Below are 72,089 nucleotides of genomic sequence, written 5' to 3' on the forward strand. Positions count from 1 at the left end.
TTTCGTCGTGGTCAGATCTAACGACAACAAAACGGAGAGGAGACCGGAGAAAATTATTCCATGACGGCGACATCATCTCCGCCTTGATGTCGCCGTCCGGAAAACTGAGTCTCCATGTCATCATGAGAAGGATGATGCTGGCGCCGTAGCTATCTCCCTCATCTTCAACAGAGCCGTCATGGATAAGACGAATCCACCCTGCCCCCTCGCCGTCGCCGGGAAGGAGGAGGAAATAATGTAACACCCTCGGTGTTACACTGTATAGTCTTTTGCTAAAACACTGCATGGGCATCATATTTATGTGTGAGTGTATGAATTATAGTGTGTAAATCAATTTCTGTGACTCAAAACGTTTCTCGGAAATACAAAACGAATGTTATATTTCATGTCGCGTTATATCGCTTAGAGTTCTAAATGAATTTTTATTGAACGAAAATACTATAGAATACATATCTGGTACTTTAATAAAGTTTGTACTATAAGTTTCATAGGTGGCGGTGAAATACTTGCGGTCGAGAACGGGATTCGCTAGCTAGCTTCCTTAATAGCTTGGAAATCGCATTCGACGCGAAACCGTTTGAGACTTAGCCAAAATTCCTAAGTCGGACAACGCTTTGACGAAGCTAAATTCGGCAATTTTCGTAGAAGAATCGGGCTAAGTAGTGGTATGGTCTTAGGGTGTGTTCTAGTAGCTTGACATACCATCTCGAGTGTTAAATAGTTGGTTTAGCAATTGAAGCATTGAGATGGGTTTTTGGGACACTTTAAAAAGCGTGCAAGACACGTTTCCGAGCGGTTCCAGCATCTGGCCGCGGTCACTGTGACTTGGTCGGCGTCGCCGCAAGCAAACACGCATGCGCCCACGTGCACCGCCGCCTAGGCCACACCGCCATTGCCGCGCCTTGGCAAGCGAATCGCGCGCACACGCGCACGTTGGGGCCAAGCGAGACTGGCCGCTCTGCCCACCGTCGCGTCCACCTGAGCCACTCTACTCGCCGTTGCGTCGAGCTACGTCCCCGGTCGCGCTGCGCTCCGACCACCGCTCGCACGGCCACTGCTGTTGCTGGCCCTTCACGGCTACACGCACGTGGGCTTGCCCCATTTGCCTTGGCCATCACATCGTGCTCGATACGATGCTGCGTTGACCGGTGCCATCCACTACGGCGCGCAGGACCAAGCCGCTGTCGTCGGCTTGTGATTTGTGGCCATGCGGCCAATGTTTGGAGCACGTTTCACTGTCCCCCTATTGCCCTGTAGCCCGTGCGCATTTGTGCTTCAAGTTGACAGCCGCGTCCCACCATGGCAACGTCGAGCCAAGCCATGCCGGCCGTCCCCCTGTTCCGCTGTCGCCATGGTTGCCGGACCCGTGCCTCTCAATTCGGCTTGGTGGAGCCACCTCAATCCAATTAACCCCATCCATGGCTCCGCTGCGTAGTCAGCCAACCACCCAACCCCAGCTTGCAGTGAGCCTTTGTCGTGCCATGCTCCAATTTGGAGCTTCCTTCCCGTCGGGTCAATAAGACCGTGTCAGTATGCGTCGACGACAAGCCCCCTCCCCAGTGCTGCTCGCGTTCAATTCGTTGCACCGCCAATTTCTCCTCCACCTACTCATCACCCTACACACCCTTGCCTAGTCGCTACCACCCTCTAGCCTCACCTGACGCAGCCTTGTCACCGCGACGCACCACCGCACCGTCCATGCGCACGTGGCCAGCTCATCTTGGGCCGTCTCTGGTCTAACCACCACCTCTTCTGGGTCCATGGTGAGTGCCTGGAGCACACTCGCTGACCTATTTACCTTGGCATTGTTGTAACTCACCGGAACACCACCGTCGTGATTGTAGGAGCATCGTCACCGTGGTCCGGCCTTACTTGTGGCGTCCCACCTCACGCTTTCTTTGCCTAGCACCTCGTGCTCGTGCTTAGGCAGGTATTGACTCGCTAGTGGGGGCGGGGAGGGACTGGTCTGGCCGGCGTAACCGCCTAGTGCCAGCACCGCCGCACCGGTGCACGCGCGGGGGCCCCGAGGGTATGGCCGTGGTAAAGATGGAATGGGGAAGGGGCGTATTTGTAAGATAGCAGGCTGGCGGAATAGTGCTCTTAGTGTTCGTGTGTTTACCGGGTAGGCCGGGGGAGTTTTCGCAAGATGACTGGCGCGCGTGGGTCCTCCCCGTCGTGGGCCGTCGTTGCGCGGACTGGGCCGCGCCCGCGTGGGCCGCACCGTGCGTCGTGTGCGCGCGCGTTGCGCCAGAGTGGGCCGAGCCACTCGCGCTTTGGCCACGTGGTAGATTTAGGTTTTTCATTTTCTAGTGAATTAGTAAAGGTTTATTCAATTTAGTTTTGAGCTAAACTTTGAAAAATAATAGTAAATTCTATAGATGTCCAAAAATAGTGAAACAAAAATTGTTAGGTTCACAAAAATGCTATCTATCTGTTGGTGTAGTTAGTTTATAGTTAGCTGTGGTAATGATAGACTCATAAATTCACTTTAGAAAGCTTAGTATTATTTAGCATAATGTTTGTAGGAATTTTTGTGGCAAATTGATGATAGCTTTAGCCATGAAATTTTTACAGTAGGTTCATTAGATTATTATGTACTCACTGTAAATTTTGTAACCCTAGAGTAGGTTGTAAAATAGAGTAGCTAGTACCCCTTGCTATATCATATATAGAGTAAATCAGTATTAAGAGTAAGAATACCTTAGTCGTAGCAGTAGGTAACTTAGCACCTTAGTCGGTAGGACTAGCTTAGTAGCTTGATGGATGTATTTTGATTTTAAGAGTTTTTGTTGCTATATTACTAAGTGTTGCATCATCATTTCATGCATGTAGATCACGAGTTGGTAGAGTTCATGCCTGCGGATGAACATGACTATAGGAAGGTCATTGAGGAGTACGAGGAGGAGATTATCATATAGGAGGGAGCCCCAGAGCCATTCGTTGCTAACTTTGTTGACCCACCGCCTGCCCAAGGCAAGCCCCGGTGTATAACCCCTATTTTTAAATGATTACTGAATATATATATATAATGTGCATTTACGTTACAGGCATTTTATGAAAACTACATGCATAGATATACTTACCTATGAGTCCTACTAGTATAGGTCAAGTGGCTGTTATGCTCAGGGTATCGGTTGCGTGAGTAACCTACCGTTACTCAAAATTGGCGATAATTATGATCACTCATGATAAAATGGTGGAAAGGAAAAAATAGTGACTGGACAGGGATATGGTTTGGGTATTGGTGGGTGTAAGAGGTTGTGTCCTACGGCCAACAGGGCATAACTTGGTTATATTTTTTCCCTGTCTGTGTTGGTTAAGGATCGGCCATTGCATAAGTCTCTAGGCAAGTCACAGATTTATTATCCCGAGCACATACTTGGGTATGGGCGTAGGGAAGACTTGTTGCTCTCTTGTCGTAGGTTTTGGCTCTTTCTGGACCGACTGATTGGAGGCGGGGATGGTGGAGGTCCTTGCACTGCACTAAGTCCGGGACTTAGGAGCGGGGGCTTGGAGTCCAAGTTTGGACGAGGATCTGGACCCCATGATAGGAGGGTAATGGATTGGTCCTGCTTGTGCCTAGGGTACAAGCGGGGCGTGTGGTTTTGGAGTACCCAACTAGGGGCATTGATTCACAAATCACCGAACAATCCGGTATGGCTTGTCTACGGTCTAGCACCATAGTAAGAACTGAAAGATGGAAGATGATGAAATGGAACTGATTGCTCAACTCTTGCTTGAAAGTAGAATATGTACTTACATAGAATGGCTAGAGAATAAATTAATCATGGCTGCTAATAATAACATAAATAAGGACTCACTCTTAGTGTTGCTTTCTGTAAAAAGGAAGCCAGCAAATCATAAAGCTTTGCATATTCCTTGGAGTCAGGAAACTATTCTGACTAGTCAGATAAGTCTTGCGAGTACATTGTGTACTCAGGGTTTATTTACCCCTGTTGCAAGTAATGCTTGAGGAGTAGCCGTTGTGTGAAGGATTCTTCTGGTGGGTGTAGACGGATCCTTGTTCATTACCGCTAGATGTGTATTTTCATTCCGCTGTTTAGTATTCCGCACTTTGAATTTGGAATTGTAATAATATATTTCTAAGAACTCTAGATGTATGAAATGGATTAAGTATTGTAACTTGTTCTCATTATTGGATCCTTGGGAGAAAATATGGACCTTTCGGGCTCTTCCTTGGGGTGTGTCCGACAGAACCTGCCCGCTGTAGCTTGCTTTCGGGGTGCTTAGTGTCTAATGGAAGACGAGCACCCCCATAAGTGCGTTATTTCAGGCGGTTCTGCCACAGTTGGTACCAGAGCCAATAATGAGTTTACGAGTTCATCACTCTTTTCTAAAATTTAAAAATTGACCAACAAAAGTTTTGCGAAAAGTAGGATACGACAAAATTATCTAAATAAGTATAAGCCCCAGCAATATGGTCAATCTAGGATAGCAGCACTGGTTTTATCTAATCGGTTTTGTGTAGGTACACTGACTTATGTTGCGTAAGAAATCGCTTAGCATACAGAAAGTGAGTGTGCGATGTGCCAAAATTTTTGTAAATGCCGTTATATTCCGGCTTGAGTGAGCGTACAGGCTGATACATGTATCATGATAATAGAATCTTGCTTGAACTAAAGTCCCCCTACTCGTATAATTTTAATTAGTAAATTGATATGATAACAAAAAGAATGCTTTAATAAATGTCTGGTTATTTCTCTAATCCCTTGCTTCTGATCTGGAAGGTTGTCCTAAGTGGTTGGTTCCTATCTCTTATAGATGAACCTGAGGTCCGGTCGTGGGAGCACCAGTGTTGGGGTGGGCCACGGTCTTGGAGAAGGCCAAGGTGAAAGTGGCCGAGCCAATGAGCACAGCAACGGGGAGAGCCATGACGCTCCACTCCTGGCTCCTTCTCCACCACCGCCACCTCCAATGACTCACGCGGAGATGATGGTGGAAATGTTGGCTACTCGTCATGAGACAGCCCATGCCATGGAGTTGCTGGCACGGGCTGTCGGTGGCTTCGCCCGTGGAGGCCATGAGGGCAATGGTGGGAACGGGGGTGGTGCCCGTGGTCCTGAGGGACCCTATTCTTATCAGGATTCTTAAAGACACACCCACCCACTTTCACACCATCGGCTAAGCTCCTGGATGCGGAGCATTGGCTTCACATTCTAGAGCAAAAGTTCCAGTTGCTCACCATGACTGATGAGCAGAAGGTGCGCTTTGCGGCGCAATAGTTGTTGGGGTCCGTGAGTGCATGGTGGGATACCTTTAATGCCATGCAGCAACCAGATCATTAGGTGACCTGGTAGGAGTTCACTGAGGCCTTCAGAGAGTTTTATATTCCTGCTGGTGTTCTCAACAGGAAGCTGACAGAGTTTCTAGAGCTTTGGCAAGAAAGTATGACCATGATGGACTACGTCCATAAGTTTAATCACTTGTCGTAGTATGCTAGAACTCATGTGGATACAGATGAGAAGAAGAGGGACTGCTTCTATCACGGCCTCTCTTGCAGCTTACAGAAGGAGCTATATACTAGGAACTATCAGACCTTTGGGGCGATGATGAATGCTGCCATCGCCATGGAGGGCTTGCAGCGGGATTCCCAGGTAGAATGGAAGCGCAAGCGGGTGGCTACGGGGTCTTCTAGTCACCCCCGTGCTAAAAAAGTATAGGTTGTCAGGTGGGTGCCCTATCAATCTTTAGGCGGGCATTCATTTTGATAGCCTCAGCATACTTTTTAGGCTCCTTCCACGCAGTATTGTGCACCTACCCAGCAGGTGCAACATCAGCAGCCTCAGGGATAGTAGGTCCCACCTCATCTAGGATAGGGAAACAAGCCAGGTGCTTGTTTCAAATGTGGTAAGGAGGGCCACTATGCCCGGGAGTGTCCGCAAAACCAGTCAGCCCAGCCATCGGCTAACTCTAGGCTAGTCAAGCGGATAGTGATCAAGAAGAAAGTGTTAGTTAGCCGATCTAGATAGGTCAATTTCATGGAGACTGAGCAGATATTGCAAAATAAACCGGTGATGGCTGGTATATTCACCATTGATTTCCATCCAGCTTATGTGTTATTTGATTCTAGTACATCACATTCATTCATGAGCATGGGATTTGCACACTGGCATAATATACCTCTTATGGCTATACCATTTGCCTATAGAATCAGTACTCCGGGTGCGCAGATATGCATTAATACTCGGACAGACACAATAAGCTTGGTATTAGCCACTCATACTTACCGTCTCCAGTTCATGATACTGCCTAGGCAAGGCATTGATGCAATTCTAGGAATGAACTGGTTACATGTATATGCGGTAGTCTTGGATTTAAAGCAGAGAATTGTCGAGTTACGGCTTCCTTCTTTTGAGGATAGGATGTCTCTTCTTGTACCCTCAGATCTTGTCTAACCTATTGCTGCTCATGTTGAAGCTTCTCCTAATCTTACCTCTATTCCTGTGGTATGTGAGTTTCTAGATGTTTTTCCTAAAGATCTTCTTGGGTTGCCACTAGACAGAGAGGTGGAATTCTCCATTGAGCTAGAGCCTGGTACTGCTCCTATCTCCCAACGCCTGTACTGCATGGCTCCATAGGAATTAGCTAAAATGAAGAAGCAATTGGAAGAGTTGCTGAAAAAGGGCTTCATCCTAGCTCTTCACCATGAGGTTGCCCAGCCATTTTTGTGAAGAAGAAGGATGACAATCTTCGGATGTGTGTGGATTACCGCCCTCTTAATGCGGTAACCATTAAGAACAAGTATCCTTTGCCCTGCATAGATACTTTGTTCGATCAACTAGCTGGTGCCAAGGTGTTCTTCAAGATTGACCTTCGTTCAGGCTATCATCAGATCAAGATTAGACCACAAGATATATCAAAGATAGCTTTTTCTACTAGGTATGGGCTGTATAAATACCTGGTCATGTCCTTTAGTCTTACCAATGCTCCTGCATTCTTCATGTACCTGATGAGTCTTCATGCCGAAGTTGGACAAGTTTGTTGTGGTATTCATTGATGATATCCTGATTATTCCAAGAACGATGAAGAGCATGCCCAACACCTTCGAATAGTACTGGCTCGATTGTGGGAACACAAGCTGTATTCTAAATTCAGCAAGTGTGAATTATGATTAGATCGAGTGCAGTTTTGGGGCATGTTTTGACACCTGACGGTATCTCTGTTGACCCCAGCAAGATGCAAGATGTGCTAAACTAGAAGTCTCTCAAGTCTGTGCATCAGATTCGTTAGTTCCTTGGTCTAGCTGGATACTATCGGCGTTTTATCAAGGATTTCTCCAAGATAGCTCAGCCAATGACCAAGCTACTCTAAAAAGAAGCCAAGTTTGAGTAGAGCCTAGCCTGTGAAGAAGCCTTCCAAGCTTTGAAGAACTTTCTGACCACTGCTCCTGTCTTGGCCTAACCTGATATTGACAGACCTTTTGATGTATATTGTGATGCCTCGAAGATAGGGTTAGGATGTGTGCTAATGCAGGATGGGCGTGTGATAGCTTATGCTTCATGCCAACTGAAAAAGCACAAAGTAAATTACCCCACCCATGATTTAGAGCTAGCTGTTGTGGTCCATGCTCTAAAAATTTGGAGGCATTATTTATTGGGCAACAAAGTACATATTTTACAGATCATAAGAGCCTCAAGTATATTTTTACTTAGTCTGAGTTAAATATGAGGCAAAGGAGATGGTTGGAATTGATCAAAGATTATAACTTGGAGGTACATTACCACCTAGGAAAGGCCAATGTGGTAGCGGATGCTTTGCGCCGAAAGTCACATCAAGTTGAAGAAACACCTTTGTCTCTCAACCATGCTGAGGTGCTGGCTCACGTTGCCTTGGTCTGAGAATTGCTTGAGCAGATTATTCTAGAGCAAAGGCAAGACACTTTAGAAATTCCTCCCATCAAGAAATTAATTGCCGAAGGGCATGGTCCTTAGTTCAGTATTGATGAGCAAGGTGTAGTGAGATATAAAGACAGATTGGTGGTTCCATCAAATGAGGAGCTAAGAAGGAAGATTTTGAATGAAGCTCATCATTCAAAATTGTCTATCCATCCTGGCAGCAACAAGATGTACCATGATTTGCGCCACTTGTACTAGTGGTCCAACATGAAGCAGGATATCACCCAGTACGTCGAGGAATGCGACACTTGTGGAGAGTTAAAGCAGATCATATGTGTACTCTAGGATATTTGTAGCCCTTGCCCATTCCTGTTTGGAAATAGGAAGATATCTCCGTGGACTTTGTGGTGGGTTTGCCCCATACATCCAAGGGCTATGATTCTATTTGGGTCATCATGGACCGTCTCACTAAGTCTGCTCATTTTCTTCTGGTGGACACTAGATATACAACCAAGAAGTATGTTGAGATATATTTTTATCAGATTGTGACCCTACATGGAGTTTCCCTTACTATCATCTCTGATAGAGGGTCAGTTTTTGTCTTCTATTTTTGGGAGCAACTACAGCAATGTCTTGGTACTTGTCTCCTCAGAAGCTCAGCATATCATCCACAAACTAATGACCAAACTGAAAGGGTGAACCAGGGGCTTGAGGATATGTTGAGAGCTTATGCCATTTCTTTTCCTGAGAAGTGGGATAGATGCCTAAAGTTAGCTAAATTTTCTTACAATAATAGCTACCAAGAGAGCATTCGTATGGCACCATTTGAAGCTCTATATGGAAAGAAATGTAGGACACCACTTAACTGGGTTGAGGTGGGAGACCGTTGATACTTTGGGCTAAATTTCATCAAAGAGGCTCGAGAGCAAGTAAGCATTATTTAGAGTCACTTGAAGGCAGCTCAGAGCCGACAAAAGGCTTATATAGACAAGCGAAGAGGGCCCTTACAGTTTGTAGTCGAGGATTATGTGTACCTCAAGGTGTCGCCTATGAGAGGGGTGCAATCGATTTGGTATCTATGGCAAGCTATCCCCTCGATATGTGGGTCCTTACAAGGTTTTGGCACAGTGTGGCCCAGTTTCTTATCGTCTCTAGCTTCTCAATATTTTATCAGCGATACACGATGTGTTTCATGTCTCATAGTTGAAGAAATGTTTGTGGATCCCTAATGAAGCTATAGAAATTGAAGGACTTCCACTCCAGCCTGATTTGAGTTATATTGAGCACCCTGTCAAAATCCTGGACGAAAAGGAAAGAGTGACAAGGAACAATGTGGTGAAGTTCTACAAGGTGCAGTGGCAAAACCACTCTAAGAACAAGGCCACGTGGGAACAAGAGAGCTATATATTGAAGCATTACCCCCACCTTCTCTCTGGTTCTAATAGGTAGTTGTTATGTTTGAAAGCATCTAGGCCCCTAGTTGGGTTTCAATGATTAATGACAATACAAGATTACTGTGACCAACATGTGTTTTGCAGATGCAATTAAGTTAGGTCATGGTAATGGAAATTGATTGGGCAATCATGGTTGTCATGCCCCTACGATAGAAATCGTTTTGGTTTTTAAAGGATGGACGACAAGGTTAAGGATGGACTAGTTCTAAGTGTCGTTTGGTGTTGAAGAGACACTTAGAGTAGTTTAGGACTTTGTTTTTCCTTTGGCCATACTATTAAGGGGGTATGGATGTGTAGCTTGACCTAGGTGAGTCTAGTGGGTTAGGTGTGGTGCACACTTGTCAAATCTAGCACTAGGTAGCTCCTAAATAGCCCTTAGATCAATTAGAGCGAACTTCATTCACATATTGCGAGCTGGAAGTGAATGGAGGGTCAAATATTGATCGGACACTGGTTCTAGTGTGACCGGATGCTGGCGTAGAGTCTGGTCAGTTCATTTGATCAAGGTGAAGTTGTCTGGATGCGACTGGACACTACGTGAAATGTGACCGGACGCTGGGTGCCAAAGTCCGATCAACTCCAGTAAGGTCCTAGAGAGGGAGAATCATGATTGGACACGTCCGGTCAGTGCTGACCGGACGTTGGCCAAGTTCCAGCTACTGACCGAACGCTGAGCAGAAAGTGACTGGACACTGGGTGCCAGAGTCCAGTCAACATCAGTAAGGTTCTAGAGGGCAGTTTTCATGACCGGACATGTCCGATCAGTGCTGACCGGACACTGGTCAGTGTCTGGTTACAACTTAACTGCTTGATGGTGGGGAGAACTAACTGGAGCGTCCGGTCACCTTGACCAGAGCGTCCGGTCACCCCGCAGTGGCACATAATGGTTCATTTTGAATGAGGGTGTATAAATACTTCCTCTGTTCACTTGAGGGATTACTTTTGCTCATTCCAACAGCTGAGAAACACCCTTGAGAGTGCCAAAAAGAGCAAGGTCCTAGTAAGGTGATTGAGATTTGAGAATCCAAGAGAGAGGCCTCATTAGTGAAAGCAAGAGTAGCAAAGTATGCATCCACCTTTCTCATTAGGCTTATCGTGTTCAAGTGAGAGTTCTTACTTGTTACTCTTGGTGATCGCCATCACCTAGATGGCTTGGTGGTGATTGGGAGCTTGGTGATCATCTGGTAGAGCTTGTAGATGACCCAACTCAAGTTGTGAGCGGTTGTGAGTGATTCACCGCGATAGAGTGTCGAAGAATCAACCCGTAGAGAGCACGATCAAGGGGGAGCTACACCCTTGCGTGGATGCTCCAATGAGGACTAGTGGGGAGTGGCGACTCTCTGATACCTCGGCAAAACATCACCACGTTCCTCCTTCTATATTTACTTTAAGCATTTATTTTGAGCAATTCAATTCTTGTCTTTACATTCATAGAATTGCCATGTTAGAGTAGGATTGGAACATAGATTGCTAAACTTTTGTGTGGTAGAACAATAGGAACACTTTCTAGGCACAAGGGGTGAAGTGGGCTAACCGTAGGGTTTAATTATTGTAAAGAATTATAGAAGTAGCCCAATTCACCCCCCTCTTGGGTATCTTAATCCTTTCAGTTGGTATCGGAGCCTCATGCTCATGTATTTAGGCTTTACCGCCTAGAGAAAGATATCTCACGGGGATGGTCCTCCTCCAATCTTTGAGGGAGATGATTTTCCTTGTTGGAAAATCCACATGGAGGCGTATTTAGAAGCTCTAGATGTTGGAATACTTAAAGCCGCCTCACAAGGATTCCCAAGACATCGGAATCCCATGCACCTTCAAGGTGATGAAGTGAACTATGAAAAATGGAATGCAAAGGCTAGAAACACTATCTTTAGAGGCCTTTGCAAAGATATGTTTAACCGGGTGAGGAACCACAAGGATGCCCATGCACTATGGTCGAATATTTATGCGCTCCATGAGGGAACTAAAAGCGAGCGTGAGGAACGCTATCATCTCATAATGAAAAAGCTCAATTCTTTTGAGATGCTTCCTAAAGAGAGTGCTAATGAAATGTACTCATGCTTGAATGTTCTTGTAGAGTAAGTCAATGGGCTTGGACTCACTCAAATGCAACCATCCGGTGTTGTAAGAAAAATCTTGAGTGTCCTCCCCATTAATAAATATGGGCATATTATGACCGTGCTTCATCAAGGTGATCTTTCCACCGCTACACCGACTCAAATCTTGGGAAAGATCAATGCTCATGAGATGTACATGCACATCACACCACAAGATGGCTCATCCTCTACCAAGAAGAAAGACAAAGACTTAGCATTCAAGGCTAGTCAAGAGAAGGGCAAAGCAAGAATTGAGTATGAGAGATCAAGTTATGATGAAGTCGATGATGCAAGTCTTGCTCTCATGGTGAGAAAAACCACCAAGATGCTAAAGAAGCTCAACAAGAATGGCGTCAAGTTTGATGGCAAGAAAAAGAAGTTCTTCACTAGCACTAGAAGGAAGCCAATCTCCAAGATGGATTGCTACAATTGTGGAGAACTTGGTCATCTAGCTCATCAATGCACCAAGCCCAAGAAAGACAAGTACAAGGGCAAGAAAGATGACTCAAGTGATAAAGATGAAGATAAGAAGAACAAAAACAAGCCATATAAGAAGAAGGATGGCAAGAAGGACTTCCACAAGAAGAAGAAAAATGGCAAGGTATACATCGTCGGTGATTGGCTCACAGACATTGATTCATCTAGTTGCTCATCCGATGATGATAGTGACAACAAGAAGGTGGCCGCCATTGTGATTGACTCTTCATCATCTTCACCGACACCACCACCATCATCCTCTACACACCTATGCCTTATGGCCAAGGGTGAATGAAAGGTATCAAATGATGATGATAGTAGTGGTGATGATCATGCTAATAGTGATGATAGTGATAGTGATAGTGATGATGATGAATTTGAATCACCTTCATATAATGATCTTGTTAAATTGCTAAATCAATATACTAAGATCATTAGAAAGTCAAGAGCTAAGAATGAAATGCTAGAAATTAAGAATGACTCTCTTTTAGATAAATGTGACATAGTGGAAAAGGCTAGTGTTGAGCTTAGAGAAGCAAATGATGCTATGTCATCCAAACTCAAGGAGCTCAAATCTTCTAAGAAAGAGCTTAAAGAAAAACATGATAAACTTGAGAGGATACATAATGAGCTCATCACTAGCCACAATATGCTAAAAGAAGAATATACATCTCTCAAGATCAATCATGATAATCTTGTTATTGCTCAAGAATTTTTATCCAATGAGCCACATGATGCTACTAACGATGTTGTTAAGACTGATATAGCTACATCATGTGATGATTTAATTGTTGAGAGCATTGAGCAAGGATCTAGTAGCAAAGGCAAGCAAGTGGTTGAAACCGACAACTATGATGAGTATGTCAAGCTCAAGCATGATAATAAAAAGCTCAAGAAAGATCTTAAAGAGCTCAAAACCACCAACACTATAGTGTTAGAAACTCTTGATCATGATGGTGATTTGATTCTTGAGAATGAGAAGCTCAAAGAAGAGAAGAAGAGACTCAAGGAGGAGAAAAATGATGATGCACTCAAAGAAGAGAACAAGAAGCTCAAATTGGAAAAAGAACATCTCAAGATTGGATTGAGCAAGTTCACAAGAGGCAAGCATCTTTAAAGTGAGTTGCTAATAAACATCATCATGAAGATGGATATAAGTGGCATTGGGTACTTGGCAAACCAAGAGAAGAAGGCTCAAGCAAAAAAAAACAACAACACAAGTCAAAGCCAAAGCCAAAGAGGTGTTTTGAGTGTGGACAAGAAGGTCACTTTGCCCATGAGTGTCAAACTCCACCACCACAACTATTGCCCAAGCATACTAGACCCTTTGTTTTCAATGCTCATTACATGCTTAGAAAGGACTCAAGTGGAAAGATGAAAGTTATGTTCTTAGGACCTCCCAACAAGAATAGGCCTAAGAAAATTTGGGTTGCAAAGTCACTTGTTGAGAAAGTCAAGGGCCCTCAACAAGTTTGGGTTCCTAAAGCTTGATCTCTTGTGTGTAGGTGAACTACAAGACCAGTGGAAGTCATTGGGTAATTAATAGTGGTTGCACACAATATATGACCGGTGATCCTCGTATGTTCACCTCACTAGATAAAGAAGTAGATGGACAAGAAAGAATCACATTTGGAGATAATTTAAAGGGCAAAGTTAAAGGATTGGGCAAAGTGGCAATATCAAATGACCATTCAATCTCAAATGTGCTATATGTTGCTTCATTGAGCTTCAACTTGCTATCAATTGGTCAATTGTATGATCTTGGCTTTCAATGCCTATTTACCGAGAAGGAAGTGGTTGTATCCAAGAAAGATGATGATCAAGTGATATTCAAGGGATTTAGATACAATAACCTATATCTAGTAGATTTCACCTCTGAAGATGCTAACTTAAAGACTTGCCTATTCACCAAAACATCACTTGGGTGGCTATTGCATAGAAGACTTGCTCATGTTGGGATGAGCTCACTCAAGAAGCTAATGAAGAATGAATTGGTGAGAGGGTTGATGGATGTGAAATTTGAAAAGAACAAGCTTTGTAGTGCATGTCAAGCTGGCAAGCAAGTTGCAAATACTCATCCTACAAAAGATTTCATGTCAACAACAAGAGTGTTAGAGCTCCTTCACATGGACTTATATGGATCAACAACATACAAGAGTTTGGGAGGAAATCTTTATTGTCTTGTGATTGGTGATGACTACTCAAGATATACATGGGTGTTCTTCCTTCATGACAAATCTGAAGTTGCATCATGCTTCAAGAAGTTTACCAAGAGAGCACAAAATGAGTTTGAGGTGAAGCTCAAGAAGATTAGAAGTGATAATGGGAAAGAATTTGACAACACAAACATTGAAGCCTATTGTGATGAAGTTGGGATCAAGCATGAGGTCTCCGCAACATATACTCCTCAATAAAATCATGTAGTTGAGAGAAAGAACCGGACATTAATCACACTAGCAAGAACAATGCTTGATGAGTACAACACCCCCAAAGCTCTATGGGCGGAAGCTATCAACACCACATGTTATGCATCAAACCGCTTATTCCTTCAAAAGTTTTTTGGCAAGACACCTTATGAGTTGCTCAATGGGAAGAAGCCAGACGTCTCCTTCTTTAGGGTGTTTGGTTGCAAATGCTACATCTACAAGAAGCGACAACACCTAGGAAAGTTTCAAAGACATTGTGATATTGGTTTTCTTGTTGGTTACTCATCAAAGTCCAAAGCATATAGAGTATTTAATCATGCCACCAGCTTGGTTGAAGAAATATATGATGTGGAATTTGATGAATCTAATGGCTCCCAAGGAGCACATGAGAATCTTGATGATATAGGTGATGAACCATTGAGGGAGGCCATGAAGAATATTCCTATTGGAGACATCAAGCCTCAAGATGATGAAGATGATGTACAAGTAATCAATCCACCTTCTTCATCAAATGTGCCACAAGATGGTGATAAAGATGTGAGAGTAGAAAATGAAGATACTCATGTCTCCCATAAGCAAATGGTAACACAAGCACAAAATGTTGATGCTTGGTGGTGATTAGGAGCCTGGTGATCATCCGGCGGAGCTTGTGGATGACCCAACTCAAGTTGTGAGCGGTTGTGGGTGATTCACCACGACAGAGTGTCAAAGAATCAACCCGTAGAGAGCACTTGATCCTTACGTGGATCAAGGGAGAGCTACACCCTTGTGCGGGTGCTCCAACGAGGACTAGTGGGGAGTGGCGACTCTCTGATACCTTGGCAAAACATCGCCATGTTCCTCCTTCTCTATTTACTTTAAGCATTTATTTTGAGCAATTCAATTCTTGTCTTTACATTCATAGAATTGCCATACTAGAGTAGAATTGGAACATAGGTTGCTAAACTTTTGTATGGTAGAACAATAAGAACACTTTCTAGGCACAAGGGATGAAGTGGGCTAACTGTAGAATTTAATTATTGCAAAGAATTTTAGAATTAGCCTAATTCACCCTTCCCCTCTTGGGCATCTTGATCCTTTCAATTGGTATCAGAGCCTCATGCTCACGTATTTAGGCTTTACCACCTAGAGAAAGATGTCTCATGAGGATGGTCCTCCTCCTATCTTTGAGGGAGATGATTTTCCTTATTGGGAAATCCGCATGGAGGCGTATTTAGAAGCTCTAGATGTTGGAATACTAAGTCGGACAACGCTTTGATGAAGCTAAGTTCGACAATTTTCATAGAAGAATCAGGCTAAGTAGTGGTATGGTCCTAGGGTGTGTTCTAGTAGCTTGACATACCATCTCGAGTGTTAAATAGTTGGTTTAGCAATTAAAGCATTGAGATGGGTTTTTGGGATGCTTTAAAAAGCGTGCAAGACACGTTTCCAAGCGGTTGCAGCGTTTGGCCGCGGTCACCGTGACTTGGCCAGTGTCGCTGCAAGCAAACACGCATGCACCCACATGCACCATGCACATTGGGGCCCAGTGAGCCTTGCCGCTCTACCCACCGTCGTGTTCGCCTGAGCCACTCTGCTCGCCGTCATGTCAAGCTGTGTCCCCGGTCGCATTGCGCTCTGACCATCGCTTGCACGGCCACTACTGTTGCTGACCCTTCATGGTTGCATGTGCATGGGCTTGCCTTGTATGCCTTGGCCATCACATCATGCTCGATACGGCGTTGTGCTGACCGGCGCCATCCACTGCGGTGCGTAGGACCAAGCTGCTGTCATTGGCTTGTGATTTATGGCCATGCGGCCAATGTTTAGAGCACGTTTCACTATCCCCCCATCACCCTATAGCCCGTGTGCATTTGTGCTTTGAGTTGACAGCCACGCCACGCCACGACAACGTTGAGCATAGCCATGCCAGCCGTCCCCTTGTTCCGCTGTCACCATGGTCGTCGGACCCATGCCTCTCAATTCGGCCTGGTGGAGCCACCTCAATCCAATTAACCCCATCTATGGCTCCACTACGTAGTCAGCCAACCACCTGACCCTAGCTTGTAGTGAGCCTTACCGTGCCATGCTCCAATCTAGAGCTTCCTTCCTGCCGGGTCAATAAGACCGTGTCGTTATGCGTCGATGGCAAGCCCCTCTCTAGTGCTGCTCGTGTTCAATTCGTTGCATGGCCAACTTCTCCTCCACCTACTCATCACCCTACGCACCCTTGCCTAGTCACTACCACCCTCTAGTCTCACCTAACACAGCCTTGCCACCACGGCGCACCACCGCACCGTCTGGTCTAACCACCACCTCTTCTGGGTCCGTGGTGAGTGCCTAGAGCTCACTCACTGTCCTATTTACCTCAGCATTGTTGTAACTCACCGAAACGCCACCACCATGATTGTAGGAGCTCCACCACCGTGGTCTGGCCTTACTACAATGTCCCAGCTCATGCTTTCTTCACCCAACGTCTCGCGCTCATGCCTAGGTAGGTATCGACTCGCTAGTGGGGGCGAGGAGGGACTGGTCTAGCCGACGTAACCGCCCGGTGCCAGCGCCGCCGCGCTAGTGCACGCGTGGGGGGCGAGGGTATGGCTGTGGTAAAGATGGAAAGGGGAAGGGGCATAGTTGTAAGAGAGCAGACTGATGAAATAGTGCTCTTAGTGTTCGCGTGATTACCGGGTAGGCTGAGGGCGTTTTTGCAAGATGATCGGCGCGCGCGGGTCCTCCCCGTCGTGGGCTGTCGTCGCGCGAATTGGGCCACGTCGTGCGTCCCATGTGCGCGCGTTGCGCCAGAGTGGGCCAAGCCACTCGCGCTTTGGGCCACGTGGTAGATTTACATTTTTTATTTTCTAGTGAATTAGTAAAGGTTTATTTAATTTAGTTTTGAGCTGAACTTTGAAAAATAATAGTAAATTCTATAGATATCCAAAAATAGTGAAACAAAAATTGTTAGGTTCACAAAAAATGTTATCTATCTGTTGGTGTAGTTAGTTTACAGTTAGCTGTGGTAATGATAGACTCATAAATTCACTTTAGAAAGCTTAGTATTATTTAGCTTAATATTTGTAGGAATTTTTGTGGCAAATTGATGATAGCTTTAGCCATAAAATTTGTACAGTAGGTTCATTAGATTATTATGTACTCACTATAAATTTTATAACCCTAGAGTAGGTTGTTAAATAGAGTAGCTTGTACCCCTTGTTTTATCATATATAGAGTAAATCAGTATTAAGAGTAAGAATACCTTTGATTGCTAAGATAATATATGTCATGCTTCATACTTATTAGTGGTAGCAGTAGGTAACTTAGCACCTTAGTCGGTAGGACTAGCTTAGTAGCTTGATGGATGTATTTTGATTTTAAGAGTTTCTGTTGCCATATTACTAAGTGTTGCATCATCATTTCATGCATGTAGATCACGAGTTAGTAGAGTTCGTGCCTACGGACGAACAGGACTATGAGGAGGTCATTGAGGAGTATGAGAAGAAGATTATCGTATAGGAGGGAGCCCCGGAGCCATTCGTTGCTGACTTTGTTGACCCACCGCCTGCCCAAGGCAAGCCTCGATGCATAACCCCTATTTTTTAATGATTACTAAATATATATATATATGATGTGCATTTACGTTACAGATATTTTATGAAAACTACATGCATAGATATACTTACCTATGAGTCCTACTAGTATAGGTCGAGTAGCTGTTATGTTCAGGGTATCGGTTGCGTGAGTAACCTGCCGTTACTCACAATAGGCGATAATTATGATCACTCATGATAAAATGGTGGAAAGGAAAAAATGGGACCGGGCAGGGATATGATTTGGGTATTGGTGGGTGTAAGAGGTTGTGTCCTGTGGCCAACAAGGCATGACTTGGTTACACTTTTTCCCTGTCTGTGTCGGTTAAGGACCGGCCATTACATAAGTCTCCAGGCAAGTCACGGATTTATTCTCCCGAGCACATACTTGGGTATAGGCATAGGGAAGACTTGTTGCTCTCTTGTCGTGGGTTCTAGCTCTTTTTGGACCAACTAATTAGAGGCGAGGATGGTGGAGGTCCTTGCACCGCATTAAGTCCGGGACTTAGGAGCGGGAGCTTGGAGTCTAAGTTTGGACGGGGACCTAGACCCCATGACAAGAGGGTGATGGGTTAGTTCTGCTTGTGCCTAGGGTACAAGCAGGGCGTGTGTTTTCAGGGTACCTAGCTAGGGGCATTGATTTACGAATTGCTGGGCAATCTGGTATGGCTTGTCTATGGTCAGCACCGTAGTAAGAACTGAAAGATGGAAGATGATGAAATAGAACTGATTGCTTAACTCTTGCTTGAAAGTAGAACAGGTGCTTATATAGAATGGCTAGAGAATAAATTAATCATGGCTACTAATAATAACATAAATAAGGACTCACTCTTAGTGTTGCTTTCTGCAAAAAGGAAACCAGCAAACCATAAATCTTTGCATATTCCTTAGAGTCGGGAAACTATTCCGACTAGTCAGATAAGTCTTGCAAGTACATTGTGTACTCAAGGTTTATTTACCCCTATTGCAGGTAATGCTTGAGGAGTAGCCATTGTATGAAGGATTCTTCTGGTGGGCACAGACGGATCCTTGTTCGTTACCGCTAGATGTGTATTTTCATTCCGCTATTTAATATTCCGCGCTCTGAATTTAGAATTGTAATAATATATTTCTAAGAACTCTAGATGTATGAAATGGATTAAGTATTGTAACTCATTCTCATTATTAGATCCTTGGGGGAAAATGTGGACCTTTTGGGCTCTCCCTTGGGGCGTGTCCGACAGAACCTGCCTGTTGTAGCTTGCTTTCGGGGTGCTTAGTGTCTAATGAAAGACGAGCGCCCCCGTAAGTGCATTATTTTGGACGGTTCTGTCACAAATAAATCCCCAATGCCAAGAAACTTGGTATGGAGAGACCCTAACCCTAAAGGACTCGATCTACTAGGAAACTTAATAAAAATGATGGATCCCCACTCACTCCCGCCCTAGCATGATGCTTGAGGGGGGAAGGTAGGGGGGACCAGTGGTGGTGGAGACAGGGGCAGCGGCGGCAGCTGTCGTTAGGGTGAAATCGGGAAGAGAATGGGAACTTCAGACTACAAATAATGTTTATTTTACATATATTGTCCTCATTTTTTGTGGGTGACTTTGTCCTATTCTAAATGCACCCACCTAACCCTTACTTAGCCATCTGATATTTTCTCTGCTAGTCCACATTTGTGCCTTCATCTTTGGCTGCACGTGAGTGGGGGTGTTGAAGTGTGTATAAATGCATGACCACCTCTTCCTGATAGCTTAATGTCGGTGTTTCGAACCATTGGCTAGTAAAATTGTACCTACGCGTCTAGCCCCGATGGTGTGCTCGAAGGACATAAGGATTTATACTGGTTGGGGTAGAATGCCCCTACATCTAGTCTGCTGCTGCTCATGTTACCGGCACTAGTTTGTAGTAGGGGTTACAAATGGACGAAAGAGGGAGAAGGTCCCAAGTCTCTAGTGAAAAGATTGAACATAGTTGAGTCTTGTTGAGCTTGTTCAGTCGTGTGCTTGTGCCTCTTTCCCATGGGGCGTCCTGCTTTCCCTTTTATCGATGAAGGGGAAGGCGCAGGTTATAGAGAGAGAAAAGGAGAAAAGCGAGGGAGAAGAAGGCATCTAGGGTCACGTCGTCCTTCATCTCCTTTATATGGGTCCCACCGGTCCTATAGATGATGATGGGGATGGCTCCACATCGTGGCCCTGTTCATCACTAGCGCTATAAGCAGGCGTCATCAGCCGGTCGTGACGCTCCACTCCATTTCGGTGGGATGAGGTCAACAGGTACTCCTGTCAGAAGCCGTACGAGGATTAGGCAGCACAGCGCGCGGCATGCCCAACACTATTGGCAATGTGAGCCCCTAGGTATGGTCCATCGTGGCCACAGGTCACATCGAGACATGCCTGCTTCCCTCCCGGTGTCAGAAGTTTGACCCTAGGGTCATACTCTTAGACCCGTAGTGGTTGGAGGTGGTATGGATCCCCCTCGGGCGAGACGGAACCCATGCCCGAGGGTTCTGGCAAGACGGAGCCCGCGCCCTCGGGGTCAGGCGAGACAGGGCCCGCGCCCTCGGGGTTGGGTGAGACAGAGCCCGCGCCCTCGGGGTTAGGCGAGACCTTAAATACGTCTTGGACTGTCTGGATGAATTAACGTTCATGGACATTAACTTCCTTCCTCCGGGTATCCCTAATATCGATACCCAACACTTAAGCTTTCATAAAGAGGTGGGCAATGCACTTATACACTTCAACAGCAACTACTGAGTCTTCTAGCTGCTATATGGCATATCTCATTCTTTCTCTTTTGGCAATGTGATCAATTGGCTTACCTATAATCACTAAGCACAACTATATTCCTGATTATCAACTTATATTGTATTTCAACCTTTTTTTCTTGATGAAAAGAACTTGTATTTGCTTGAACTTATCAGCGTGCCTTATCAGCCATGGTACAATGTTTTTCTCTCACGACAAATCAACGAATAGTACCTTTCAGTCTGGCTTTTCAGCAAAACGAATAGGGCCTACATGTGTTGTTGTATTTATGATAGCACTCAGTTTAATTGTAATGTTTTTCTCTCGCGACAAATTCGCTTGAAGCATTCTTTTTTTTGATAAAATATTTGAAGCATTCTTGCTGTAATTACTGCAGGGGGTTCACCAGAGGAGCAAGAGGAACAGAAGATGAAGGTAAACATGAGTTCTCAAGCCATGTGACATGTTTAATTTAACCATGACATGAAGAATAGAACATAATGCTTTTTATGATAGCACTGAGTTTAATTGTAATGCTTGAATGGAACACATTATTTAATGAGGAATGTTTGTTTTGTAGCTTTAACAACTTGTGATTACATCAAGGTTACTTAGCGGCAGGGAACCGTACGGAAACATCTCAATCTCCAGAGGAGCAAAGATGTGACCTGGTGTTGTTGGAAACAGTTTTGCTGCTGTGGTTCTTGGTGCACATCACGTGTTTATATTACACAATGTTTACTTTTAACACATAATCTCTGGTGAAGATATGGGGCAGTAGCTTTGTGTTACGTCACACAAATTCTGAGTTGTTATTTTGGAGGTTTGGTAGGTGTATCTATGTGTGGGCCTTGGATAGAAATATTAACATCTTGCAGGGGAAGATTTGACCTAAGGTCATGAGTGAGAAAATTAGGGGGAAATTAGGTCCCTGGCAAGCTTGTAGCCCATTGTTAGCACCAGGACTATTGTGCCGGCAATAGGAGATGGTAAGCAGACACTAACTGATGAAGTTGAACAAGAGGAGGCCCAGTCCGGACCAGCAAGGCCCAAGAGATCGCTGAAGCCCAGTACATGAGTGTGTGGCCCAGAATGGATAAACATATGTATGAGTGATGGCGTGAGAGAGAGAGAGAGGGTATGAACAATTGTAAGCCAAAACTCTGCTCTGAATGAACTCGTCCTCACTACTGCTCGTCTTCTTCCCCTTCTCCAAGCCTCTCTAGCTCTTTCCCCAAATTCCCCTTCGTTGTTGCTAACATTCAGTATCAGATCCCTAATCCTAGAACCTAACCTCCCTCCCCACCCTCACTATACCCGCTTCTAGAATGTCAGCACTAGGACTGTTGTGCCGGTGAGCAGACGCTAACTGATGAAGTTGAACAAGAGGAGCCCTAGTACGGACAAGCAAAGGCCCAAGAGATCACTGAAGCCCAGTAGTACATGAATATGTGGTCCGGAATGGGTGAACTAGGGGCCTATTTGGTTCCATTAGTCCATGGACTAAAGTTTAGTCCCTACCCTGTTTGGATCCAGGGACTAAATGCCATTAAAGCTAATGAATAAACACTAAAACGCCCCTATTTTATGCATGTGCAGGGTGGGGAATAGGGCAATAATGAGGGACATGAGTTGTCCTTTTGGGCCTTTAGTCCCCTTTAGTCACCCCAAGTGACTAAAGGACTAAAAGACTTTAGTCACCTTTTAGTCACCCTATTTGGCACTTTAGGGACTAAAAGGGTCCAAAATGGAGTGACTAAACTTTAGTCACCTAGAACCAAACAGGGCCTATATGTATGAGTGATGGCGTGAGAGAGAAGGTATGAACAATTGTAACCCAAAACTCTAAACTCTGAATAAACTTGTCTCTACTACTGCTCGTCTTCTTCCCCTTCTCCAAGCCTCTCTAGCTCTTTCCCCAAATTCCCTTCCACTGTTGCTAACATTTAGTATCAGATCCCTAATCCTGGAACCTAACCTCCCTCCCCACCCTCACTATACCCACTTCTAGAATGTCAGCACCAGGACTGTTGTGCCGGTGAGCAGACGCTAACTGATGAAGTTGAACAAGAGGAGCCCCAGTACGGACAAGCAAAGGCCCAAGAGATCGTTGAAGCCCAGTAGTACGCGAATATGTGGTCCGGAATGGGTGAACTAGGGGCCTATTTGGTTCTATTAGTCCATGGACTAAAGTTTAGTCCCTACCCTGTTTGGATCCAGAGACTGAATGCCATTAAAGCTGATGAATAAAGACTAAAACACCCCTATTTAATGCATGTGCAGGGTGGGGAACAGGGCAATAATGAGGGACATGAGTTGTCCTTTTGGGCCTTTAGTCCCCTATAGTCACCCCAAGTGACTAAAGGACTAAAAGACTTTAGTCACCTTTTAGTCACCCTGTTTGGCACTTTAGGGACTAAAAGGGTCCAAAATGGAGTGACTAAACTTTAGTCACCTGGAACCAAACAGGGCCTATATGTATGAGTGATGGCATGAGAGAGAAGGTATGAACAATTGTAACCCAAAACTCTAAACTCTGAATAAAATTGTCCCCGCTACTTCTCGTCTTCTTCCCCTTCTCCATGCCTCTCTGGCTCCTTCCCCCAAATTCCCCTCCATTGTTGCTAACACCCATACACTGATTATGATGAGTGTTAAATTTCTGGTGGCTAGGCACCAATGGCCCTACCACATCTACCAATGACCCAACAGTCTAGTTATCAGCTCCACACATGCATCTAACATCTCTATGATGTGATCGGTCAGGTCCTTCAAAGGGATAAGAACGACGAGGAGAATCTTCCTTGAACATATAGCTTCATATTGACTTGCATTGTGCTTGAATGATATTTACTTCACGTCTTATCCCCAACAATTGGTAATGCACGGTGTTAGTGAACTGAAGATTATAATCACAACTAAAGAGAAGTAAACTAAAATTGTAATCATCACTCAATAGACTCACTTACAATGTTTTGTATGTTGTGTGCAGAAACCATGCCATCATTAGGGATGGTCATGGCATTGTTACTTAAGTTTCTGATTTCTTCAAGGTGTGTGGTTATTGGCAAGACATAGAGCTGTGTAGTACCAAGAACATTTTCCAAGTCTTGAGCTAGTGTATCATGCTGAAATAGAAGATCAAAGTGATTTAGTTTGTTAATGATAGAAATTGTAAAAATAGAAAAGGAGAGTGATTTAAGCTTGGAGAGACTTATCTAGTGTTGCGTTGTCATAGCATTAAACAATCCCATTATCGATGGTGGTGTAGGCATAGTGGATGGCATTGGTGCTGCCAAGAGGTTAGGTTTGGAGCTACCACTGTGGTACGGTTGAGGGCACAAATGATGCGACATCATACCGCTGTGAACTCACTGCAACAATATAGAATACCATAGCCGCATGAGACCTCAAGTCACAAGGACTAAACTACAGGCAAACATATAATGGAAAGGGGTCTACAAGTAGGTAGGAAGATTCCTAGTCGATCATAAATGTTTTGTGTCACCTTCGGGCATCTACCAGTTCGTTGAGGTGCTAAAAAGTGGCGCACCATTGCTGATATGCCATCTTGGGGAGCCCATATGGAATATGGGGCCAACTACCCCATGAAGAGGCCCAATAGGAGTTAGTGTAGTAACTTGTGAAATCCTCCCCCACCAAGGGGTCACTTGTAAATTGTATTTGTCTATATCTAATGCCAGGAGCATGAGAGCAAGGGGCTCCTCTCTCCACTCTCATATGCAAACCCTAACTACCCCACACCTCTCCTCTCTACTCTCCCCTCCTAAACCCATTCGGGATCGCTTGTCCCAACATACACTTGATGATCCACCGTCCTAGCAGCAAGCCAAGCATTCATATGCCATCCTTCTAGGGCAGGAATAGATTGTATTGCCATTTTCATCTCTAAGAATCCTAACAAAGTTCCAAGTCTTTTTCCTCAATCCATTATCATGCCTAGAAAAAGAGAGGTGCAATAAATAAGTAAAGAAGAGCAAGTTACAAAGTCAAAGCCGACTAAGTTAGAACACTGAGTTACCCAAGAGATTTATGACATCCTTCCAGGCGAGAATAGATTGTATTGCCAAAGTTCCAAGTCTTTTTCCTCAATCCATTATCATGCCTATAAAAAGAGAGGTGCAGAAATAAGTCAAGAAGAGCAAGTCACAAAGTCAAAGCCGACCAAGTTAGAACACTGAGTTACCTAAGAGATTCTGCAAAATAGAGTAAAAATATAATCAAGAATCTTTTCTAGAATGTCATTGCCCTCAGGTGGGTGCCCACGCCTGCGAAAGAAAACATCATCAATCATTCTACTGGACAACAATGAGTTACCTTAAACATTTTTGGATTCAATGGATGGGCAATGAGAAGTGCAAACAAGAATTACCTTGTTTCAGTAATATTTTTTTTATACTTCTGACCTCTTGTGGGCTGTGGCACAAAATTTTGTGGAGTTAAGTCAATGTTACTTTGAAGAAGATGATGCATGCAGGAGTCAAATAATGAGGAAAAGCACCGGGTGTTCCACCATGATTAATAGAGCCTGCTCTGTAGTTGGTGACCCACGACCAAGAAGAAATTTGCAGTGGCAGAGCTACATGGTGGTCCGGGTGTTCTGAGGACCACCATGTGCTCGGCCCATCCAGTGGGCATAGATATAGGAAAATTCAGATGCTGAGCAGCCAATACATCTGGAGTGTCCGTGGGCTATGGCCTTTTGCGTTTCGCGAATACATGTGAGAGTGTGATGCTTCGTATTTCTCCCTACGACCGGCCTACGCCCTTCCTATCGCTGCTGTGTTGTGCTTCGTAGATACGCATAGCGGCGGCGGCGGTGGGCCGGCGGCATCAGCATCGTGGCATGAGCTGGACGACGAGCAGCACTGCAGCAGCACACGTGACTACGTGAGTCAACGAGTCCTCTGCAGTACGTCTCAAAATCTTCATTCAATTAGCCTGTTTGTTTAGTCATTTTCCCCAATCTCTCCTAGGGATAGAAACTAACGCCATCAGGCACTAGACATGATCAGCGAAAACGATCCACCATCAGATGTCCACTGGCCACGAGCCATATAAGGTACACAAAACCTTATTTTATTCTGTGTCATTAATTAGAATATATTCTCCCGTTCCAAATTGTAAGTCAATATGGCTTTTCTAGATACATAGGTATTGCTATGCACATAAACATATACTTTTATATCTAGGTGCATAGCAATAGCTATATATCTAGCAAAGCAGATAGACCAAATCAAGATAGAGTGATCAACTATTATGGGTATATAATATTTCAATTTATGTTAAGAAAACTATACTTGTCTATTTTATGAACTTTGTATGTTTTTTCCTTAATTGCACTTTGTATTTCATATTCATATACTTGTGTACCGACATGTTAAATTTATAGTGGTTAAAAAAATTTAGACAATGGACCACTATAGCTACAAATCCTGGCTACGCCACTGGTTAGTTTTTCAATGCTACCCAAGCCCTAGATTGACAAACTCGTGGCAAAAGCCATAATTAAAACCACTTTCCCTACAGTAATCAACATCCAAAATAAATGTCAGAAATTGAATGAAAAGTCCACCTAGAAGATAAAAAATATATAAAATTGATATCATATGGGAAGATGGAATGGGACAATCTGACCCAAGTCCACTAGAATTGTTAACACATAAAAACCACCCATCCCAATTCAGACATAAGAGGCAACTGGCATTGATAAAGTCACAAACCGTCGCTGATGCTATCCCCAACTCCATTCATCTACCATTTCCTCCCGCTGTCGGAGAGCTACTCCACCGATGAGATACCGCCCCAGACCGCCGCCGTCTCATTGATGCGTCAGCAGCCATAGCGCAAACTCCACGGCCACCGCCGTCGTCAACGGGCATGGCCGCCACCGCCATCGTAGGCTAACTCTTTTTTCTTAGCAAAGTGTCACCCTTCTTTATTCATCAGGATAACTAGTACAAACTCCATCAGGAGAAGCAACAAACCAAACATGTCTTCCTACCAAAAAGTTTATAGAACTCCTAGTTAGACAATGAGCATAAACATTAGAGGGTCTGCCTTCATGAACAAACTCATCCACCCTTGTGAAGCTTCCCGTCCGGGTCTTGGTTTCTAGGACGATTCGCCCGTACCTCCCGAAACCCTCACCATGGATGCTTGCAATTGCATTGACACAATCACTCGCCACCCGGAGAGTTTGGAGGCCCAAGTCACTAGCCAAAGCCAGGACCACACGGCACGCCACCACCTCAGCTGTTTTCGGATTGGCGCAGCAGGACCAACACCGAGGCACCTAGAAAATCCTCATCCCTAGCCACGACCGCTGTCGAGGCCTTGCTTGAATTCTTGGAGATCGCCACGTCCACATTAACCTTCGCAAGACCACTTGGTGGCTTGAGCCATCGCGGTGCTGGATCGCCCACCGCCTGTTGCTGCTGGGTGCTCGGCTTGATCATCTCCAATTCGCTAATGAACCGCTCCACAAAACTGTTCGTCGAGAACGGACTCTGAAAATTGTTCTCGAACAGCGCCTGACTTCGCCTATGCGCTAACTAGTCTAGACCTCTATTTGGATGGACATGCGCTTTGTCTCATGGTTGACGATGCTTGATAGACATGAGACCTTCATGCCTGTGGAACGGGAAGTGCAGAATGACACAAATCCATGCGGCTAAAGTGATAAAGTTTGGACATTTTACATTAATAAAGTCTCATGCTTGATACAAAATGGAAGGACAAACAATAGCACCTTTATGTTTAAGCCCTAAATATCCTGTAAATTCATTGCCGGACAATACAAAAGATATTACAGACTAACAGATCATCATCCTTAGACTAAAAAACAAACTATAATGTATCATATTTACCTATGTAAATATTCATTCTAAACGCACTGGTCCTTAGACTTGCATTATGTGTATGCTACTGCAAAAAGTTTTTAATTTACCTCGTGTAAATTTGTTTTTCAAATCCTATATTTTCTAGAAAACTTTTTACTATTCAAAGTGTTGTCCCAAGACAATCCCAATAACATGTACAATTAGCATTACATTGTTCAAAGTGGTTGTCTAAATTGGCAAACCGAACAAACATATATTATCATAATTGTATGATACTTTCATTGCAATTACTTTGTTATTGGTAATTTTCATTTTATGTTAAGCTCATTTATGCTTCCATGAAAGCTCTAAGTGCTTATATTTTTAATGCAAAATATATTACATGTATTACCCTATTGTTTGTATAGCACAAATGTTCCAAATTTTGAATGTTGGCCATACACAAGGTAGTCCCATAGTTACTACAGCAGGATCTACACTATGTCTAATATATAGTGAAATATCCTCAATGTGCATACCCAACGTCACATTTGGAATAAATGGTCTACATCTTTTTTTTTCCAAAGATGATTACCTTAATTCATATTCCTATTAGCCATACACAAGGTAGTAACATAGTTACTACTGCATGATCTACATTATATTCATGACATAATAATATCCTCAACAAGCGTATGCAAATCAAATATGAATTAAGAAAGGTCTACACTGCTTTTGTTGACTACCTTGAAAATGTGTTAATACAAATTGCAAGCACAAGCGCCATCAGACTATGCCCCAATTATTAGAGGGCAACATGCCTATGGTGACTATCTCCAAAGTGTTATCATGAATACGGGGTATCCACTAGCGATACAAGAATAATCATATTTTCTATTTATTTTGCATTTTATTACAACACTACCATAGATATTTTAATTTATCTGCCTGAAGCTAGTTGGAACAAAGTGAGTAAAGAGTTTGATCTCTCGCTTTTCATGGTCATAATTATCCAACATGGTCAATGGATGTAAAGTTAAACTTATCATTCTATGGATTTCACAACAATAACCGATGCTCCTCATAAGAGAACATCAAACCTTACTAATTGGAACTATTTATTCTCGCCCTTCGTTGTTTCTTTATATTTTTTAGAAAAACTATTAGTAATTAGGAGTGCTTCAGCATTTGTCTTTGCATCTCAGGTATAGAAATGTTCGTTATCAATTTACAACAAAGCGCCTGTAGCTCAGTGGATAGAGCGTCTGTTTCCTAAGCAGAAGGCCGTAGGTTCGACCCCTACCTGGCGCGTTTTTATTTTGAAATTTTTATGTTTTTTTGAATTTTATTACTGCCATTTTAATACTGTTTCAGTGACTTCAATGAAGCTTTTTATTTGCACATTCCTTGCCGTTTTTTTTTTGAATTTTTATGTTTTTTTGAATTTTTATTACTGCCATTTTAATACTGTTTCAGTGACTTCAATTAAGCTTTTTTATTTGCACATTCCTTGCCATTTAATACTGTTTCAGTGACTTCAATGAAGCTTTTTTATTTGCACATTCCTTGCCATTTAATACTGTTTCAGTGACTTCAATGAAGCTTTTTTATTTGCACATTCCTACCACACTACCACATCAGGACTTCGACTCGTTACTCGTGTCAGACTTTTTGTTCCCACTACTAGTACATTGGACTATGAATTTTCTGATAGCACTCTTGCTTCTGCAGAGATGATGAGCTTTTTGCCGTCCTTCTAAACAAGCGCCCAAGCTAGCAGGGCCTAGCTTTATTAAATGAATTCAACTGAATATCCATTGTTTTTATCAAAAAAAATATACCTATAGACCATGTTCCTTTCTCTTATAATTCGTACTTTTCAGCTTCTTTTTTTAGCCGAAACAGTATTTTTCTCTTACAACAAATCAGCCGGAACAGTGTTTTAGCTTGTTTTTTCAACGAAGCGAATGGGCCATAGAGTATACATGCATATGTATTAGGAAATATCTTCCTCCGTATTCTTGGTCTATCATATTCCTCACTTCTATTTTTCTTCTTCCATTACTCACTTCGACTTTGAAAGAAAATTTCTTCCTCTATCCTTCAGTCTATCATTCCTTACTTCTACCCCTTCTTCTGTCACTAACTTTAACCCTTCTCAGTTTTGTGGTCCATCACTCACTCCCACCCCTCTCCTTCCATCTTTTGGCTCGTCATCGCTCAGTTAGTTTGAAGTCACAAAACATTTAAAGTCATGCTAGTCATGTGGTGGCATGGCCGGCCAAACCCGAGCCCATACATGTCGTGACTTTAATTTGGCACACACGTGTGGCTAGTCTTCACCTTTTAAAACTTACAACACATGTAGACAATAATTATATTCTAAGCTATATCAATTTCCCATACATGATTAGTTCTTTATTATAGCTAACATTTATTATGGATCTCAGGATTAAAAGTGGTAAATTTCTTTCGTGGTCTTATTTTTACCTCTATTAGTTCCGTCTATCCCTTTCTCCGTATCCCACACCTCACCAACCTTCGCTCATTCGCATTATTCTCGCTTTCTTTCACCTTCTTCTTGCTTTCTTTCACGGGTGGCAAATGTAAACCCATAGCAAGAGTACGAGGCCCCATATATTTTATCCGCCTCCAACACGAGTCGGTTACAGTTTAGGGCTTGAAACCTTCACTTCTTGCTTTCTTTCATGAGTAGCAAATGTAGACCCATGGCAAGAGTATTGAGGCTCCATAATTTTTTTCCTTCTCCAACATGAGTTGATTACAGTTTAGAGCTACAAAACCTTTACTTCTCGCTTTCTTTCATGGTGGCAAATATTGACCCATGGCAGGAGTATGAGGACCCATGATAAAGGTATCCACAATGGATGAGAGAAGACAGAATATGAACTCACTAGCGACCGTTTTTTTTTCTCAAATACGCAAAAGGTTTGCGTATCTTTGTATTAAGATGAGAAATAGAGTAATATAACAGCAACGCAGGCATACAACATCATTTTCGTCGACCAACTCAACCCCTCCCACGCAGAGGCCATGCAACAGCTATTCCCGGACCCGGCTAAGGCTGATCGAGCAAGGTGCCGTGCGAGCAGACATGCGTGAGCCCCCAATGTAGTCTAGGTTGTCTGATTAGCGAGTAATACCTCAAGTATTCTTGAAATGAACAGCAGGAGCTCTGCCTCTCAATTAAGGTAGAATAAAAGGGAGTTTATGTACATATTTTAGTCCGATCAAAAGCGAAAGCAAAGGAAAAAAGAAGTGGCAAACACACAGAACCACAGCCCAGGTGCAGCTCCAGCACCGGCTTGCTAGTCCCCCCTTTCTAAAGCCCTTTTTCTTTGCTCAATGTCCTCCTTAATTCTCACAGCGACCTGTGAAGCCGATTCCTAGACATTATTGAAGATTCTTCGGTTTCTTTCCTTCCATAGATTCCAGCACGTGTAGATCACCAAGCCATTGAAATGCCTCCTTTCTTCTTTTGCGACCTTAGGCACAGTCTTCTCCCACCAAGCACTCAAGTGGATCGGGTCTTGGTCAGACTGCATCGGATGCGTGTCAAAGCGCTCCCAGGTTAGGACTTGGTTCCAATCCTTTTGCGGGTGGGCAGAGCATCTCTGTAATATCTTAAACTCACTAGCGACCGTTAAAGCAGTAGGCTCACACAAACTCTAAAGAACTTTAGACTCTTCGACACTCTCCTCTCTTTTATAATGTGTACAGCTGGTACGTTTTTTTCTTTTTATACTCCCTTGCATCTCCACGTTGCGCGATTTCCTTGTTGCCGTTGATGACGCCCTTAGACTGTCGCCGATGACGGTTTCTCTTTCTCAGCCGCTACTTTGAGAAACGCAAGCGCATTTGGCAGTTTTGTTTTGGCATTAGAGCGTGTTTGGTTGGTTACCCAACAGTGCCAAAGCCTGCCACATCTCCGACGCCGCACTTTCGGTCAGTGTTTGATTGGTTTCTGAGTGGTTTCTAGAGTTACAGCGCCGCCGCAGTTTGCCGACACCAAGCAAGTCATTTTTTACACCAGAACTCGCCAAATCTCCGGCGGACAATTTGAGCACCAAACTTTCGGCCGGTCGCAGCCTCGGCGCGGCGTCCCTAGGCGTCGTCCAAACAAGCCCAGCTCCCATTCACAGGTCGGGGACACCGGCTTGTCAGCAACAGAACCAAGGGTGGATTCACCTGGTTTTATTCAGAAAATATCGAGCTGAAGGCGGTACCATAAGCAGGGCCTGCATCCACTGGGATGCATAGCACATAAAACATTATGTCCAGTATATACTATTGTAATAATAAAAACTCAGTATCTTACATCATCTAGACATATTATTACCAATGCCGCTATGTTTAGAATGAAGAACTTCTCACATTTGATTCGATTCCAACATGGGTTTTTTTGTGCCCCTTCCATAGTTCAGTTTCACCGCTTTCCAAACAAGTACGAAATGGTTCTTTTTGCCCCTTTTTGTTTGTTCGGCGGCATAGATATCCATCCTCTTGTATACATTCCCTAGCTTACTGCCCACAACATCATCAGTAGGATGATCAAAGTCAAAACCTGATGTACCCTATTGTGTAATTACTATACTAGTATATAAAAAACAAAAAAAACATATTTATTTTCCTGACAGCTATTATCTAATCTAGATCAGAAGCTGATCGCTGCTGCGGAAGTTGCATGCTGGAGATGTCCTCTCGGGGCAAATGGCCCAGAGAGCATTCTGCTCCAGCACCTGCACTGCTACCGGACACTGCAAGCTCAGCATCGCTCTCCAGCAATGGCTGGGTGGACTTCCTGTTCCTCCGGAAGACGAGGTATAGGATCGCGACTATGTAGATCAGCATGCCCAGGAACCCAAAAATCCCAGAAAATACTTGTGATACGGTGGACAGCCCGCTGTGGAGGAGCAGTTTCACAAAGCTTGTTATCAGGAAGTAGGTGTTGATGACAACGATAAACGAGCCAATCACCCATGTCAGAACAGAAGTCTGCATTTGACAGTCAAGTTAGACGAATTAGTATGCAAATTCAGGGTTACTATTGCCAATTCTGTGACAAATCGACTTACGAATATTGAATTTGTATGCTGCCCCATCTTTGTTTTGCTACTGGTGAATTTAAGGAGTGGAACCAAAGCAAAAGGGAGTTCAAATGACAGTATCATCTGCACGTAACCGGGCAAGGCATTAGTAAACACATATGAAACTGAAAAACTTCATTGACATGAGTAATGAGGTTAAACATAATAGAACTGTTAAGTTTTTGAGGTATAATAGAGTATATAACAGTAAAGTTCACTGATTACCGATGCAATGATAATCAACTGGCCAGCTGCTGAAGAACCACCAATGATCGACACGATCAAACTTGGCAGAATAGCCAAGGACCTCGTGACAAAATTACGTATCCATGGTTTCATCCGAAGATCTAAAAACCCCTAGATTAGGTGAGTAAATGTTAGTCTAGCAAATGAAGTTTCATAAGTCTGAAATGCTTGGTTATTTACTTAGTTTTCCTTTAGGTTTAGGCAAAAAATAAAATAATTAAGATGATTCAAGGCATTTTTTGAGACAAGGGAAGACAATGAGCAGCGTATTGTGTTAAATAATGGTGGTGACCTATGCTTACCCCAGAACTGCCCATTTTTCTCTGCAATAAAACTGACCAAGAGAACCTTGGAGGTTGGACTGAAGCTCAGAAGCCCAAGCTTCTTCATGATGCAAATCTAAGAATTATGCACTAATTTGTTTTCTGTACTTCTCATATCTAACAGCTAGACAAACTAATGTTGCAAGCAAGCAAATGCTTGGTTACCTCTGATCAACATCAAAGGCCTCTCAAGTATTATGCATCATGAAATAGCTTGCCATTCAACTTGCAAGCTAGGACCGAAATAAGGTATAAGTTCCACAAACCTGCATGACATATTGTCCAGCATACGTCCCTGTAATTGTAGAACTCTGACCAGAGGCCAACAAGGCAACTGCAAACAACTTTGAGCTCCAGTTTCCAAGGACATTCTAAAAGAACAGTACAGAAAATGCAATGCCAAATCAGAATATTACAAAAAAGTATATATAGACTTCATAAAGAACATTTGAAAACTGAAGCATAAACTCTATGTAAAGCTATCTGCCTAGTTGGTGTCAGAATTGCTATTTGCCTATGGGTTGTTTTTATAGTTTCTGTCTTTCTTCCTTAATACTCTCCTGTACAGGTCCAGAAAAGAGAAATAACCCTAACTGAGTGAAAAATATAGAAGTTCTAGCACAAAAACAATCTATTTATGAATTTGACAATTATATGAAGACTGAAACTTCTTGACCAACCTTTAACAAAAATGAAGCCTTGTTTAGGTCCAGATTACTGCAGTTCGCCTGATCTTCTGGGTTCAAATGACCTGAACCACAGACAGCACCACTGACAGATATGATGGATATGTTGATGAGAAAAGCTACTGTAAGGGCGAATGCACTTTCAATAGTATAGAATCTGCATGCCTCCTGCAAGAGAGTGAATTGTTGGAAGTAAATAGATGTTTAATCATCTGAAAATAGGAATAACACATTAAGTCAGTATAAGGAGAATTAGAGGTTACCTTGATCCCATGAACCGACCGTGGCACTTTTCTTGATAATACTAATGCCGAGTGCAGAAAAAGATTATGCCTGCAATTTATGTAACAGATAAATGAAAAAAGGCCTTGTGTTAAAAAATTGAATGCTTCGGAACAGACAGATAGAGAAGAAGCTTACGGCATCACCATAGCACCAAGTAACGAGATAGCAAGACCAGTAGCTCCATTTCCTTTAAGTTCTGGAACAAAAAGGCCCCTCACAACTTCAGAAGCATTTGGTTTAGAATACCCGAGTTCAACTAAGAAACAAGTTGCTATTAGGAACACCAGAAATGCAATCAGAAATTCTAGCTTACGGACCTGCACCAAAAAAATCACAGTATGCAATATGAGGCACTCAAACAAGACATATATGAATGCTATCTGTTAACTAAAGTCATTGTATTGATGATCTTGTTATCTATACTTTATATGTTATTAAAGCTGCTTTAAATAGAATTTTGGTTTGATGTTTTTTATGGTATTGAAACTCTTAGCAAAGAGTAACTAATCGGAAATATTTAGAAATGTAATATGAAATTGTCTTACCCCATATTGCTGTAGTAATAAGAGCATTAGAGTGCTGAGTCCAGTTATTAGAACACCACACCAAACTGGGATTCTGAACAGCATGTTCAGAGCAAAAGCAGTTCCAATTACTACAAAGAGTAAAACGCTGCCTTAGCTGATAAGAAATTACAAGAGAATTCAACATAAAGCTAAAAGAATCAGTTGTGTGATCTGCCAGTTTGACAGACAATTTTCCAATTTATATCTAGTAAAGAATTAGTATCATGGCATCTGCAGTATTACTAAATGGCTGAATTGTAAAATCCACATAGCTCTGTGCTTAAATGAACAATAAAAAACACGCCAAAGCAACTGAAATGTATTTTCGATACCTTCAGGAATGTCACATGCAACAACAGCAAGTTCTGCAAGAATCCATAAGACGAAATTTGTGACCTTGGGATATTCAGCCCTGCAGTGCTCCGCAAGATGTTTCCCTGTCATCAGAGGAATTTCACAAACTATCAGCAATGCTCACAAGGAAGGATTGAAGGAAGCAACAAATTAACAAAGATAGGTACCACAAGGGTAAAAATACCAACCTGTCACAACCCCTAGCCTGGCTGCAAGTGATTGAATAATAAGAGCGGCGCAGGATGCAACAAGTATGATCCAAAGAAGCTGCAATTGAAGAATGCAATCATAATTCTTAGTTAGAGATAAGCATGACATAACTGAATGGAAGAAACTCGACCTAAAGGAGAGTTAGGATAGGCATACGGAACCAAAAAAGAAAAAAAAAACGCACACACACAAGTGGAAACAAGAGAGAGAAGCAGCAGGCACCTCATATTTGTACTGTGCTCCAGCCTGTAGATCCGTCTCAACTGCAAAGACACGCCAAAAAAATTTGTCAAGAGTATATAAGAGATGGAAAGGAAATACTCAATGAAAATTGAAGAAAAGCAAATCCGTTTAATCCTACAGTTTCCAGGATCAATATATGCGATTGAGACGAGAAATCCAGGCCCTATGTATGAGAACAGGTTCTTCCAACTGTTTTCCTGTCGAAGTCGCAAATCAGGCAATAGTTAGATTCTCGTCATTCTGAAGCCATCAGATCCAGAGATACGAAAGTTAGTAAGAAATCTAAGTATATCATTGTTTCCTATTCACTTGTTGACTATTTCCTCTATTTCTCAACAAAAAAGCTAATGTTCAGTTCTTCGTCCTTTCTGAGCTGTGGTACACCAGGTTTGAAACTTCAGATGGCACAAATCACGACAGCTTATTCAGATAGGATAGGAGGATTATCTCGAGAAAGGAAGAGTGGGATTAACAATTAAGCTTAAATGTTAGCTGTGATGGTGACATCTTGTTCTTTTCCAAAATCAAGCAAGGACTATCAAAAGTGTAGCATACCTCTGGAATAACAATTTGATCAACATCTATGCTTTCGATAAGAGGAGTGCCGGGGCCATTCGAGCGGTTACTCCCCCCAACGCTGGTCATAAATTGTGGCTGGGATTGACTCGGGCCACTCATATCGCTCTCGCCCAAGAAGTCTGAACCCAGCTGTTCTGCAAGCACAAGGCAGCAAGGGGGGGTTATTTATAGGTACTCTTCCTAATGACGCTAGCTTTTAGTGCCGTGAGTTTGAAAAATATGCCCAGCGGAGGCGTGACCAAGTCTGCGGTAGGATAGCACGAATCAGTGCCACCACAGGGCACAGGCAGGTGAAGATAAGATAAACGAACCAAGGAGACGAGAGCACAGTGGATCGAAGAAAAGGGGGAGAGCACTGTATGTGTCTGGAAACCCGAAAAGTAGTAATTTCAAATTTTTGAACCTAATTTGATCTGGCAAATGGGACGACGCTGCGCACCAACTTTACACATCGATGAAATATTCCCCAGAGCAGATTGAGCGGTCCAGAGGTAAAGGCAGTTGAGCGTGTGATCAGCAGCGGAGCATCAGGAATATAGAAATAGAAATGACAGCGCGTAGTACGTATTGAAATGCAAGCCTCGACCTTTTTCCCCATAATACTTCAGCTAATCGACGCAACAGAATCCTAAGGGCACAGGCGCATGCGAAGGGAGAAATTAAAACAGTGGGAAAAAAAGGTCGCAAGTGGCATGAGGTCACCTATCAATCTCGGACACCACAAATGCAAGAAGAGCTAACAACCATTAGCTGGAAAAGTTAACTACCAAATCGGAATTAGATGGAACCTGGATGCCCGAAAGAGGAGGATCCAGGATCACAGGGCCGAGCAGCCAAGCTTTCTCCGGAGTGGGGAAGGCCCGGGACTACAGAGGCAACCCAAATGAACGTTTGCGTGCGTGCGTGCGTGCATACAGCTGCCATGGAAGTACCAAGAGTTCAATCTTTCTCCACTGGCCGCACCGCCGCACCAAGGCGGTGGCGCAACGGGGAAGCCGTGCCCGGATCTGAGGCGGCGCGGACCCGTGACCCCGGGGAGACGGAGGAGTCCCAATGGGAACTGGGAAGGCGTACCTGCGGGTCTCGGCGAGGCGGCGTGAGGCGTGGGGAGCGGGGAGCCGAAGCAGAGCAGAGGGAGAAGAAGGCAGCACGGCAGAGGCGCCGCGCCTCCACATAACTTGTCTACGGTTGCTGAACATATGGCCGTTCATTCGTATCTAACGGTGATCAGGAGAATATGCGCTGCCCCTCACCTCGCTGGGCTTCGGCCCAATACCAGCACAGCCCTTCACGTACGACAGAGCAGCGGTATTTTGATTCTAGCGCGACTACTCGACGCTTTGGCGCCGGGACTACGTTTTTAGCGCGAGAGTGGAAAGGGCGGGCGCCGGGATCGGAGGTGGCCTTATGCACTCACGTCAGCTCTTGCTCTGTACTTAAACTGTTGTTCTAATTTGATTCTTTTGTCCTCCGTCATTGGATTTTTCTGAAACTGGTCGATTGAAGGAGATCTGATGCGGAAGCTTGAAGGGAAGATCAACTTGCTTGAATGAAAATAAATTTTGCATATTTAAGATGGAAGAAAATAGGTGTGTAATGCCATGACTGTTTTTTGTGGTCCAACTAATTTGAGAATAGATTGTAGTTGTTCAGTTCGTCGCCTAATATCATGTCACCTTTATCTATTTTTGAAAGGACCTAGAATGCCGCTTAGAGGGGGGGTGAATAGGCGTTTCTTAAAATTAACACATTTAAATGCGGAAATGTTTAGTAAAGGGAGTTTTTCAAAATGGAAACTCCAAATAACGAGTAATACCACCCCTCACAAATTAGACACAAAATATACAAGGTATAAAGAATATATATATATATATATATATATATATATATATATATATATATATATATATATATAAGCTATAACCCTGCAACACAAAGTTAGAACAGAGAACAAATATATTCAGCACTGGTAGAAAATACCGGACGTGTCCGGTATGCACGGTTTCTGCAGAGCGGCCCCAAACTTGCTCCTTTCGATTTCTATCTTCAAACCAAACTGCAGGTATCTACTGGAGATGACAATGGCCTCGTTCGCTGGTCTGAATCTTGGCTGAAAAACATTGTTCTTGCTGAATTGTTGTGAAAGAAAAACACTGTTCCGGCTAAAAAAACAAGCCGAACATGGGGTAAGCCGAACAATGCCAATATACACAGAGAACCTGCACAAGAGCTAGAGCAACACAAATATCAAATAAAATACGAATTGAGACACGATATTTATTTTACCGAAGTTCGGACTCGTTTGAGTCCTACTCTCCATTGAGGGGGTTGTGGACGACCCAGCGAAGGTCAGCCCTAGAGGGTACCATGAAGGTCACTCTAGCCGGAGTCTTTTCCAACTCCTTTTTCTCCTTCCACTAGTTGATTCCGAGGCGGCGGAATCGATCGTTACAAATTTTCTGAGGCACACCACAATCTCTCGGGTGCTCTCTGGCGACGCCTAACCGTCTAGGACCAAAAAGTCTAAGAGTAACAAATGCAAATCACGAAATAGACAATATGCACAAGTGCTCAAGGGGTGGCGTCCTCTCTTTTTTAAATTCTCTCTTACCCCACAAATGGATTTTGCAATTTGGATCACACACTCACTAAGAGAGGGTTTGGGAGAATTGGCAAAGCTTAAAACGTGCTAGAGGATCAGCAGAATCAGCAGCCTCCAAATGTGGAGGCTTGGGGGTATTTATAGCCCCCTTGAAAAACTAGTCGTTTTATAGCCGTTGTCATATCGGACACGTTCGTCCGGTATGACTTACACTGCGCTAACGGTAACAGAGTTACAGTGGTGTTGTGAGGCGTCGAAACTCCCTATGAATGCCGAAACTCTCGACCGTCGGAACTCCCGACTCACGTCGAAACTCCCGACCCTCAGCTCATTTAAAAACCATAGTAACCGAGTTTATGTGAGGTGTCGAAACTCCCGACGCATACCAGAACTCCTGACCCTCAAAGCATTTGAAAACTAGTCGTTGGCCTCTGGCCGTCCATCCGGTATGAATACCGGACACGTCCGGTATGACCACCATAGTGAACTCTCCAAGTCAGTTAAGCGCAAGACGTCGGAACTCCCGACGAACCAACTCGAGAACAATAATTTTACCATTGCTGGGCAAATATCGGACACATCCGGTATTGCCAGATCAACAAAAAAAAACATATTAGCTCTTTTGTCTCTCAAACACTCAAAACTCACATAGGTTGGCATGAGCACTTATGAATGATTATCTATCAACATGATGCATCCCTCTTAATAGTACGGCATACCTATTAAACTCAAGATCAAAGGAAAAACAAATTTATACCACTTAAGTTGATCTCTTTTGAATTGATGTCGTGTTTTTAAATATTCATCAAGTGAGGGTGCCAACATGTCGATGTTTGATCTTCTTACTTAAGCATAGCCATCTTGAGCACGTGACTTGATTCCATTCATCAAATAGAAATAAATCCAAATGCATCAAATCACTTCCAACACTTTGTCCAATATAGATTTGATCCTCCACATCAATATGACCAGCATAGCTTGATTAACTAAATGCAAGTACTTTCTTCTTCACCCTAGCTAGGTTCTTCGGCCGCCAAATCATCGCTTGCCCTTCACTCTTGCTTAGTACCTCGAAGCCTTTCCTTGCTATCTTCACCATCTCAAGCCATCAAGTCATATCTCGTGTTGAATCATCCATTCATTTGTATTGTTATATTTTTCATTTTAATTTAGCAAGCTTCAAATATGAGACCCATCCATATACAATCCCTCATGTCTCATCAACTAATTTTTACCGGGCTTGCTTTCACATAGTACATGGAAATACCATAATAAATAAGCCTTTGCTTGAATTCCATATGCATTGTTGTCTTGTGCTTGAACTAGATTGTTTATACAACAACACATCATTTTGGCTTTCATTAACTACTTGTGAGATAACCTATTACCTGTCCACACTTAGCAAATGGGTTAGACCTTTAATCACGTTGTCATTCAATAATCCAAAACTCACTAAAGGGCTAGATGCACTTTCAATTTTCTTATAGCGAGGGTTTGTTTCCTAGTCTTTTACCAGTTGGAATGGAGTTCAACACTATAGATGAGGCTTGGATGTTTTGGATTAGCTATGGGGTCAGAAAGGCTTTAAGGTAAGGAAAATGTACACAAACAAAAAAAAGTTAGATAAAAAGGTTAGTTCATGTAGATATGTTTGTGCAAATGAGGGTCATAGAAAGCCAGATAAAAGAGATCATCTAACAAAGTGTCCAAAAACTGAAACTAAAACCAACTGTCAAGTTCGCATAGGACTTACAGTGGACAAGAAAAAAGGAAATTATAAAGTGACTCATCTGTTTTTGGAACACAAGCTTTGTCGGCGCGCAATAGCTTCGTCGGCGATGAGGCTCATGCGTGGTGGCGGGGAGACGAGCGCCGACACCAACGGCGCGCGCTCCGCCCCTGGCGAGGGCGGCACCGCCGGTCCAGTGCCGCGCCTATCTGGTGACGAGAGGTTGGGGGCGCCGCGCCGCTCCGGTGATGCACCTGGAGAGGATGGAGCCGATGCGTCGATCTGGTGCCTGCAACGGAGTCAGAGGAACGACGGGCAGCAACAGCGGCGTGCGCGCCGCGCCTGGCGAGGATGGCAGCGCCCGATCCGATGTGGCGCCAGAAGAGGACGGGAGCACCAAGGCGCTTCGGTGAGGTGCCCAACGACGACGGAGGCGGAGGTTGGAGTCGCGAGGGGATAAGAATGGTGCGGGATGGGCTCACATGGGCCGGTTTGAAGCCTACTAGTTTAGTTTTCTGGAGCTCATCTTTGGATCAGGTATCAACAGCTTGGATGAGAACCGCAGAGACATCGTATTTGTCAACTGCAGACTACCTCCTCCCCCACCCACCCACCCCCTCCCCCCACCCACCCACACCCCCCACACACGGATTATTTACATATTTACTATCATTATGATGTGAGTGGTATAAAAAGTACCATGTCGGTGACTCATGTGTCAGTGACACAGTGTAAGATGTCATCCGCAATAATGGTAAATATGTAAATGACCCAAGCGAGATGCTCCAAAAACTAGAATTTTGTACATCCTCGATTCCATCTATTCTTCTATTCGCGCGTCCGTCACTCTCATGCCGCCGCCGCCACACTAGCGGCCCAGCCGCCAAATCCCTCCGGCCGAGTGCGACCCATGAGGCCATGACCGCCGGAATGGGTTGGCCCGGTCATCCTCCACCCCTTTCCTCGTCGATACGGCGGTCGGGAAGGTGAACTGGACGGCGTGGATACGGCGGCGGGACGATGACGGCGGGCCGCCCGGCGTCCTCCTCCCGCCTCCTCGTAGCCACGGCCTCATCCCCCCCCCCCCCCCCCCCCCCCCCCCCCCCCCCCCCCCCCCCCACCACACACACACACACACACACACACACCCACCGCAGCGGCAGGGAGCTCGTCTGTGCAACCGTCAAAGGGTGCAGGTGGGCTTTTTTCCTGCCTGCCTGAATATCCATGAAGAATTGAACTGTCATCTCTTGCTGTCTGATTTGGTTTGTATGAACAAAGGATTGATCTGTCATCACTTGCCTGCCTGCTCGAATCTCCATGAACTTCACTAGTACTAGTTCGAAGTTGTTTTCCTCTATGCTGAATTACACATTCTTCAGGTTCCTAATGCAGAACGTTTTGAAGTTCTTCAGGTTCCTAATGCACAACGTTTTGAAGCATGTATCTAGTTGCACTCCTTGTAATTATCAGAAACAGCCCTTTGTTTGCTATACGAGGATCACTTCTTCTAGTTTTGATGTCAACATAAACTATGCATTGAAAAAATGACTGGATTCTTTTCACCGCACATTGTAGCCTTCAATTTCCAACAAAATTCAATACTTTCACACATTAAACACTGATACACAGACTATTGCCTTCAAGGAACAAAACAAGTTAAAGTACAAGCTATATAAGTGTTCACTTAGAAAAGATAATAACACCAAAAGTATTGATCCTCACAACAAACATGTAAATATGTAGAATTTGTAAAGTACAATCAAAGTTCAAATTTCAAATGGAAACACAAACTCATAGCTATCTCCTTATTGCCATTGTTTATATTCATTTTATCCGGGTCACTTTGCAGATATAATTTTCACATATTGTATGTATACACCGTCCTGTAGCTTGTCGAACATCCGGAAGTATGCACTCCTCCAGGTCTTCATAAACAAGAAAATAACATACACCATCCACAGCCCCATGGCATACCCTACAGCCAACCCAAGATAGAAGTCTCTCTTCTTTGGCGTGTAATCTTCAGTTGCATCTGGTCCGGAACAGATTGTAGAAAGAGGGGGTCCACAGAGATAATTGTTTCCGATATACATGGATGCTGGATCATCAAGTGTTTGAAGCTGATTTCCCAAGGGTATTCTTCCAGAAAGATTGTTATAGGACAGGTTTAAGTGGATCAATGCTGTTATCTCTGATATGCTCCAAGGAATTTCACCAGAAAGCTCATTGAATGACAGATCAAGAGATTCCAAGTCATGTAGCAGACCAATCTTCTCTGGAATCTCTCCAGTTAACTGATTATGGGATATATTCAAATTTATCAGTCCAGTTAGAAGTGTTAATTCATCTGGAATATCTCCAACTAAATTGTTGCAGGATAAATCAAGGCCAACCATATATCTCACCATACTGGTGTAACCAAGCTCTTGTCCTTTCATTACTATTGGTATGTTATCGTCATAACTGACTGAAGATTTAATCTCAAATGACACTGTGATAGGCCTTACGTGCAACCTCAATAAAGGGTTATAAAATCTTCTGCTATTCTGAGCCATTGCTTTTAAGTTGGCCAAACCATGAGGTATAGTTCCTGATATTCTATTATTTGCAAGGTCCAAGAATTGGAGATTCCCAAGTTCTGTGAGCTGAACTGGAATAGAACCAGAGAACATATTATACCCCAACAAGAGATATGACAAATCTTGCAGCTTGTCTGAAATCCATGCTGGCAACTCTCCAGCAAAGGTGTTGTGGGCAAGATCAAGAACAGTCAACTGTGGGCTGTGTTGCAAGAGTTCAAGAAAATTGCCAGACAGGTTGTTTCTGTACAATATCACAACTGACAGTTGAGTGAGTGCGGACTCGGTAATGGGTTTCAAATTTCGCTTAACATCTTCTCTTTTCGAACACAGGGGAAGTTGTCCCACCAGAAGGTTTTCTGAAAGATCCAACACTTGCAGATATTGTAGTTGACAAAAGTACGTTGGAATGGTTCCGTTGATACGATTTGCAGACAGTACCATTTCTGTAAGCATTGGAGCCCCAAATTTTCTTGGAAAAGGCCCTGACAAAGAGTTCTTGGAGATTTTAAAGAACCGCAAACTTTGTGGTAACTTTGGCAGCCGACCTGTTAAGTTATTTGAGCTGAGGTCAAGCATTTGCAATGAAGACAGAAGCTCCAATGTCATTGGCAGACTGCCTTTTATTTGATTACTGGAGATGTTCAAATATTTAGTGTGTGCAAATACTCTGCAAAACCAATTAGGGAGATGATCAGCTATGCCTACATCCGAAATATCGAGATAGGTGACACTGCTTTGCCCTTTGAGCCACCTGGGAAATTGAGGTCCTATCTTGCTACGGGCAAAAGAAGCATACTGCAGGCTAAATGTTGGGGACCAATTTGAAGTGATGTGTACTGGGTTGTAAGATAAGTCCAGATACTCCAGGTTTTCCAAATTTGCAAGGTGGTCTCTTGATATAGAACCATTTAAGTGGTTGTTGTCTAGATACAATCTTTTCAGATTAGCCAGCATACCAGTTTCCAGAGGTATTGATCCGAGAAGCCTATTATCAGAGAGTAAAAGATCACTCAAATTCCTCCACTCATCGATCCAGTTTGGAATCCGCCCACTGAGGTTGGTAGCAGACAGATCTAAGGACTGTAACGTACTCTTTGTACATGCAGGTAGTCGGTTCATAAATTCTGCCATATCCTGGTTGATCTCATTTGAATGTAGGTCTAGAATTCTCAGGTTGCATAAGCCATCAAACAGTTCAGAGTTTATACCGCCTGAGAGGTGATTTCCTCCTAGATAAAGCACCTCAAGAGAGGTCATGTTCCCAATTGCAACTGGGAATGGGCCAGTAATTTCAGTGAATGCAAGGTCAAGTTCTTTAATTGTGCGAGCATCCCAAAACCAGTATGTTGGATTCAATGTCTCAATACTGTTGAACGTTAGATCAAGTGTTTCAAGTGAACTTTGATTTGAAGTAACCTTGGGTTCACGTGGTAAACTAAGCCCACAATAGCTGAGTCTAAGGACCTTGAGATTTGGAAGGAGGGTCATCACACTGACCCAGTTACCGGTTGTACTGAGGTTCACTCCACTCATGTCAAGAAATCTTAGTAAACGGAGATCTGCTATCCATGATATATCATCAGAGTGCACTGCATTCTCGTAGGAATGGGAAAGCGATGATTCAAGGTTAAGATATATCAATCCAGAGAGATTACCAATTTGAGGAGGCACTCTACCATCGAAATTCATGCAGGCGAGATTGAGATGTGTCAAACTCTTCAGTGAGCCGATGAATCTTGGTATGGGCACGCCTGCTCCCCCAAGATGGTTTCCGCTGAGGTCCAGATGCGTCAGGTGCTGTAAAGCAATCAAAGAAGAACCTATTTTCCCCTGCAGACTATAAGGATTTCCACCAACCAAAATCATGCACCAACCGGTAAGTCCATCACCTCGGACGGTGGTGTTGCTGAGATCAAGCATGATGACATGGCCTGTGTTGTTGCTGCACTTGACACCATTCCACATGCAGCAGTCTTGTCCCTCCCATGAACCAAGGCGATTCACTGGGTCCCTAGTGATACCTGCTCTGAAGGAGAGCAGCGCAGCCCTCTCGGCTGCGATGCACCCACTGTCGGATTGTTTCTGTGCGTAGGCATAGGAAGAGCAACTGACAATGGCGGTGGTGATAGATAGGATGAATGAGAGGCCAAAGAATGCAGGTGCAGCCATGGAGAATATTTGGAGTTTGTGTCTTTTTTTCTTGTTCTGCTGACTGCTGTTGTTTATCTCTCGGCCGAGAAATATGAAATATCACACCTACCAGCGATAATGGTCTGTAGACAAGTCAACATAGAAATCATTTATACATAGCTTATGTGTGGTTCAGAATAAATGACAGCAACCAGTTTGTGCAAATATATTCTACACAAAAAAAAACGATGTCTCTTTTTTCCAACCTATAAAATTGACCTGGAAAAGTCCTCGCAACTTTTTCCGCTTATCCGGCACTTTTTCCAAGGTCGCACACATCTTGTTGGAGAAGTCCTCGCAACTTTACTAATGTTGAGAAATAACTAGTACCGAATCAACTATCAACAATTGATGCAAACACTACACTACCAACAGGATCACTCCAAATTCCCCCAATTACTACTGATCATATTGTCTAATTAGACCTGTACATCAAAAGCACCCTTTATATTATATACACAGTTTAACAGTGTGCGCTTTAGACTAATTTGATGGAAAGTAAAGACAACCCCTCTGCTATAATAATCTTTGGAAACATTCTTTTATATTTGGCTAAAATTAGTCTACATTTTGAGAGTTTGCACATTTTGAATGGGCTTGACATACATAATTGATTCTGTGAATCGTTTGGGTTGAATTTTAGCAATGAAACAATTATTTCTGTGCCACATTAGTTGTAACACTAGGAAGGTAATAACAAGATAAACTACTGCACACACATGGATGTTTATAAATTATAGATCGGAATATAAATAAAACTCAATAAATCTCATCAATGATTAAAAGAAACAAGGCATCACAACCTAAGCGCATTTTCAAAAGCTCCTTAAAAAAACTCTCCAATTTATTTTTTTGGCAAAAAGATAAAAAGGGCCTCCAATGGTTTTGTGAAACAACTATCTCTGGTTGAAAAGCTCAAATAGGCCAGGAGGGAGAGAGGGGATGTCAGGATGGAGAAATTTCAATATTTGACCCTCAGTTCACATGTTGCTCAAGATTTGACACCCGATTCACATGTCTTTCAAAATATAACCCTGGACATGCGAACTCTTTCAATCTGAGGGATTTCTCTCTTTTTCTCTCCTTTTTTTTTTGAATCAAGGATTTCATTACTCATTGCACTCGGGACTCAGCCAAATCAATATATCCCTCCCACTGTTTGTAAAAGAAGGAGCCCGGTTTTTTCTGTTCTGTTTCGCGAACGCCATAGTCGCGCGGTCCATCGTCGCCGCCCGCGATTCGGCTTCTCCGGCGCCGGCGAACCGCCCGCCTCTGGCCCGCCCGCCGTCGCCCCACCCCCAACCTCCCCCGCGCCACACGCCCAGGCTGAGACCTCCGCGCGAGCTCAGGACGAGCCCGCCAAGTCCGGGGCGTGGAGGCCGCGACAGCCGCCACCGCCATCGCGCGCCCAGGCCTTTCCGGCGTCGCCGGCCCCCATCGGCGCGCGCCCAATGTTAGGAATAATCATGACTTGGTTATTTGAGTTATTGCATATAGGCCATGTACATGTGTGTCATGTACGTAGTCTGTGTCATCCAAAACGAGATGTGTTCTCGTGGAGGATTCAAGAGTCATCTGCATGTAGATTAGGCTAGTTAGCAAGTTAAAGTGTGCGCGTGTTGCACAACAGGTTGTTAGCTAGTCTCTAGGACTTGCATGTGTTGAGTATACGGTAGAGTAGTATTAGCCACTGCATGTTAGCCAGGCATGTTTGGAGGCGTGGCTTGGTCAGAGGACCGTTTCATGCGGCGTACGTGCAGCATATGAGTGTGTGGCTCGGAAGCTGTGGAACGTGCGAGCACGCATGAGACCCGGGCAGTAGTGGCTCCCGTGTGCATGTGGGCAAGGCTATTTAGCCGTGTATCCTGTTTAGTTCAGGTGCGTCGAGTTGTGTATCTTCCAGTTAATAAAGCCAACATAAAGGCCGTCCGGTGGCCGGGGCATTCGTCGCCAGCAAAACTCGCGTCCACTGTTCATCTTCTACCTCCGTCTCCTCTCGTGTGTGAGCGTGTGAGTGCAGTTCGTGCTGCCCAGGGCCAACACAGGCCGCTCGGGCCTCGGGATGCCGCCCTACAGAGCAGGGAGCCCAGGACAGGGGAGCCTGTGCGCAACCGTCGAAGCACGCATGCAGAGCTTGTGTGGTGTGTATAATTGTTCCCGACGAAAAAGATTGTGAATCGTATATAGTTTCTGTATAAACAATGCAAGCCAAATTTCGGCCGCCGCCACTAGGCGCGACGCCGGCGTCCTCCGCCAACGAGGGAGCGCGAGCGGCCGGGAGAACCGCGACCGAGCCCGAGCGTCCGTCCAGGTCTCCAACTTAGAGGAAGGGGCAGTATGGTCTTTTCCCGTGGCATCAACAGGGAACAGGGTATATTGGAAATTTCATGTTGTCTGCGGCAGACCTCGGGCATCCTCCGAGCAGGGAATAGCTGGGCCAGTCCTACCCTACCCTACCCTAGCAAACGAAGCAAAAGAAACCGCGGACCTCGCGAGGCAGCCAGCCCAGGGTACGCGGGGAGGAGAGAGGGGAGGGAAGGGCAGGCTCACCTTGGACAGACGCGGCGACCGGCGGCGGCGGGTGGAATGGGGGACGGGGGGAGACGGGAGGGGATTTCCTGAGCTCAGCAGGAAGCAGATAGAGATAGGGGGGAGTCGTCGGGTCGGGAGGCCAACAACCAGCGACCACGGGGAGGGGCTTTTCTTCTCCTCCGCTCCGCATTGTTAGGGCAAGTTCAACGGTTTAGACGGCTGTTGTGTACAAGTATATAAAGACAGCAATACAAATAAATTATATAATAAGTTGTCTATAAACTAATTGATTTTTATATACACTCATAAATTAAGATGATCAAATATGGTTTGGGAGCACGAGCCCCATCGTACAACGGTGCTGGACCAGATGATATGACTTGGGAGCATGAGCCCTCGTCGTCTCTTCGTGAAAAGACGGCACACCCGTCTCTTGGCTGAGCAAGAGAATTTTTGCAAAAATGACGTCTGCCAGACGGAAAAAAACTGACTGTTGTACGTGCCCTTAGGGTTTTAACTGCCGTGCAATCTCCGATGCCGTCGCTCCTCGCTCGGATGCGGTCCGGGCGGCACGCCTGTACACCAAAGCATCAGCAGTTCAATAGAGAACGGATCAAATCACATTTGTCATCGCCAATCTCAAGCCAAAGCGATTGATGCAGAGTACATGCATTGCACCCAGTTTTGTCGTAAGCGGTGGTGATGGAGAAGCCGGAGCAAATTAAAAAAAAAAGTAGTACGTGTTTGTCTTATGGATGTAAAAACTTAATCAAATGTTTATAAATGTTTATATATACGGTATATGTGTAACCATAGTTACGTACTTAGGGCGTGTTAGGATGGCTTCCAAACCACGCCGCGGGAGACAAATGCCGCCGCCGCACTTTGTCACAGTTTTTGCGCGCGCCGTAGCAGGCAGTAATGTGTGGCCGTTATGTCCGTAATGTGCGGCGCGCCAGGAGCCAAATGCCGCCGCCGTAGTTTGGTGTAGTTTTTTCGCGCGCTGCAGCTGGCAGTGCAAATCGCGTGGCCCTGGCCGCCACGCCACGACGCCATCTTCGTTTTACATGCTTGCTTACTAAGGCCCAGCCTATCCCTTGTTGCGCCGCGAGAAGGCCGGACCTGGGGGCTGGGGCCTGGGGGAAAGGGAGGAAAACGCTCGTGGCGCGGCGCGGCGGTGGGGAACGGAGCGGATGGTGCGGTGTCATGTGGGCTTTATTGGAAGCGGCGGCCGCAAAGTCGGCACGCACTCCTCCATTCTCCCGTTCCGGTGGGCACACCGGCCGCGGCCGCCGGGCGCTGCGTTAGGTGGCCAGCACAGCGCGGGTCAAAGGCAGCCGACGCGTGCGTGCGTGCATGCATGGTGTAGGCCGGCGAACGAGACTGTATCGTTGAGACGGCGACCTTGTCCGATCCCTCGCGTGTCTCGTACGTCCTATCGCTTGGGTTAAGCTGTCAAGCCGCTAATAATAATAATGCCATTCAGTATTTCTGTTTATGATTATATCCCTACCTAACAACGTCGATTATTTCTGAATGATTATGTTTGGATTTATTTTTGTCCACATTTGTGCTTAATTTGATGATGGTTGTGAGTGTACTTCGGTATGGAAACCAACACAATGGATTTTTTACTTGCACCTTAGGCACACTAGTTAAATTTACATCAGATTTACAGTTACGTTGCACATTAAGTTACATCTACTTTTTACCCAAAAAGAAGTTACATCTCCATTTTAGGTGTGTTTTTTTTAGTAAAGATGGTAAAATAAAAATTAGAGCGCTACAACCTTCCGTAGACTGCGTAGCCTACAATAGATCTAGGCCATGTTTAGCATAGCTCAGCTTTATTAGTACAAGTAGTCTTTTTTCTTCGGCTCTACGAGCAACTCTACCGGTAGAGTTGAAGATGTTTTCATGAATTATTTGGTCCATGCAGGAACCCACAGTGCGAGTTGAAGCTGCGAGTCAATTATTTTCAGTTTCATCCCACACCCATTCCTTAAGCACGATTTAAGAAGTTTCACATGCGAAGTTGTCTAAAAAATACCGGTTTGGCACAAAACAGCTTCAAACAACCTGTAGAGCTGCTAGATAAGATGTGCCAAATGGACCCTAATCTAAGCCATATATAAGTGTTAAAATTGGATGGCCGAGAACTCAAGTGTTGGAAACCATTAGAACCAATAATTTTAGATGTGTGATATGGACGCTCTTTTTTTCTAACAAAAACAGTAATACTTACAATTAAACTATTTACTTTATCATTTTTTTTAAAAAAAGTTTGACCACTTCAGATTATCTTCAATAATGAAATATATAGGTGTGGTATTTTACATTGTTATTTCCAGTAATAATGGTAAATGCGAGTAACTTGGAAAAATATAAAAAAAGATGCGGTGGCTATATTGTTAGTGATGATGATTAGAGCCGCATAATAATGGCCGTATTGACGACGTGGAAAAATGTTGAACGCACGCACGGCCCCGGGTCCTCACCTACCTACCGGGCCGGCCCTTTTGCATTTCCCCTGTCAGTGCAAAAGGAGCTTCGATTCTTTGCCTGCTGGTGTATGTTTGGAGATAGCAAAAATAAAGGGAAGAACCGAAGGAGGGCACGACGCATGCATGCGAAAAATAATCCAGGGGCCAGGGCAGGCAGCCTCGTCGTTGTCTTCATCAAGTGGTCGCCATGCACCCCTCACCCTCACCTCTTCCGGCCGCGCGGTGATCGTCCGGGTGGCCGGCCTGGGCAGTCAGCATCAGTGAGCCCTCCCCACCGTCACCGGCCGGCTCACCCTACGCTACGCACGTAGCATGAGCTTTCTTTCTAGCTCTCGTTGTTGCCCGGGCGGGCGGGACGACGGGCAGACGACCGCGCGCGACAGGGCAGGCAGGTCTCCCTTTCGGCTCCGGCCCCGCCGGCCACCTTTCGATGACATTCTCTGATTGGTCGGGGGGGCCACATGATGCAAAGGTGTCCTCCAAAGAGGGGGACATGACTTAACATGAAAGCCGGCCTCACTTTTCATGCATGCTACCTAGGGATGAAAACGGATCGGATACGAACGGATATCACTCATATTATATTTGTTTTCATATTTCTGTTCGGATTCGGATTCGGACACGGATAGCGTTCGGATACATATACGAATACGGATTGACTCGGTTACGGATACGAATAATGAGTATCGAATACGGTATGAATCGGATTCGGAGAAGGTCGGATACAAATATCTATTCGGATATTGAGTAAAAGCAGCATATATATATATATATATATATATATATCATACGTGCGCAAACCATTACACCACTCTATGAGTCCATAATCCATCTAGATTAAGCCGAAAGACTAAAGAGTAAAGCAACAAATAAGATAAAGATACAGATACATCATACATCAAACATCATACAAGCACCAATCTTCGCGGCATGAGTAGAAATAGCCAAGCTCATAGCTTCATGGGTCTCATGGAGTCATGGTCATGGATTCAAGATCTACAATCCTTATATAGGCCATTTTTTTATTTGAGAAAGTTTGAATAAAATGTAGTTCAAATTTCACAAGTGTGTGACATAGTTTTAGAAAGTCTGTATGAGATTCAAGAATTTGTGACTAGTGTTTGATAAAACTTTCTCAAATGGGAAAATGAGCTATGTAACAATTGTAGATCTTGCTGAGATGATCAAACTTGGTATTCAGAGTTTTTTCATCTGAGGTCATTTAGTGTCTCATTTGAGCAAGTTTGACCAAGTCAAATTTGGTCAAATGAAAAAATAACACTTTAATTCTAGTATTATGAACTCTAAATGACTTCAAATTGAAAAGTTTTGAATACCAAGTTTGTTCAACTCATCAAGATCTACAATTCTTGTTTTGGTCAACTTTCCATTTGAGATAGTTTGGACGGTTCAAATTTGTGATTTTTAAATTTTGATGCTTACAAACTAGTTTTCGGAACCCTAGATTGTCTCAAATTGAAAAGTTTTGAATACCAAGTTTGTTCAGCTCATCAAGATCTACGATCTTTATATAGGCTATTTTTTCATTTGAGAAAGTTTGAACAAAATATAGTTCAAATTTTACAAGTGTGACATAGTTTCAGAAAGTCTATATGAGATTCAAGAATTTGTGACTAGTGTTTGATAAAACTTTTTCAAATGGGAAAATGAGCTATGTAACAATTGTAGATCTTGCTGAGATGATCAAACTTGGTATTCAGAGTTTTTTCATCTGAGGTCATTTAGTGTCTCATTTGAGCAAGTTTGACCAAGTCAAATTTGGTCAAATGAAAAAACAACACTTTGACTCTAGTATTATGAACTCTAAATGACTTTAAATTGAAAAGTTTTGAATACCAAGTTTGTTCAACTCATCAAGATCTACAATTGTTGTTTTGGTCAACTTTCCATTTGAGATAGTTTGGATGGTTCAAATTTGTGATTTTTAAATTTTGACGCCTATAAACTAGTTTTCCATTTGAGAAAGTTTGGACGGTTTAAATTTTGAAGCACTAAATGATTTCAAACGAAAAAGTTGTAAACAACAAAGTTTCATAACTTTTTGAGATCTACAATTTTTATTTTGATCATTTCTCCATCCAAGGTCGTTTGAATCATATCCGGATAATATCCGTTTTTAAATATCCGGATATATCCGATACTTAACCGGATTATCCGATATCCGCCGGATATCGATGATATTACATCCGTATTTGATATCCGCCTAAGATATCCGTTTTAGTATCCGTATCCGAAAAAAATTACGGATATCCGAGTAATTATCCAGATAAGTGTTCATATTTGTTCGGTCGAACGGACGGTCGAATAAATATCCGTACCGTTTTCATCCATAATGCTACCAATCTTCTGTCCTGTGAGATGTCGCTCATCATCCATATCTATGCCTATACTTAGGCCCTGTTTACATACTATCCAAAATCCAAAATTTTTCAAGATTTTCTGCCACATCAAATCTTGCGGCACATGTATGGAGCATTAAATATAGGAAAAAAGAATAACTAATTACACAGTTTGTCCGTAATTGGCAAGACGAATCTTTTAAGCCTAAATAGTCAATAATTAGACAATTTTTGCTAAATACAAACGAAAGTGCTACAGTAACTAAAAGACAAAAAAATTTCGTATCTAAACGGCGCCTTACGCGCGTGCATCCTGGCATGTCAAATTTCCTCCTATTGACCAGTAGAATGCACTGGCTGAGTTTGAAATTTTGAACTTGGCAGCGAGTATCGTCTATTCTCGTGCTAGCTCCTAAAATGCACATTAATAAGATCCTAGAACTTACTAGGGCCAATATTAGTGGGAGCTTTCGTGTAGGTTTTATTTGTATTTAATAGGTTGTCACATGCCTTTTTGATTAGTGGATCAATAAGTGAGTTTCGTCGAGCAAGGCTAATAATACAGCCGGCTTACTGGCTGTAAGGTTCCTTACAGTCTTCTCTCAGCCCACTTATATAGTAGTTAGTTCTTTACAGTTAATACATGGCCCACTTATTTCTCTCACAGACTTTCTTGGTTCTTATGCCCAAGCCAGCTGTAAGCTTACAGCCCGCTTCTCCTCTCTCTCCTCCCCTCTCTCATCCACCTTAGCATTTAGTTGGCTTACAACCTACTATTATACTTGCTCTTACACGATTACCTCCACATATGTCACGATGTGTATTTTAGGAGTTTAAATACCTAGATATCACTCTCGGCCAAATCTAAGGCCCGAAAGTGCATTTTCCTCCCTCATGGCTTGCATGGCAAAAGGTTTTGCCTCCCAGCAGGCTCTCTCCAGTGCAAACTTTTTCGATGTACGCCTTCCGTCCCAAAAAAAAAATATCACAGGATATGCGCTGATAAATTTTCTCAAGTTTTATCAGCTTGATAAAAAATATTGACAATATTTATATCACAAAATAAATTTATTGAGGAAATATACTTAGCGATTTATCTAATGGTATCAATTATGTATTATAAATATTAATATTTTTTTATATAATAATTGACCAAAGTTAAAACTATTTGATTTCTCGGGAGGCAAGTAAAGCATGTAGGGTAACCTACATGAGAGGTCGGAATATTCTCGCGCGAAATCCTCTTCTTTTGATGCTACATCTGTCTGTTATCTTTTCTTGTGATCACGGGCGGCGGTCCGGGGTCTGTATTCAATATTTATATATATATTCCTATATATCTGTCTGTAATGTAAAAAGCAGCTAGTGCAGTAGTGCGGCAGATGGGTGGGTCAATATACGGTGAGAGCGAAACGACAAGGCAAAAGTTAGCTCGCACGTGTCTGTTTCCGTGTTTATTTTGTCCTCGTCAACTTGTAAAGCTGGCGTACATGGACCAGATTAGCTAAGTCATCCATTCCTTCTTATTGTAATCCACCGTGCTCTCTTTAATTAGTCTTTACATCCATCTCGCGGATTTCTGATGTGTGACAAAAACTTTTTTTTCCCCTTTCTCCTTTCACTAGCACGGCATTGCTTATTAATGTTTCTCGCAGAGGATGATTCTGCACGAGCATGTGTTGTTTGCTAGCTAGGTGGTTGTTATCCTCTTATTCCATGAGATGACACATGAGTTTGCTAGTTTTTATCTAGGAGTATAAGGACATGAGCAATTTGTCCACTCCGTCCCACGGTCATTGTGCTGCGAGGTCACATCGGCTTTGTAGAGCAACCTCCTCTATCCGAGGGCCGAGGACGAGTATCTAATCAAAATCATTTTTAAGAAAATGAAAACTGACCATAAAAAATACTTCTGCCATTCTAAATTGTAAACCATTCAAAGATCTAGATATATGTATATTTTTTTGGGAAACTGGAGGGGCCGAAGCCCCTGCAGGTAAACTTTATTACAAAGAAAAGTAAGGTAGTATATGTCTAGACATAACATGTATCTATATGCATAGCAAAAACAAAAAAACTATATATCTAAGTAAAAAGCAGAACAACCCCCAATTTGGAACAAAGGAAGTAGCAATTTTTAAGCATAAATTGTGTGCTTTCCTAGAATTCAAATCAATAATCTATTGCTTCGTGCAAGCCGGGTCACCACACAATTAATTTTGAACAAAATATAGGATTCTATCCTTTTGTATTGATTTCTATAAAGCTTATAATGAATATTTTGGTCTCTAAACTAAATGATCTCAAATGAAAAAAAGCTTCAACCACAAAATTTTTTAGTTATTGAGTGCTACAAGTTTGGTATAGGGTATGTCTCCATCCTAAGACGTTTGAAAAAAATCAAAAAAATGAGAATTTTGAAAAATGAGAACTTAAACATATATTTGGTCCACTAAATGATTCCAAATAAAGATTCTTCAACTATAAAGTCTCTACAACCGTGATAATATAAAATTTGTCTTCATCCGACTTCATTTTGAAAAAGATATGATTTTCTTTCCGTGGGGCATATTTTTATACGCGGATCACATTAATTACCAATTGCAGCAGAAAATCAATTTATAGTCATGGTTGGTGTTTGTAACTGTCTCTAAAAGTGCCTCTATTTTCAGAGGTGGCACGTAACACCAATCTTTCATGGAAATGGAGAACATTTCTAGATGCTGTTAGTAACACCAACTGCATATAGAAATTGATTTGAAGAGATTGTTTGTTTCTGGACCCATTTTTAAGGACGATTTTTATCTAACCATTAGGGTTTGTTGGAATACGTCAAGCAATGAGCCATGGTGATGATATATGGGAAGGTACATTGCTATATGTCAGCAGTTTCAAAGGATGTCTCATGCAACGCTACATAGATTCTTTGATGATGTGGAGATGAGAGAGGAAGGTGAGACAAAGAGTTTGTTGTTTCGTGAAGCAACCACGCCTCATAAGCAAAAAAAGGACTATGAGACAACTTGTCGGTGTTTTGGGTCTGACGGATCCTCAACCGACTAGTGAAAGTGTACTACGTGCCCCTAATTCCGGATGATGATGCAAAGAGACACAAGGTTTATACTGGTTCAGGCAATAGGTGCCCTACGTCCAGTCTGAGAGAGCGATCTTGTATTCCTTGCACCGAGGTGCTTGTAGTAGGGGCTTACAAGCTGAGCGAGAGAGGGAGCTAGTCCCAGGTCTCTATGTAGAGTGGCGTGGGTTGCTTGAGATGTTGATCTCTTACAGTGAAGGAGTGTGTGTGTTATAGAGCGTTGTGCGTTGCTTGCACCTGTGTGTCCCCAGAAGCGGCCCCGGTCACTCCCTTTTATAGTCGAAGGGAGGCGCGGGGGCGGTACATGGATTTGCTACGTGGCGTTTTATGAGCAGAGGCGACATGTCCGAGCCCTATAGCTCACCACTATGGCTGCATGGTTGGTGGAGCAGCCTTGTCCTCGGTGCACTGGAGCGACGCGCCGGTCACGCCTGATCCTGCACGACGTGGGAGCTCTTGTGGCCTGACGCAGGGCATGGCGCGTACTGCGGACGATGTGCCGATCCTAGAGTGCTGACAACGTAGAGAGCCAAGGCCCAGTCGGTGCCGAGGCTAAACCATTGTGGGGGACTCGGCGGGCACGAGTCCCGAGGCTACAGGAGCCTGGAAGCGGATAGCCGAGGCTCGGAGGGAACAGTTGGTCTTGTACGTCGATTCTGAGGCTACAGGGACCCGGACATGACTCTCCATGCCACGCTGTCCTTAGAGCAGGGGTTAGGCAGCATAGTGCAGCACGGGTGTCAGTCGTGGGTATAGTGCCGAGCACAGCGGCCGGTAACCCCTACCCCGTCCTATCCCGGACGGCATGGCGTCGATGTGACTCCCATCTCGTTGGCCACTCCGCTATATCGAGCCATCGTTCAACTGACGTTGCAGGAGTGGTTGGACGCATTGGTTGGATGTGATGTCCTATCAGAGAAGTCGGTCAAGGCGGAGGTGATAGGGTTGATGCCGAGTCGGCCTCGAGCGAGTCGGAGAATCGGTACCTCGTCCGAGGCCTTACGGGCGGGGCCTCAGGCGAGGAGGAGAATCGATACCTCGTCCGAGGCCTTACGGGCGAGGCCTCGGGCGAGGCGGAGAATCGATACCTCATCCAAGGACTTACGGGCGGGGCCTCGGGCGAGTCGAAGAATCGGTACCTCGTCCGAGGCCTTACGGGCGGGGCCTCGAGCGAGGCGGAGAACCGGTACCTCGTCCGAGGCCTTACGGGCGGGGCCTCGGGCGAGGCGAAGAATCGGTACCTTGTCCGAGGCCTTACGGGCAGGGCCTCGAGCGAGGCGGAGAATCGGTACCTCGTCCGAGGCTTTATGGTTTCATTTTGGGCCGAGCCCGCTTCGGGTGAGTTGGGATACTATCCGAGGTGGGCCAGGTGGTCCAACCGGGCCTCGGATAAGGTGGGGGTTTGCCGGTGGTTGTCTCTTGCCTTCGATATTTACAAGGTCTAAGCGATTTTTTTAGTTCTTGCTTAGGGAACCCCTTTTTATAGTACCCGACAGACCCCTTTTTATGGTACCCGACATAGCCCCCCGAGCCTCGGGGAGAGTGTGAGCGCTCTCCCTGAGGTTTTGACGAGACTTAGCTCGCGATAGCTTCTGGCGGGATGGTGTTTCGTACTCGAGGCTTCGGTGGGTGCGCACGAGTGGACCCACTGGGTGTAGCCCCCAAGGCCCTGGAGGAGTGGATTTATTCCTCCAAAGGCTTTTCTCATGTTGAGTGAGGGTTTTATCGCATTTTACCGAGCCCACGAGTGCGAGTTCGGGTCGCTGGGTCTCGGCTTGGTTGCAGGAAGAGCCCCCAAGCCTCTGCTCGGAGCAAGAGGACGATCAAGAGTTTCCCTATCTTTCTTGTGTGGCCCTCGCACATCCTTTTTGTTTGGAAGGAGGGGTGGAGTATGCTAGGCTACCCTTGGTGGGCGCGAGCAGTGACACCTCTGGTGAGCTATTATCGGGTAAGTCCGAGTGGAGGCCCGTGCCCCATTCGATAGGGGTCAGCTAGCGGTCTAGAGACGCACTCCAAAAGTACCAGAGGGCTTATCTAGTGGGTCCCAGGGCCGTTTGATTAGCCACGGGGGCTCGGTGCCTCTCTACGGTGGTATCCCATTCAGAGACCTCCCTGCTGGTCTCAGACATGACTTAAGGCATCCCAAGCAATCGCTTGCTTAGGCCTCGACCATGTATGGGCTTGCCCATAGTCATCCCTGACTCTGTTTGTCCTGGGGCGGCTGTCGAGACCCTTGGGGGCCCAGCGTTCGAACCCCTGGACTGTAACAGGCTCGGTGCCTTTTTATCGCGTTTGCCGAGCCCCTGAGTGCGAGTTCAGGTCGCTGGGCCTTGGCTTGGTTGTAGGAAGAGCCCCCGAGCCTCTGCTTAGAGCAAGAGGGCGATCAGGAGTTTCCCTATCTTTCTTGTGCGGCCCTTGTGCATCCTTTTCATTCGGAACAAGGGGTGGAGTGTGCCAGACTACCCTCAGTGGACGTGAGCAGTGACACCTCTAGTGAGCTATTATCGGGTAAGTCCGAGTGGAGGCCCGTGCCCCATTCGATAGGGGTCAGGTAGCAGTCCAGAGACGCACTCCAAAAGTACCAGAGGGCTTCTCTAGTGGGTCCCAGGGCCGTTCAATTGGCTCCAGGGGCTCGGTGCCTCCCTACAGTGGGATCCCATTCAGAGACCTCCCCGCCGGTCTCAGACACGACTTAGGGCATCCCAAGCAATCGCTTGCATTGGCCTTGGCCATGTAAAGGCTCACCCATAGTCATCCCTGACTCTGCTTGTCCTGGGGCGGCTGTCGAGACCCTCAGGGGCCTAGCCTTCGAACCCGTGGACCATAACGGGCTCAGTGCCCAGTTCCTTAGTCTGAAAGGAATTGGGTGGGGGATATTCCCCTCCCATCGGCTGACAATGGCGGGTGCGCCTTTAGAGGTGGTTCCTCGGGGAGACGGAACGACGCCTACCATTGCGGTGGTCGAATGCGACGCGACGTCTGCGGATGGGACACTACTATGTGCGTGCGATTAATAAGGAAAAGGTGGACGCATGGGCGGTTTGGTCAGATCTAGATTAACTGCGCTAGATCTGAGGGAAACTTCCTCGGTTTTGTTACCCATCCGTTTCGCCCCCTTTCCTCCCTCATAAATACTGTAACACCCGGTTTTAAAGACAAAACCAGATATACACTATATGTGAGCCCAGGAAGTCAAATCTCACATATAGCCACAAATAAGGGTAATATCAAGAGACAATACTTATTACATAACGTATTAGTAAAAGAAAAGTACCCTCAGAGTAAAGACAGCGGAAAGTTGACTCCGATCTTCTGGCAAAGACTCCAAATTCACAGGGATGACTGACTGGTTGACCATAAGCCTAACTCCTCCAAACCAGCAATCTGGTACCCATCCAGGATTTTTATCCAATGTATAGAAAAATAAAGCAAGCGTAAGTACATGTCATACTTAACAATTATATCATGGGGTTCATGAGGCTCAAAAGGGCTGACACTGGTTTACTGCGATTAGCTTTAATAGATCATCTTTTTTTAAGCAGTTGGGTAGCAAAGGATTTATCATTCCCATAAACACAGGATCAGGTAAACATGAATAATGTATAGCATAAATGATTAATTATTAGAATTATCATCCATTAGTGATCATCTCTATTCCATAAGGGTCCAATGCTGCTCGTGTTCGTGAGCACGGCTATTATAACAGTTTTTATACTCTGCAGAGTTTGTACACGTTCACTGTGAGTTGTGATTTACCCTTTCGCCCGAGGTAGCTATTCTCTTGACCCACTTCCAAGGAAGGTCGGTAGGGTTCACTATGAAGCCTTTCAAAGAATTTGTCTAACAAGTTAGGGCCGCTAGGCGTATGTGGCCCATCTCTAGGAGTGGCATGCGTGGGCATCGCAGCACGATACACACTTCCTAGCAGCAAAGGAAACATACCCCGTGCCTGAAAGGTAACCACTAACAAGCTAGAAAAGATCCTCATACTGAGCTAAAGCCAGAGCCATATGACCCTCACAGCTGTACTATAAGTCCCGGATGATCGCTTACAGATAAGTCTTTAGGGAGAGGAATCTGAAGCATATAAACACTTCAACCCCTGGTTCCATGTTACTAAAAAGTCATGTTTTAATGTTTATTGCATATACCATTAGTCAAGTTACAAGATCATGGTTTTGATTAAGCACTAGCAAAAACTATCCAATGCAATTACCCAAAGGTGTCAAGGAATCCAGGATATCAATTAGCTAGGGAATTTACTATAGTTGCCAAGGTAGACACATGCAATATGAATTAAGTGTTTAAATATGAATAGGTAACAAGGATAGTCCCATGCTATACTTACCTTACACACTGATCCTTCGGTAAGCTTTATTCTTTGATGTCTTTCTTCTTCTTCTGGATCACCATGTGTATCTCACCGACTAGACAATCGTAGAACACCACACAAACATCCATACACATACATGCATAGCATACAGTTGCATCTATATCAGAATAGTACACCAATCATAGAAAAATTAAGTAAAAGAGACTGATATACGATTCTACGTATCACTACGATCACACAGTCGCGAGAAGCACGCTAATCGAAGCTACGATGAAAAAGATACATCTACCGAAAGATTTGCTTAATACGTGGAAAAGAAACTATAGGCTTCGTTTATGTTAACTATATGAATTCATATACAAAAGATATTTTATAAACAATATGGATTGAATCAAGTCAATCTTAGATTTAAATTATAAAACAAAAGTAAAACAAATCATATTTTATGTATAAAACCTAGTTGCATAATCTTTAATCAAGATATGATTTAAACTATGATTTTTATGAAATAGTAATATAGTAAACATCATTACTAATACGTAGATCTTGTTGTTACGAAACAAACGCAACTTAAACGGACTATTTCGGAGTTTAAATAAATAAGTTACGATTTAAACAAGTTTTACTTTAATTAAATAATAGATTAAATCTACTCATGAATTTTAAGTGTTGAAAACATGCCTAACAGTAGTATAAATACATAGAAAACATAAATACGATCCTAACGCAATTCGAACAGGTCAAAACGGACTTAAAACGCAAAAGTTACGCATAAAATAAGATCCAGTGGCATTCCTGTAAATATTTGAACTCAAATTTGAATTAAAACAATTAAAAACTGAATTTAAATGAATTTTGGACTGGACGTACTATTTCTAGAAAACACAGGGTCCTAAACGAATAAAATCAGGGCTAATTTGTATTTATTTTGAACTAAACCGGACTGCGGGTTGATTTCTTGGAAGTACGGGGGCTAATCTGCAAAACATGCAAGGCTTGACTGCTGGGTTGACCTGGGTGCTGACCAGGCGAACATGTGGTGCACTAGGGTTGGATCGGTGCAGCACGTGGCTCAGTGGACCAGTGCTGACGCGGTGGGGTGGAACGGGTCTATGGCCCACGGTGGATCGGTCACTAAATCCAACCGTTTTCTAATCTAGGCCGTTCATCCATGATCCAGCGGCGTAGGGCGCGTGCGAGAGAAGCTACGGTGGTGGCACAGTGACACCGGCGAGGGCACCATGGCCGGCGGTGAGCCGAGCACGACGGCGGGCGTCGAAGAGGCATTCTGGACTTCCCCCGGTCGAAGTCTAAAGCACGTACGTGAAGCGTAGGACCTCACGAACTCAACGGAGCGCCAAAAATGAGGACCGAGAACAAGCCGAACCGGCTTCCCATGGTGGTGCCATGGTCGGCGGCGTTGGGGCTTGCGGTTGCGGAGTTCTAGGCTGCCATTTGAGGAACGGAGAGCACGGGGAGGTGGAGAATCTCACCGCGAGGTCGACGGTGGTGGTCGCAGTGTCTGGAAGACCTCCGAAGGGGCTAGTCGACGGCGGCCATGATCTGGAGAGAGAGCATGGTGCGGGTGAGGGCGAATCCGACCAAAACATGACCAAAAACCAGAGGTGGAGGTTCCTACGGGCGCGGGCGAGTACGGCGGAGCTCGAGGTCACGTCGGCGATGGCGTTTGCGCTCGGGAAGGTTGGATTCACTGGCGGTGGCAAATGGAGAGGGGCAGAGGGGAGGGAAGAAGACGGGGCTCGGCTGGAGCTTTATAGGCAGGCGGCTGTGGCGTAGAAGGAAAGGGAGAAGGGGTGCGGGCAGGATTCGGTCGCCTGCCTTGTAGAAGTGACGGCGCGGGTGACTTTCCGTTCGGGCGTGTGCCATCGGCGGGGGAGAGAAAGGAAAGAAACACGGGGAAGGAAGGAAAGGGAAGAAGACGGCTGACGAGTGGGGCCATCGGGGCAGCGAGATGGAAAAGGGGCGCGACGCGTGCGGCGCTGTGGGCACGGGTGGCTGACGTGCGGGGCCAGCCGCGCAGCGAGAGAGAGAAGGGAGAACGGACAAGAGCGTGCGATGCGGGCGTAGGCCGAAGCGGGGCAGGCCGAGCGGACGGGGCGCCAGCTGGGCCACGGCGCTGAAGGTCGAGCAGGCCAGGTGCTTGCGCGAGAAAGCCGAAGCGGGGCTGCGGCAGTGCGTTGCCGAGCGCGTGCGGGCAAACCCAAGGCAGGCCACGGCAGTGGGCCGAGGTCGGGAAGAGCAGGCCGGCGCGTGAGGGAGGAAAGAGGGAGTGCGCCTGGGCCGAATCCGGGAGTTGGGCTGAAAGAAGATGAAGTTTTTTTTTTCCAAATTTAATTCTTTTCTATTTCTAAATTCTATTTCTTTTCTTAATTCAAAACCATTTCAAATATGAACCAAATCAAGCATAAATATGATTTCAATGTACTTTATAATTCCAACATAGATGAACCAATTTTTGGTAAGTTTCCAAAAATAACTTTTAAAGTTCTTACATTTTCCAATTCCAAGCTAAATTCAAATCCAATTCGAGTATGGTTTCATAAATACTTTCCCATTCAATAAAAATGGTCAATTCCATTAGGTTTTCCAAGATAAACTTTACAACTTTAAAAATACTTTTATTTTCAAATTTTCTTTTCTTTCTTTTCTTTTATTTCAAAGCCATTTTCAAACTCTTTTCAAAAACATTTTAACCATTTTGACTTTTAAACTAAAGCCACTCAACCAATAAAATTAAATGCAATAGCATGTATGCATCAAACATATTGCTACCTTATGATGGATTTTAAATTAATGAAAAATTTTATTTTCCTATATTTCATGTGCACAAAAATTCATAAATAAATCATTTGAACTCTATTTCAAAAGGGGCAATTTTTAGGGTGTTACAATTCTACCCCCTTAAGATGAATCTCGTCCTCGAGATTCGGAAGACGTCGACTACGAGATGGGAATACTCTGTCCTTGGATTCTTCTTTACTTCCTCATGTAGTTCCACCGTCTTGATAAAGATCTACTTTACTTTGCCTACCTGTTGCTCTTACTCCAAGTAATTTGCCTAACTAATTCTAAAACTTTGACAGGTGCCTTGAACAACTCTCTGGTAACCCTAATCACTAGGCCATAATTCTATTTTCTCATATGTTCACCTTTCAACAAGGCTTCCTTATATTCTTGGTCCAAAAGATGATCTACAACCAATCTTCAAAACATTGATGATCTTGGTGAAGTTGCTCGAACTGGGAATACAACTCTTAATCCTTAGTGTCATCCAAACCTTTTTAGCACAATTCTCCGTTGCTAAGGGCGTCGACCATGACTTCGCTTCTCGAAGTGATAGCACTTTTTCAAGTCACAATCAATTTCATTCCAACGAGGTTATCACAAGCTCAAGAACTAACTTAGTGAAGGTATCCTATATATTCTTGTGATCCTCCTAGATATTACTTTTACCTTCAAGAAGATGGTACTTCCATGCATTGCAATGGATAACTCCAGATGACAGGTTAGTTCAACTCATGCTTATAAGGACATATCCTACATCTTCACAAGATGCATTATTGTAGATACAAAGCTCTCGTCCTGATCTAACAAACTAATACTCAGGTTTTACTTTGACCTTTTGGACTCCTTCAAACACTTGACTGCAGTCTCTTGATCCAAACTAACTTAAAAGCTTTTCTGGTAGATTTATCAACGTCTTGCTGGTCTTGGATAGACCTTTCTTGGACTTCTAACCAAAACTCATTGAAACTCCGAGTTCCTCCTGCATCATTGGGTACCACCACGCTTTCGCTGCGCACTCTGATTTCCGCTGTGCAAACTCGAACGTATGATACTTCATCTTACCAATTCTTCTACTTGGCTACCCCCCTTAAGATAAGGTAAAGTAGGGGATACCAAAGTATAGCTTGCATCATCTTGTGATTGAAGTCTACTATTGTTCAAGATTTCCTCAGGGTTTTTGATCGTCCAAAATCAGAGATATGAACCAATAAAGACAGGCTGCTTTGAAGACAAGACAGGGAAAATAGAAGAAAACCATAACCCAACTATTTATTTCATTAATCCTTATACCTTAAACCTATGAACTAAATGAAATTGCGGGAACACCCAACAAGATTATTGCAATCATTACAAAGATGCAAAACAAGCATAACATAATGACAAAATCAACAAAGCACTTAAAGATGCACAACTCAATTATTGACTCACTTGCGATACTATCATTTTTATTACATAAAGGGCACAAATTCCTAATTCTTAAAAATGGCATGATTACAGGGACATCTCTCACATGGGAGTGACACGTCATCCACTACATCAATTTCACCATATGCTTCTTTTGGGTTGGGTATCACTGACACTTCCTGGTGACAGTCCGGTTGTGATTTGACTCTGGCTACTTCCATGGTGTACTTGTTGATCCTTCTGTGGGCAAGATTTAACATAATGTCCTTCCTACTGGCAATGATAACACTTTCTCTTAACTAGATCTTTAGCGATGTCATACTCCATAGAATTGTTGCTTAGAGTATGGTTAGCTTGCTGACTCTGTAAGTTCATCTTTGTTTGATTGGACCGCTTTTTAGCTCGCTTGATCTTTCAGGGTTGAAACTCTGTGTAGGTGATTGTCCACCCATCTATGCATACCTCATGTGGAAAGAGTGGAGTAACCTTAGCTTGAGAAACTTCTAATTCTTTAGAGTCTGAGTTTATCTGACTAGGGATTGGAATTAGATGTGACGATGTAATAGAACTCAAATGTTGATTGCTTTCCAATTCTGACTCTGGTGAGATCTCCTCTCTCTCTTCTTAACCACATTATCCTCAGGTACAGGCTGAATACCTTCATACTCAATTCTTTCTCCCGACGGTGCGGTTAGAAGCACCGAACGCTGAGCATACTTGATCACTCATTTACAAGCAGATAGCCATCCTATTCCAAGAATGACATCAATGTCCACTAACTCTAATACAATAAGATTTGCTTCAAATTTTACTCCTTTGATGTTAAGACTAACTCTTGGGCATTTGTGGTTTGCCTTCATTTCTCCTTCTGGGGTCTTAACTATCACTAGTCTCCTCATTGGAAGCATAGTTAGCTTATGTTCCTTTACGTATGCACTAGAGATAAATGAATGTGAAGCTCTAGGGTCAAACAACACTGTGGCGGAAGCTAAGTTTACTGAAATGAAACCATACACAACCTCCTTTGCTCCATGAGCGGTAGTCATATCCACATTATTCCATCTTCCTTGGATGTAGTTTCTCTTTGCTTTACTTCCTTGCTCCTGTTTCTTCTGGACCTTCTGTTCCTACTTCTGTTGTGGTTGATCCTAGCATTCATGTGCCATTCTTCCAATATCTTCATTAGACTTCATATTATTCCAAGCTTCTGTTACTTGTCTCTTCACTGGTCCCTTTGGTATGTTGATTTGACCTTGTGGCAAGCACTGTTGAAAACTCCTAGGTTGAGTCATACCTTCTGGTGCTTGTTGTTGCACAGCTACAAGCTTTTCCTTGTCGAATGTAGTCAAGGGCAACGTAGCTTGGTCCTCCTGATCTCTGTTGTTGGCATTTATCTCATTACGTTCCATCTATATAGACAAAGATAGAGGATTGAGAATAGAAACAAAGTTTTCATAACAGACAGAGGCGGAAGTGAGCATAACTTTTAGCAAATAACAAGGTTGGAGAGAAAACAAGAACTAAGCAAGATAAAAGCATGCTAAAACGTCCAGTTTTATCTAGGCTTGCGTCCTACAGTTAGCATGGCTCTGATACCACTTTGTAACACCCGGTTTTAAAGACAAAACCATATATACACTATATATGAGCCCAGGAAGTCAAATCTCACATATAGCCGCAAATAAGGGTAATATCAAGAGATAATACTTATTATATAATGTATTAGTAAAAGAAAAGTACCCTCAGAGTAAAGACAGCGGAAAGTTGACTCTGATCTTCTGGTGAAGACTCCAAATTCACAGGGACGACTGACTAGTTGACCACAAGCCTAACTCCTCCAAACCAGCAATCTGGTACCCATTCGGGATTTTTATCCAATGTATAGAAAAATAAAACAAGCGTAAGTACATGTCGTACTTAACAATTATATCATGGGGTTCATGAGGCTCAAAAGGGCTAACACTGGTTTACTGCGATTAGCTTTAATAGATCATCTTTTTTAAGCAGTTGGGTAGCAAAGGATTTATCATTCCCATAAACACATGATCAGGTAAACATGAATAATGTATAGCATAAACAATTAATTATTAGCATCATCATCCATTAGTGATCATCTCTATTCCATAAGGGTCTAAGGCTGCTCGTGTCCGTGAGCACGGCTGTTATAACAGTTTTATACTCTGCAGAGTTTGTACATGTTCACTGTGAGTTGTGATTTACCCTTTCGCCCGAGGTAGCTATTCTCTTGACCCACTTCCAAGGAAGGTCGGTAGGGTTCACTATGAAGCCTTTCAAAGAATTCGTCTAACAAGTTAGGGCCACCAGGCATATGTGGCCCATCTCTAGGAGTGGCATGCGTGGGCATCGCAGCATGGTACACACTTCCTAGCAGCAAAGGAAACATACCCCACGCCTGAAAGGTAACCACTAACAAGTTAGAAAAGATCCTCATACTGGGCTAAAGCCAGAGCCATATGGCCCTCACAGCTGTACTGTAAGTCCCGGATGAACGCTTACAGATAAGTCCTTAGGGAGAGGAATCTGAAGCATATAAACACTTCAGCCCCCTGGTTCCATGTTACTAAAAAGTCATGTTTTAATGTTTATTGCATATACCATTAGTCAAGTTACAAGATCATGGTTTTGATTAAGCACTAGCAAAAACTATCCAATGCAATTACCCAAAGGTGTCAAGGAATCCAGGATATCAATTAGCTAGGGAATTTACTACAGTTGCCAAGGTAGACACATGCAATATGAATTAAGTGTTTAAATGTGAATAGGTAACAAGGATAGTCCCATGCTATACTTGCCTTACACACCGATCCTTCGGTAAGCTTTATTCTTTGATGTATTTCTTCTTCTTCTGGATCACCACGTGTATCTCACCGACTAGACAATCATAGAACACCACACAAACATCCATACACATACATGCATAGCATATAGTTGCATCTATATCAAAACAGTACACCAATCATAGAAAAATTAAGTAAAAGAGACTGATATACGATTCTACGTATCACTACGATCACACAGTCGTGAGAAGCACGCTAATCGAAGCTACGATGAAAAGATACATCTACCAAAAGATTTGCTTAATACGTGGAAAATAAACTATAGGCTTCGTTTATGTTAACTATATGAATTCATATACAAAAGATATTTTATAAACAATATGATTGAATCAAGTCAATCTTAGATTTAAATTATAAAACAAAAGTAAAACAAATCATATTTTATGTATAAAACCTAGTTGCATAATCTTTAATCAAGATATGATTTAAACTATGATTTTTATGAAATAGTAATATAGTAAACATCATTACTAATACGTAGATCTTGTTGTTACGAAACAAACGCAACTTAAACGGACTATTTCGGAGTTTAAATAAATAAGTTACGATTTAAACAAGTTTTACTTTAATTAAATAATAGATTAAATCTACTCATGAATTTAAGTGTTGAAAACATGCCTAACAGTAGTATAAATACATAGAAACATAAATACGATCCTAACGCAATTCGAACAGGTCAAAACGGACTTAAAACGCAAAAGTTACGCATAAAATAAGATCCAGTGGCATTCCTGTAAATATTTGAACTCAAATTTGAATTAAAACAATTAAAAACTGAATTTAAATGAATTTTGGACTGGACGTACTATTTCTAGAAAACACAGGGTCCTAAACGAATAAAATCAGGGCTAATTTGTATTTATTTTGAACTAAACCGGACTGCGGGTTGATTTCTTGGAAGTACGGGGGCTAATCTGCAAAACGTGCAAGGCTTGACTGCTGGGTTGACCCGGGTGCTGACCAGGCGAACACGTGGCGCACTGGGGTTGGATCGGTGCACCACGTGGCTTAGTGGACCAGTGCTGACGCGGTGGGGTGGAACGGGGTCTACGGCCCACGGTGCACTGGTCACTAAATCCAACCGTTTCTAATCTAGGCCGTTCATCCATGATCCAGCGGCGTAGGGCGCGTGCAGGAGAAGCTACGGCGGTGGCACAGTGACACCAGCGAGGGCACCATGGCCGGCGGTGAGCCGAGCATGGCGGCGGGCGTCGGAGAGAGGCGTTCTGGACTTCCCCGGTCGAAGCCGAAAGCACATACGTGAAGCGCAGGACCTCGCGAACTAAACGGAGCGCCAAAAATGAGGACCGAGAACAAGCCGAAGCGGCTTCCCGTGGTGGCACCATGGCCAGCGGCATTGGGGCTTGTGGTTGCGGAGTTCTAGGCCGCCATTTGAGGAACGGAGAGCACGGGGAGGTGGAGAATCTCACCGCTAGGTCGATGGTGGTGGTCGCGGCGTCTGGAAGACCTCCGAAGGGGCTAGTCGACGGCGGCCACGATCTGGAGAGAGAGCATGGCGTGGTTGGAGGGCGAATCTGACCCAAACGTGACCAAAAACCAGAGGTGGAGGTTCCTACGGGCGGCGGGCGAGTACGGCGGAGCTCGAGGTCACGTCGACGATGGTGTTGTTGCTCGGGAAGGTTGGATTCACCGGCGACGGCGAATGGAGAGGGGCAGAGGGGAGGGAAGAAGACGGGGCTCAGCTAGAGCTTTATAGGCGGGCGGCTTGTGCGTAGAAGGAAAGGGAGCAGGGGCGCGGGGCAGGATTTGGTTCGCCTGCCTTGTAGAAGTGACGGCGCGGGTGACTTTCTGTTCGGGGCGTGCACCATCGGCGGGGGAGAGAGAAAGGAAAAAACATGGGGAAGGAAGGAAAGGGAAGAAGACGGCTGACGAGTGGGGCCATCGGGGCAGCGAGATGGAAAAGGGGCGCGACGCGTGCGGCGCTGTGGGCACGGGTGGCTGACGTGCGGGGCCAGCCACGCAGCGAGAGAGAGAAGGGAGAACGGACGCGTGCGTGCGATGCGGGCGTAGGCCGAAGCGGGGCAGGCCGAGTGGACAGGGCGCCAGCTGGGCCGCGGCGCTGAAGGTCGAGCAGGCCGGGAGCTTGCGCGAGAAAGCTGAAGCGAGGCTGCGGCAGTGCGCTGCCGAGCGCGTGCGGGCGAACCCGAGGCGGGCCACGGCAGTGGGCTGGGGTCGGGAAGAGCAGGCCGACACGTGAGGGAGGAAAGAGGGAGTGCGCCTGGGCCGAATCCGGGAGTTGGGCTAAAAGAAGATGAAATTTTTTTCCAAATTCAATTCTTTTCTATTTCTAAATTCTATTTCTTTTCTTAATTCAAAACCATTTCAAATATGAACCAAATCAAGCATAAATATGATTTCAATGTACTTTATAATTCCAACATAGATGAACCAATTTTTGGTAAGTTTCCAAAAATAACTTTTTAAGTTCTTACATTTTCCAATTCCAAGTTAAATTCAAATCCAATTCGAGTATGGTTTCATAAATACTTTCCCATTCAATAAAAATGGTCAATTCCATTAGGTTTTCCAAGATAAACTTTACAACTTTAAAAATACTTTTATTTTCAAATTTTCTTTTCTTTCTTTTCTTTTATTTCAAAGCCATTTTCAAACTCTTTTCAAAAACATTTTAACCATTTTGACTTTTAAACTAAAGCCACTCAACCAATAAAATTAAATGCAATAGCATGTATGCATCAAACATATTGCTACCTTATGATGGATTTTAAATTAATGAAAAATTTTATTTTCCTATATTTCATGTGCACAAAAATTCATAAATAAATCATTTGAACTCTATTTCAAAAGGGGCAATTTTTAGGGTGTTACAAATACGTGACGAGCCTCGCCCCGCCCCTCCTTACCTTGCCTGCCTACGTTCGCCCTTTCTGCCCTCGAGCGGTTGCTAAGAACAGAGGAAGAGAGCGTCGTGGAGAAGAAGGGAGAAGGGGGAGGAAAGGAGAGAGAGAGAGAGAGGGATAGCGAGAGTACGCCTTACCGTCGTTGCCATGCTCTCCACCGCACCCATGGCCGGCGGCGCTGTTGTCATCCAGGCAGATCCTTGGGGTCCATCCGACGTGTCCACGACGATGTTGTAGTCGCTCATTGATGACGGTCTCCTCCGCCCGGTTACCGACCCCAACAGACCGAAGTGGATTGCTCCGGGGGGCGAGCTGGAGCCGAGGCCATGCGATGGCTACATCGTGAGCTTCGTGGCCTTCCATGAGCACGGTCTCGGCCTACCAGCAGACCGGTTCATGTGAGCGCTCCTGCATTACTATGGCGTGGAGCTCCACAACTTCAACCCCAACTCCATCGCATAGGCGGCCATCTTCGTCGCCGTCTGCGAGGGGTACCTAGGCATCGCCCCCCACTGGGAGCTGTGGCTCCACTTCTTTTGGGCGGGGCTCAACACCAAGCCACCGGGCATGATGGGCACATGGAAGGCGTTGAGGGCCGGTGGCTGCACTCTCCAAGTGCGCCAAGATAGGCAGCCTTTCTACATCTCGGCCCAGCTCACGTTGTCCAACCACCACTGGTACACCAGCTGGTTCTACCTCCATAATGAGGATGGCGGGCTTCCCCCCTATACCAGGCGGGTTGTGGAGAGCCAGCTGGAGAGGTGGAGGTACGGCGTCCCATTGGTTGATTAGCCCAAGCTGCAGCCGCTCCTGAAGGCACTGGAGAGGCTGCGCAGCCATGGCCTTATGGCAGGTGTGGTTGTGGCGGCCTTCCACCGCTGGAGGGTGCTACCGCTGATGGCTCGGTGGCAATGCCTGTTCGAGATGACACTGGGTGAGCTAATCGATGGCATCTGGTTGTCCACCGTCGCCCTTTTCGACGAGGAGGTTCTGCGTCGGGTGAGAGAGACGGTGGAGGGGCGATAGAGGAGCAGTGACCTGACCCTATTCCCGATGCGCTTGTCACGGGGGTACATCTCTCTGGTGAGTCACGCACCGCTACGACCCCCGAGGCCTCCTTGCTCCTTACCTTTTCAATCTGTTCTCTTATTTGCGTTTGGCGTTCCTGCAGAGGATGAGTGATGTACGAGCCTCCCCGCTGCTCATTCCCGGGGATGTAGAGCGGCGAATGGAGAACAGGGCGCATGTCGAAGCGTAGAGGAGCGGAAGGACACTGAGGAGGCAAGGCGCAAGAGGAAGAGCCTCGAGCGTGAGAAGCTAGAGAAACGTTGCCGACAACAGAGGCACAACGGTCTCCTGGAGGAGCTGTCTTCGTCATCGTCGTTGATGGGTTCTTCGAGCGATGACGACGAGAGCGAGGCAGGGCAGGGTCCTCTGGACCATCTCCCTAACGTCAGGGAGATAGTGCTCAGGGTGTCGGCGAGCGGCCCGATGTCTCTAGGAGGAGGAGGAGAGGGCGCCTCAGGGTTGGCGTTGCGGAAGCGCGCCGTCAGCCTGATGGGCTCGACGACGGAAGTGGTGCAGGCGACGGCAGGGGCGACTCAACAGCCTCCGCAGAGGGTCGAGGCGGCGTTGGAGTTCGTCAAGGGCCGACCAGCATCGGTGGACACGGGGGCCGTGCCACCGCCGCTGCCACTGCCGTTGCAGAGGATGAGGGACATAGTGCAGAAGCTATTGTGTCCCCGCTCGAGGTAAGTGTTTTGTCAGTGGAGTTTGCAGCATCTTCCACTCGTTCTTTGGTTGTATGCTAACCAAGTAAGTGTTTTGTCTTTAGCCAGAAGCATCAGGCAGAAGCGCCCGCCTTGGCACCATGTAAGGCGCTCAAGGTGAGCACCAGCTCCACTGCCCGATGGGTGGTGGAAGCATAGGCCGCCATACAGTGTAGTGTGGCATCGGCCAGGGCTGACCCAAAGGAGCCGGTTGCCCAAGGAGAGCCTACCGAGGCGGTCATGAAGCAAGCGGGGGAGGAGGCACCTATGCCCCACGAGGCTGGGGCCCTCGAGCTAGGTGAAGCCAAGGCGCCTTCAATCGCTGAAGCCACCGAGGGTGAGGCCGAGGCCCCTAGGACCTCTGAGGCCAAGGTGGCGGACGCTGGGGCTCCTAGGACC

At 44.5% G+C, this 72,089-nt stretch overlaps 2 protein-coding genes and 1 non-coding gene across 4 annotated transcripts; 1 reads left to right on the plus strand and 2 right to left on the minus strand.

The window, feature by feature from the left end:
• Positions 1–28,678: 28,678 nt before the first annotated feature.
• TRNAR-CCU (transfer RNA arginine (anticodon CCU)) lies at positions 28,679–28,751 on the plus strand. Its single transcript has one exon. It is a non-coding gene; the product is annotated as a tRNA-Arg (tRNA).
• Positions 28,752–31,836: 3,085 nt separating this feature from the next.
• On the minus strand, positions 31,837–37,349 carry LOC136520049 (metal transporter Nramp3-like). Of its 2 annotated transcripts, none has more exons than XM_066513451.1 (14): positions 37,115–37,349; positions 36,017–36,174; positions 35,580–35,658; positions 35,441–35,481; positions 35,197–35,275; positions 34,987–35,091; positions 34,634–34,743; positions 34,224–34,405; positions 34,067–34,136; positions 33,798–33,971; positions 33,384–33,488; positions 32,774–32,905; positions 32,537–32,632; positions 31,837–32,456 (listed from the first exon to the last, which is right to left on the minus strand). In XM_066513451.1, exons 2-14 carry the CDS (start codon positions 36,137–36,139, stop codon positions 32,106–32,108), a joined length of 1,647 nt encoding a protein of 548 aa, XP_066369548.1. In that variant the 5' UTR covers positions 36,140–36,174; positions 37,115–37,349; the 3' UTR covers positions 31,837–32,105. The 2 variants fall into 2 exon arrangements, with proteins under 2 accessions (XP_066369548.1, XP_066369547.1); XM_066513450.1 differs by having other exon boundaries at positions 36,829–37,349.
• Positions 37,350–41,688: 4,339 nt separating this feature from the next.
• LOC136521578 (receptor-like protein EIX2) lies at positions 41,689–47,842 on the minus strand. The gene is made up of 2 exons (XM_066515324.1): positions 47,697–47,842; positions 41,689–45,229 (listed from the first exon to the last, which is right to left on the minus strand). The coding sequence occupies exon 2, from the start codon at positions 45,123–45,125 to the stop codon at positions 42,213–42,215; it is 2,913 nt and encodes a 970-aa protein (XP_066371421.1). The 5' UTR covers positions 45,126–45,229; positions 47,697–47,842; the 3' UTR covers positions 41,689–42,212.
• Between the last annotated feature and the right edge of the window lie 24,247 nt (positions 47,843–72,089).

This window comes from Miscanthus floridulus, chromosome 18, assembly GCF_019320115.1.
Source record: "Miscanthus floridulus cultivar M001 chromosome 18, ASM1932011v1, whole genome shotgun sequence".
NCBI lineage: Eukaryota > Viridiplantae > Streptophyta > Magnoliopsida > Poales > Poaceae > Miscanthus > Miscanthus floridulus.

What these genes read in the sequence shown, in the direction of transcription:
- LOC136520049 (XM_066513450.1), bottom strand. Translation starts at nt 36,964, where the DNA reads ATGGCAGCTGTATGCACGCACGCACGCACGCAAACGTTCATTTGGGTT. An exon ending in ATATATTGATCCTGGAAACT is followed by an intron (nt 35,482 to 35,579) that starts GTAGGATTAAAC and finishes GTGTCTTTGCAG; the next exon opens with TTGAGACGGATCTACAGGCT. An exon ending in CTGGACAATATGTCATGCAG is followed by an intron (nt 32,906 to 33,383) that starts GTTTGTGGAACT and finishes CACCTAATCTAG; the next exon opens with GGGTTTTTAGATCTTCGGAT.
- LOC136521578 (XM_066515324.1), bottom strand. Translation starts at nt 45,125, where the DNA reads ATGGCTGCACCTGCATTCTTTGGCCTCTCATTCATCCTATCTATCACC.